This window comes from Neltuma alba, unplaced genomic scaffold, assembly GCF_004799145.2.
Source record: "Neltuma alba isolate B1F8T4 unplaced genomic scaffold, ASM479914v2 tig00010801_pilon, whole genome shotgun sequence".
Taxonomy (NCBI): domain Eukaryota; kingdom Viridiplantae; phylum Streptophyta; class Magnoliopsida; order Fabales; family Fabaceae; genus Neltuma; species Neltuma alba.
In genome coordinates, this window is record NW_021635615.1 from 312,437 (window position 1) to 384,525 (window position 72,089).

Genomic DNA, 72,089 nt, shown 5'->3' on the forward strand with positions numbered 1-72,089 from the left:
ATCAAACAAAGAGACAATGATTTTAGAATTACAAGAAGCAAAACAAATTTCAAAATAACTCAATTATCCTTTCATTGGCTATCGAAGTCATGCTCAAAATAAACGATATATAATTGCTTATCTACCAATATACAAGTTTCTAATGGTCATAATGTTTGCATTAAAAAAGAGAATGGCCATACAGATCATAATAAATGATAAGACGTCTAACTCTTAAAATTATTCGAAAATAAATAAGTATAATGAACACTAAATATTGATGCAATAATATATTTGATTCAAAAGAAAAATATGAAGCAAATAAAATATATATACTTTTGCAGGCAGGACCAAATGGGCAAGGCAACATACTGTGCCCGATGCCCAGCCCTGCCCAACAATTTACCCAGCCCGAACATGCCCAATATTTCTTTTAGGCCATCTTTTTTAGGGCGGGCTGAGCATTTTTTTGCTGGTTTGGGCAGGCAACCAGGCTTTATATACACTCCTAATTCATTTAACCTAGCTATCATGAATGACCCAAAATCCAAAGCAAAATAATTAATTTTGACATTACTATGCAAGAGCATGAATTGTTGTGCTTTCAACATTCACTGCTTGTTTGGAAGGTGGGAGAAATTTATTTTTCAATTTATTTTAACATATTTTAGAGAAAACTAGAATAATGTCATTGGGTGATTATCCTGGGATATCGATTTTCAAATTCAAAGATGTACGCAAACAAAGGAATATTGCAATATTTGTGGTAGGTGATCTTATTTTGAAAATACATATAAATTACAATTTATTTTCATAGCAAAATAGTTTTTTCATTAAAAAAATAGTTTTTTTTTTAATTTACAATCACTTGTAAATCTTATCGCTTCAACAAGCTTTGTATATATTATAAAAGGATTAATATAATTTTTTGTCCTTGAAATTTGAACCCTTCTATGTTTTGATCCCTCAAATTTTAAACCCATGATTTTAATTCTTAAAATTTAATCTATCTTAAAACGTTAATCCCTCAAGGTGTAACAGTGTTAAAATCTGTTGAGAGTTGTAAATGACATTAAAGTGATGATGTTAATCCCTACATGGCACCTATCTAGATCTTACATGGATAACGGTAAAAAATGAACAAGTTCTCAAAATGCTTACAAATAGTAATTATACAGAGAGAGATGAGTTCTCAAAACTAAACGTAATGAACAACTCCTCAAAAAAACAATGAGGAAAAAAAGGGCCTCAATAGTTTTGTTTTGAGGGCCTATTCTCTTTTTTTTTTTTTAATCCTCGGTTACCCATACAAGATTCAAAGAGGTGCCATTTAGTGAGCTCACGTGATCACTTTAACTTCGTTTATGATATTTCGACATATTTTAATACCGTTACAACTTAAAGGACTAATGTTTTAACATAAATTAAATTCCAAGGACTAAAAGCATGAGTTTGAAATTTTAGAGATGAAAACCAAAATATGCTCAAATATCATAAACCAAAAATTATATTAACCCATTATAAAATAAATTATTTATCTTATTGAAGCAGTAGTTTAGAAGTAATTTATAATTTATAGGTCGAATGATAATCAGGGGAAAAAAACAAATTGAACCAGCTAGTAGTCTAGTTTCGTTTAGACATTAAACTAGTCAGGAGTTGAACCGATCAAACCAGCATGAACCAATAAAAACTTATATAAATTGGTAATGAACTGGTTTGAATGATTATATTGCTATTAGTCCTATTTTTTCTCATTCAGCTCCTAAGATCTCAGTCATCATAGATTTGAATGAATTTTAATGATGATTTTGGTATCAATAATTATTAATTTTAGCTATTTATGAATTGTAATGATCAAAATTCTCAATGTTCAATGTTGTACTTTGTTATTGTTACAATCAATCAAACTATTGTTATATTTTCCTGTATTTGGTTATTAGTGATTATTAATATTGTATTTTGTTACTTTCAATTAAATTATGTTATTTTAATATGATCAGTTTGATTCTGATGAATTAACCCTGGTTCGCCCAACTAACCCTTAAACCGGAACCGGCTTAATATCTGGTTTGGTTTTTTGTTTCTTGATCATAATTGAATTATGATCAAATACACTATAATTAAATTAATAAAAATACAATTATAATAATAAATAAGATCTACGAGAGAAAATTAAGAAATTACGCAAAATGCAATATAATATTTAACATGAAAAATACATTGGATAGTTTTGAATAACATTTTAAGAAAATTCAATGTTATAAAAGTAGACATATCAATTTAATCATATTAAATAGTAGGAAATAATAAAGCCCAATCAACATTAGGTTTGCATGCAATAATCTGGTTGAATAATAAACAAAACAAATCCATTTATGATATATAAATACATATTGTACGTTGCGTCCACGTTCAAAATGTACAAGTTTATTATAGATTCATGTTTTTAACATTTGTTCTTTATTTCTACTTTTCAAACAATAATCTTCATTTTAAATATATTGAAAGATTTGTAACCTCTAAAAGAGAATGATCTTAAATAGTTAAATGATAAGAAATATGAAGAATCAATAGGTATGCAATTTATATCTCATAGAATCACATTATGAGTTTAAATTAAATAATCATGTATCAATATAAAAATGTCATTAGCCGATTTGTAAGAATTATTATAAGCACTATTTAAATTGTGTGACTTGTTCTAATCCTAATAAATCATGATACCTAATCAACTTAAAAAACTTTTGGGTACAAAAGAAAACGGTAGAGTTAAAAAGAATAGAAGAAAACTATAGTTGGAGTAGTTGAGAATAACCCAATAATTTCGATTACCTTATTGAAGTGAAAAAAAATTTATCTATTTAATTTACTTTTTATTCTATGCACAAATATCCTCCAATGCAATCCTATTCGAGATGCTATCGCCTATCAGACACTAAATATGAGTATTTCTTATGACTGAAATTTGTATTCATTTTATTTTGTATATTTATGAAAAATAAAGAACATTGCAGAGTCAACAATCGTGTTATTGACTCATCCAAGAAGCCCAACTTGTGCAGCACTCCTCCAGTCTTTTAATATGAGAATTAATTAAGGAATTGATATTGATCCTATATATAAGACCTATTTTACATGTTTATCAATTTTTTTCTAAATTAACCTTATTAATATTTTCTTGACAATAATCAAATAGGAGAAAGGAAGGAGGAAATTAAGGAAGATGATTAGGTGTTTTAGGGGGAAAAAACATATTATATCAAATAATTTAACTAAAATTTTTAATCTACTTAAATTAGTTAATTGGGTCTTACATTAAAAATTAGAGGAGTATCATTTAATACCCTTCTATATTTTAGCGGTTTGATTAATTGATTTTTTAAAAATCGACGCTTCTAGTTTTTATTTGTTTTTATAAGATTTGAGTACACATTTTTATGAAATATGACTTGTATTTTTGTTAACTAAACCAACATTCACCAATTTGTGACCGTGAGAAATCTTCATCAATTACATACTTGCAAGGAGCTCCCAGTAGTATGTTTATGTGAGAATTTCTCACGGATCATGTATCCTAAGAAATTCTAATGAAGTAAATCATTAAAAATAATTTTTTTCACAAACTATTCTTACTATTTGCTTAAAAAAGGTTCTGAGAGAAAATCTATGCTTTTGGTGCAGTGAAATAATCAATACTTTAAAAACCGAAATGATTATTAAACAAATCAAGACACTGATTCGTAGTTCAATAGTGAAATTGGCATCGAATTGTTTACTTACACCAGACATGAAAGTTGCGCTTGATGATAAATAATTTAGACATGGGCTTGTAATTTACTACCTCTGATCGTTAATATAAAACTATTTAAGAATTGTATTTGATCATGATATAAGATATCAATCTACTTTTTTTTTTTCTAAATTTATAATTCATTCTCCAAAGTATCTCTATTGATTAAGCATATTAAAGGAGTTTCTATCAAAAGGTGGTTATTATTAAAATGATACTTTGGGGAATTCAAGTCATATTTGTTACAAATAACTAATTTAATAAACTTTATTTATTAATTAGTTAAGTAATTCTTATATTAAGGATTGGAGGTAGTATAAAAGAGTCATGGGATTGCGTGAACTTCTTGTCCAACTTTGTTTATTTTGATACAATCTTGTCCAACTATATAAAGACGTAATACACAACCTCTTCTCCGAAGTGTTGCTTCAAAAGCCCTTCCCACACAGGTCAAAAAAAAAGTTTTTTAAAAAAAAAAGTCCCTTCCCACACATCGTGTAGTCGCGTGCTGCTAATTATACCAGCTCATGATGCTGATTCTAACGTCTCCTCATAATCTTCAATTTCATAATTCTCATTCTTCTCAATCACTTCTTTTACCTCTTCTGTTGTTAGCATGTAAAGGGAAGTTGGGTAAGAAGCATTTGCCTATTGGCGTGCACAACACGAAGGCCATGTTTCTCTCCTCTAGTTGTGCACGGTCATCACATTCATCAATAATGTGGGAGGACCTTGTGCTTTTGTTAAACAATTTTTTCGAAGTAGACTTTTTAGGTTTTTTCCACTCTTTTTTCACTTCTCTTTTTTATTGTCATCTTTGTCCGCATGTAACTGCTATCATGTAAACTACTTTTAATTGTCTTTTAACTAACACATTATCTTTTTATAAAGAAAAAATGTAAATAGGCAAGTTGAAGGAAAATAATCTACCGCTCCATCGCTTATTCAAGATACTTAGATCCGGTTTGCGTTTTGTCCATAATTCATAAGGTGTGGAAGCGAATGATTTTGAGGGCACACGGTTAAGTATGAAGGTTGCCGTTAATAAAGCATCACCCCAATATGAAATTGGTAGGTTTGCTTGAGTCATCATAGAACTAACCATGTCTAGAAGAGTTCTATTCCTCCTCTCAGCCACTCCATTCTGTTGTGGAGTGCCAGGGATAGTCAGTTGTCTAATTATCCCTTTTTCCTCACAGAGCTGTTTGAATTGATCAGATAAATATTCACGACCTCGATCAGTACGTAATGCTTTAATTTTACTGTCTATTTGATTCTCTACCTCATTTATGTATCGTCTAAAGCACTCAAGAGCTTCAGACTTATGTGAGATCAAATAGACATGACCATATCATGAAAAATCGTCAATGAAGGTAATAAAATACCAAGCTCCATGTCTCACCCTCACACTCATTGGACCACAGATATCAGAATGGATTAATTGTAATGGATTTTCAGCTCTTGTTCCCTTACCGAAAGGTTTTCTAGTTGCCTTACCAGCTAGACAATTTTCACATAAGGACATTTCCATGTTAGGGATTGCGCCCAACATTCCTTCTTTTGCCAGTTTAATCATTCTATTCTGATTAATATGTCCTAGTCTAGCATGTCAGATATTTATATCAGGATTGCTTGAAGAAATAGCAAAACAATCATGAGCGTTAAAACCAAAAGCAAGATCCATAACAAAAAATTTCTGGAATCTGAATGCTGAACCATGAAGTTCTGAGTTGAAGAAAATGTCTGCAACTTTGCCATGAAAATTAACATTAAACCCAAAGTCTACTAAGCAAATAACAGAAATTAAATTCCGTCGGATGTCGGGAGCATGAAGCACATCATGGAGTATTAAGTTCTTTCCACCACGCAAAGCAAGTTTGCAGGTGCCAATGCCTTGAACCTCGATTCTGGCATTGTTCCCAATGTAAAGCCACTTGCTTTGATACGGCAACCGATGGAATTCCACGAAGGATCCTCGATCCCTATTTACGTGGTCTGTGGAGCCTGAGTCTATAATCCAAGATGAAAAAACAGGTTCTGTTAGAAAAACAATACTTGAAACATATGAAACATGTGAATTCACATAATTCACTAATACCTTTTCGCTTTCAACCTGTTTGGAACAGTCACGTGTGAAATGGCCCATTTGTTGGCAGGCGAAGCATTTGACCTTCTTCAGGTCTAGCTTCTTCTTCCCGCCTTTCTTTCCCTTCTTCTTGAATTGTTTCTTGCCCTTTTTAAATTGAGGACCGCCCTTCTTCCCTTTCTTTTGGGGCTTCTTGCCCTTTTTGAAATTGGGCTTAGATTGGGAAGTACCAGCATCCTCAGTCAAATAGGTCTGTCCAGAGCTCTTGTAAGCCTCTAGATGTTCATCTTCCAGCTCCAGATGCTTAGCTACATCATTAAAAGTGATGATGTTTTCATTGTGGGTTAGGTTGACTTTCATGTGCTCCCAACTTGCAGGGAGTGACCTGATGACAGCCTGCACTTGCTACTCATCAGACAGGTTATGTCCAACTTCCTTCAGTTCCCAGATCATATTGGTCATCTCTCTTAGATGTTGCTTCATAGGATTGTTTGGCTTAAGCTTATAGGTATCGAACTTAATCGTCAACCTTCTAAGCTTGGTCGTAGAGACTCCACCAAACTTGTCCTTCAATGCTATCCACATGGCTTGTGCAGTTTTGTGCGACTCAAACTCGCACATCAGGTCATCAGCCATGGAGCTCAAAAGCGTGATTCTTGCTATGCTATTCTTCTTTTTCCAGGTTAGATATGCCTCTTGGTCTCTCCTGTGCTGGACCGTGTTGCCAGCTTCAGGTTCAACCATAGCAGTAGTGAGAGGCTCTATCGCATCCTGTTCTTCTAGGATATACTGGACCTTTCGGTGCCAGATGTCCCAGTTGTCCCCGTTAAGCTTTTCCCCTTTGTTCAATTCAGCAATTATGTTCTTGGTTGCCATTCTTAGTTCTATGACAAATCTATCCCACATTAATCTATGTTCTCTTTAAAGAGAACTGAACCAAAGAACATTTCAGTTATATAGCATAATGAAGTATACAATGTAATGTGCCTATATCAGTAAATAATGAAATTACAAGATCTATGATCAGGAGAATACGTTTGTACCTCCCATCACACAGATACTAGTAATTATCATTATATTCTATCAAGAATACTATATCAGCACTTCAAAAATGTAACCTTTAGAAGTCTTATTTTCTAAAAGCTCCCACTTATAAAAGACATACACATGATATTCACAAATAATCATACAACAATAATTCAAGTAATTTCATTAAATGAAATAACATACTTAGTCTGTTTACAATGCATGAAACCACAAACTTAAGGCGAATACAAATATTACATCATTTGATATGAACATAAAGGTAATCAAGCATTGCTTTTCTTAGACTTCTAAGTTTGCGCGTTTTGTTCATAAAGGAGGACACTAGCTCTATGGCCCAAATCCAGTAAGACTTTCTTATGGGTTTGCCTTTAGGTCCGCCTCTAACCCTTATTGCTCTTATATACTCCATTATGACTCTAAGGTAGAATTCGGTATGCTTCTTATCGGTCATGTAATGGACGTAGCTAGCGAGCACGCCATTGATGCCTTTTATGTTTGTTAATTTAGCTGCATCTCTTTCAGCTATTCTCATAGCTAAACCAAGGGTACATGGTTGATCCACCTCTTCGCCTTCCTCTACTTCGGTTTTATTGGAAAGATCTAGTGAATCATTACAGACCAAATGAGGTTCGGTACGGAGGGGTTCAGTGGGGAATAAAGATTCTGCTGACTCAGGTCCAGAATCCATTAACTCCTCTGGGTCTTTTTGAGGAACCTCTTCAGGGTCCTCCTCAGGATCCTCATCCTCAGGTTCATATTCTGGAATTCCATCACCTAGGAATGAATATTCCAATGAACCATGATCGGTATTTTCAGTGCTACTAGAAGCCTCTTGCTCCATTTTTACCTAGAACAAAATAATATAAATTATTTTGAATATTCTGGAATTTTTATCCACATAAAAACACCAGAAAACGCACTAAAATACACATAAATAGATCCTAAATTGCCTCTAAAATTATCAAATTATATATTTCCTAGGTGGATCAAATGGACAATAAAATTAAAGCATTACGTACTGATCGAGGTCGTGAATATTTATCTGATCAATTCAAACAGCTCTGTGAGGAAAAAGGGATAATTAGACAACTGACTATCCCTAGCACTCCACAATAGAATGGAGTGGCTGAGAGGAGGAATATAACTCTTCTAGACATGGTTAGGTCTATGATGGCTCAAGCAAACCTACCAATTTCATATTGGGGTGATGCTTTATTAACGGCAACTTTCATACTTAACCGTGTGCCCTCAAAATCAGTCGCTTCCACACCCTATGAATTATGGACAAAACGCAAACCGGATCTAAGTATCTTGAGCCCCTGGGGTCCTCGGTGTAACATCTTGAGTTTTATCGGGTTTTAATAGCCTCTTTTGGGTTGATTTTGAGGATAGATTAGTGATTTAATCTTGATCTTGGTGTTTGGGTTGGATTTGAGGTTTGTTGGAGGAACAGGTAAACGTACCCCTCTCAGGGTATATTCGCCGCGGCGAAGTTTACTTCACCGCGGCACACCGGGAGTTTTAGAGGGGAGTGTCTTCTCGGGAAGGTTTGGCCGCGGCGAAGTCTAGGGGACGCCGCGGCGAAGTTGTTCGGGTGAGCGAGGCTTCCCTTTCGGGAAGGTTTCGCCGCGGCGAAGGTAGGGGTATGCCGCGGCGAATGTTTTCTGGGCGAGCGAGAGTTTCCTCTCGGGAAGCTTTCGCCGCGGTGAAGATTGGGGTTCGCCGCGGCGAAGTCAGGTTTTCAGGCGAGTAATCCCTCTCGGGATTAGTTCGCCGCGGCGAAGATGGAGTTCGCCGCGGCGAAAGGTCACGAATCTATATATTCACGGGAGCAGTTCAGCATGCGAAAAATAGAAAATCTGAAGGAGGAGAGAGGAGCTCTGCTAGGGTTTCGGTTTTGAGGCTTGGGAAAGACATTTCTAAGGATCCATTACCTCAAGTAAGTGATTTTAACCTCTAATCTTCTTTCTTTCTTGGAATTTCTTGGAATTTCTGAGGATTTATGGTGAAACCTTAGGCTTTTCTAGGTTGTGATGAAACTGAGGTTTTTGACCGATTGTTTTGAGTTTAATTGATTGCATTGGGTTAGTTTAAGTATCGGTTAATCGGTGTAGTTTCCTTGGATTTAAAGAATCTTGAATTTTTGGAGCTAGGGTTTATGGAATTGGATGATTTGGGATTGAGGATGATAATGTAGAGATTGATTTTGAGTTTTGTGAATTGGGTTATGTTAAGGAGGGTTAAATTGGATGTTTAATCGGTTTAGAATTGTTGTTGGAACCTTAATTGCTCAAATGGGATGTTTGGGTGTAGAATTCCATAGTGGGTCCTTGAGGTTGTGAATCTTAATTGATGTTTGGAAAGGAATTAAGGTGTTAATGGATTGGTATAACCTTGGAGTGTTGCCTTGATAGTTATACCCTTTGAGTTGGGTAGAGTTTTGATGGGAGATAGGAATTTTGTGTCCCCAAGTGTTGTTTTAGCCACATTATTAGTTTGAAAGCTAATATATGATGGTTGTGTGTTTGTGTGCTTGTGTAGACCGGTTGTGAGTCTTGGTGGTGCACGGGGCCACATCGTTGGTTTGTTATTCCTTGCTCAGGCGAGAGGTAACCACTTTCCAATCCTTAGTACTTGCTTCTATGGTATTGTGAGTAGATTTATGTTTTGTGCTCTAAGTAGTAATTATGTTCAAACTATATGTTGTATATAAAAAGGGAAAACCGTCTTGTGGGGTTTTTGTTTGATGATGAATGAAATCTTGAAATTGAGAAAGATATGCCACTGGATGAGGTTAATTGTGAAATGATTATTACTCTTTGATTATGATTTGAGCATGATGCATTGATTGGGAATTGGTGAGAGATTTGTCTGTTACTACCACATGGTAAGGCCTCCATTAATACATGATAGTTGGTTTAGTACGTCCCCCATAATGAGGGATAGGCCTTTTGGCTCCCTACGTCCCCCAGAGTGAGGGATAGGCCTTTTATGGCTCCTTACGTCCCCCATAGTGAGGGATAGGCCGGCTCCGGCTCCTGAAAATCCCCCAAAGTGAGGGATTTGGTTGATGGGATTGCATCATTGCACTTGCATGAATTGTTGTGGCTATCGTTTTATATTATTTGTGAACTACCCCACTTGACACCTCACGAGCACCTATTTAGTAGTACCTAGTATTGGAAAGGTTGGTTACTGGGACTTTGTCTCACCCCGTGGTTTACAATGTTTCCAGGTGAAGGTTCCGGGCGTGGGCCATCGGGAAGAGACGCAGAGGCTTGAGCTTGGTTAGCTTTAGGCCTCTAGCATTTGTATATGTATGACTAGTATATATTGCCACATTTAGGACTGCTTTTTGATATATTTGATTACCCGGCCTTGTTGTAAACTGGAGAGAATGTATCTCCTTATTTTGGTTGGCCGGAGGCCATTGCTAGTGTTTGATGAACTCTGGATTATATAGTTGAAAACTTTTTAGATGGGCTAACTTTGATGTATGTGTTACCCGGGCCGGAGGCTCGGAGGCCCAGTAGATATGAATGGATTATTTTAGTTGCATGCAACGTCTATCGGGTTGACCCGAGTTTGAAAGTCAATTTCTAAAAATATGAAATTTTCCTTCTACTATGGTAGCTCGTTTTAACAGCTTTCCTTTTCTACCATAGTAGTAGACTTTATGATGATTTATGATGTTTTTAAGGTTAAGGGTCTTACACTCGGCGTATATCCATGACACTTCTCATAAGCATGGGAAGTTGGGTCCCCGAGGAAAGAAGTGTATCTTTATAAGGTACTCTGAACAATCTAAAGGATACGTTTTCATAGGTGAAAATGAAGATGGAATAGTGACTGAAATGGAATCAAGAGATGCCACATTCATTGAGACTGAATTTCCTAATAGAAGAGATGTTGACCGCACTGTATCTCTTTATGAGACACAGGAACAAGTCAGTGCAGAACAAATTGACAGACCAGAATCGTCTAGGTGTGTCAATCTGAGTGGGAGCCAAGAAAGGTCAACACTAAGACCTGAACAAAGAAAGAAAGATAAGCAAATAGCTCCCGTCAGAAGGAGTAATAGGGAAAGTGTTCCCAAAAGACGTTTTCAAATAGAAGGCGAATCTCTCTTAGTTACTCCAGAAGGGGATTATGAGCCCCGTTCTGTACGAGAGGCCTTGTTAGGTCCTGCAAAAGATGAATGGATGAACGCTATGGAAGAAGAAATGGACTCAATGAAAAAGAACCAAGTTTGGGTGTTAGTTGATCTTCCAAAAGGGCGTAAAGCCATTGGGAACAAGTGGGTTCTCAAAATTAAAAGAAAAGTGGATGGATCAATTGACAAATACAAGGCTTGATTAGTGGCAAAGGGGTACACACAACAGGAAGGAATAGATTATGAAGATACATTCTCACCTGTTGTGCGTTTCAATTCTATTAGACTTATTATGGCAATAGTAAATAGTTTAGATCTAGAATTACATCAGATGGATGTAAAAACCACATTTCTGAATGGTGATCTGGATGAAGAAATCTATATGAAACAACCATTAGGTTTCATTGAAAATGGAAAAGAAAATAAAGTTTGTAAACTCAAAAGGTCCATTTATGGATTGAAACAACCATCCAGACAGTGGTATTTGAGGTTTCACAAAGCAATAACCTCATATGACTTCCAAATGATAGAGGAAGACCACTGCGTCTACATTAAGCGGTTTGAGGGTAATTTTGTCATATTATCCTTATATGTAGACGATATACTATTAGCCGGAAATAGTCTAGATTCGGTGGTGGCTATTAAAGAATGGCTTTCGTCGAATTTTGAGATGAAAGATTTGGGTGAAGCAGAGTATATACTTGGAGTTAAGATCCAAAGAAATCGCTCAAAACAACTACTCTCTCTTTCACAAGAGAATTATATCAACAAGATTCTTGAGCAATTTAACATGAAAGACTGCAATCCCATGAGTACCCCTGTTGCTACTGGAGTGGCTTTGAGTTCTGACATGTGTCCCAAAACCGAGTCTGACAAAAAGAAGATGGAAAGAGTTCCATATGCCAGTGCTGTTGGTAGTCTAATGTACGCAATGATGTGTACAAGACCAGACATCTATTATGCAGTGGGACTGGTGAGCAGATTCCAGTCTAACCCCGGTGAAAAGCATTAGAAAGCAGTGAAGAGGATCTTGAGATACTTAAAGGGCACTTCTAATTATGCACTGTGCTACGAAGGAAGTGACCTGCGTCTTGTTGGGTACTCCGATGCTGATGTAGGTGGAGATGAAGAAGAACGAAGGTCAACTTCAGGTTATACCTTCTTGCTCAACAATGGCGCCATATGTTGGAGTAGCAAGAAACAAACATGCATTGCCTTACATTCAATGGAAGCTGAGTTTGTGGCATGCACTGCAGCAGTGCAAGAGGCTTTATGGCTGAAGAGATTTATAGAACACCTTGGATTTGGAAACGAGAATACCAATCCGGTGATGGTATACTGTGACAATACTGCAGCCATAGCCTATACTAAAGATCCTAAGTATCACAGCAAAACCAAGCACATTGACATCAAGTATAATTTTGTTAGAGATTACATAGCACAAAAGATTGTTACTGTACAATACATTTCAACCAAATGTATGGTAACAGATCCTCTAACAAAGCCAATAGGCAAAAGAGTTTTTAAAGAACATGTACAAGCTCTTGGCGTACATAAAGTGTAATATGAATGCTTCATTAATGAAATTATATTTCGTTATCACTTTATGTGTCTGTCCGAAAGTATACAATGTCTAGTATGTCGTATAGGTTAAAAAGGTTGGCTCTCTCACACGGGCAACCGCCTTTGACACTCAAGTGGAGTGAACAAAGATGAGACATTTGTGTTCACCAGTAAAGCAGCAATGAATGCTGATATGGTAGAGAAGAAACACAAACTTTATGTCGCCTTGACTAAAGTGTAGCAAGTCAAGATGAGATCCACGTTGATAAAGCTGGATCGAAGTTTGGAATCCCACTTCCATAATACCTGTAGCCAGACAACAAACTCTTCAACATCGACGTCATAACAATGAGCAGAGTTGAAGAATTTGGGTTTAGATACTGAGTGTGTCTGGACCTAAGTCTGTACGTTGTTAATAATAAATCCAAATCGACATACACTCTTATAGTAAAAGAGTAACACCGTAGCATGTGTTTCATACCACATGTGCTGGGAGAACCGCAAAAGGGAAGCAAGTGAAAGATCCTTGCTTCATTGTTTTGTGAGTCCCAGGGAGGAATTATTCTCCCGTCAGTGTCCTTTGACTCTGACAATATCATGAAGATATGTTTCAGTGATTGCTACTTTGGCATATGTCCTATGGTCATGATTGATGCGATCTAAGGTAGTATGCTAAGAAAGTGACTGATTCATTTCAAAGTGACAGATGGGCGAAAGGAAGATTGACTGTGATATACACATTTATGCTAGTGTTTATGACATGTCCCTTATGACATTTTGTGGTCGTAAGTGTGGATACTAGACATAAGAGAAAGGTAATCTGAGTCAACCATTGACTCGAGAGGGATTAGATTTACCATGAAAAAGTGTATATGAGTAAATCTAAGACATCTGAGGCATAATTTTAAAATTCAAGCTACACAAAGGAGAGGGTGACCTGTGCTGATCCTATAAAAGGGATTTCTAGTACAGGGATCCAAGCGAAGACATCATGCCCACGCGGTCACGGCAAAGCACTAAGTATAAAATTGAGGGAAGGTGAAGAGACTAGACCCGTGACATCTAATCCACCAAGTATGAGTGGGAGATGTAGGAAAATGGGCTAGTCCACCCTTGGTGGATTGGACCCGAGCCCAATGTCATTTGGGATTCTAGTGTAAATAGCAAAACTCATGGGTCTTTAACTGTAATTTTTGCCCTTTCATATATTTTGCCAAAAGCGGGAACAGTTAAGACGAAGGAGACGGTTTTTATTTGAAAAAACAAGGAGTTACATAACTGATCAAAAAAGGGATCAGTTTGTGGGGTTGTGCATTGCGTTTTTTCCTCCTCCATCAAACTCTCCTCTCCGTCTCTCCAAACTCTCCCTTTGGTGCATTTGCTGTGTCTCCCAGATCCGACTCCGTCACCGTGATCGGACCTCCGCGTGGCAACCTGACTTCATTGCAAACTCCAGGTATGCCCGAAATCCTTCACTTATTATGCCCTTCATTTCAAACTTAACTTAGTAACTTGAATTCTGAAAATAATTGGACATCATATTCAAATAATTATTCCCTAATTTCGTTTTTATAAAAAACACTTAACCAAATTATGTTGTTTGAAATATTGGTTAAATTAGTTCGAGATAATAAATATGTAAAAAAATCTAACTTTTTTTTTTGGCCAAAATATCCTCATTCATGTCAAAGAGAGAGAATGTGTGGTGGAAGGATAATAATGTGTGAAAATTAAGTACAATGATATGAATAATATATATGAGTAATTAAATACAGGTAAAATGAAAATTTATCAAACAAAATTTAAACAACTTCTAAATATCTCGTATAAAAAAACATGTCATATTTTCACAATTGTCTCTTACAAAAAGAAATAGAGTAATTAAGTAGATTTGTTTTTGTTTGAGCCTTTTTCATGAATAAAAATTACATTTTTAAGAAAAAAAGAATTTTGAGAAATTTTATGATATCGTTTAAACTTTTAAGAATATAAGAATTTGAAAAATAAGATAAAGGCATATTTCTGATTATTTTGATAAGTTATTTCGAGTGGTTTTTTAAAATAATTAGATGTGTTAGGCGAGAAAGAATGTTCAAAAAAATATAAAAGTCCGTGAAAATATTATAAAATTTGAAAATATACAAATAAAAAAATCAGTTTTCATAAACGGTGAATTGGTAATAGAGGAGATATTATAGAATAGGATAAATTAACAATTTTTGTCTCCATAGTTTATTTGACTTAACTAAAAAAATTCAATCCCTAAATTTTAACTTAAAGTAACTTAATCCCTGTGGTTTTTATTTGAAAACTCGTTAACTTAGTGCAACACAACCTTCATGGTTTTAACTTTTAAAATGTCGATCTTTATATTTTCAAAAATAAAACTATAAAAACTAGAGTTTTTTTATTGCTCAATAGGGGACTAATGTTTTACATACGTAAAACTATAGAAACTCAGTGACATTGAGTTAAAATTCAAAGATTGAGTTTGAACTAAGTTAAAATTATAAAGATTGTGTTGCATCAAGTTAATGTTTAAGGACAAGATTAGAACCAAATCAAAATTATAGAGATCAAATGGTTAATTTTTCCTATAAAATTTGAAAATCGCTCATGTTTTAAACTTAAATAAACAACACCCAATATTTCAGTCCAAAAAAAACAAACACCCAATATTGTCCAAAGTGAGAGGCTAATTATATACTCATTACTTGCCTTACTCACCATCTCTAAGACTCTGTTTGGTATGAGGGATTTGAAGGGGAAGAGAGGGAAGATGAAGGATTTTAATCATTTTTTCTTGTTTGACAACACATAAATTTTAGGAGGGCCTCCCCTCCTCAACCTCCTCTCTAAAATTAGGAGGATTTGGAGGAAAAGGGTAATATTTTGCCATGTTGTGACCATTATGCCCATATTTTGTCATGTGATGACTATTATGCCCATATCTTAAATAAAATAAGGGCAAAATTATCCATATTAAAATATTTTTCCCTCCCCTCTCCTCATGAATTAAGCTAGGTAATATTAAAACTCCTAGCCTCCCCTCTCTTTTTATAAATCCAAATAAGGTAATATTAAAATCCTTTCACTCTTCTCCTCTCCCCTTCCCTCCATTAAAATCCCTTCCTTCCCTTTCCCTTCTCTTTCCATGAGATTTGCAATAACTTTCAAATCTGTTAACAGAATTTAGCGGAACAAATTGATTTCAGGAACAAGCTCTAAGGCTCTGCAATTCAAGAAATTTCCCATGTCTCTTTCAAATTATGCAGAATATGCCTCTGCAACTTCCTCATCTTCACATGTAAAGTAAATTCTGCCTTTAATATAAGCACCAAAGTTCTTGTCAATTATGTCTTTAAGTACCCTTGAGAGCCAATAATGAAGATCAAAAGATGAGTTGAAGAAATGAATGATTGATTTGAGAAACAATCTGCCATGAAATGAACCACCTGATGTTACAGTTGCGCGGTATTACTTGTCCTCATCTGTAAGAGACTTGAAAAGTGTGTTGCAATAACTATTACCAATATGATCATTGAAGAACACTTGAAATTCACGGGGCTTTGAGCTATGTCTTAATTTGAACTTTTTTAGTCGTCTTAAGTTAAATAAAAAATAAGACCAAATTATATAATAAAACACAATTTGAGTCGTATCTCTTGAAGAGTCATTTATTAATTTTGAAGTTAACCAAGTGACAAAATCATTAAAAAAAAAAAAAAGGTTTGAGAATAGATTTTTCTTTTATAAAACTGATTAAGAAAATAAAGAAATAAATCTAAAGTATTTTTTGTGGTATTTTTAATAAAAAGAGATAATAAAGAATGCAAATTTGGATTTTAGAGAATCAATTATGAGACTGCTTCTTGAAAACGGAATATAGCTATCATTACTTTATAAAAACACAAGAGTAAAAAAATGCATCAAGTTAAAAAGCAATTCCAAACACGATTTAGGTCAAATAAACTTAACACTCGAATATTCCAAACGTAAGATAATAATCAAATTATTAAGACACCTTTAAAAATTACTTGATGTGCATGAGTTAATAAAACATGTTTTCCTCTCAAAGAATGCTTATAGAGACACTCAATTGCAATACATCTTAATCATAAAATCTAACAACACCCTAGATAAAACAATCTTAATGAATGCAAAGGAATTATAAATAAATTTAAATCCCAAATAATACAACTCAAATTAAATTACAAAAATCTAGTTAACAGAAATTATAATACATAATCTTAGTCTCTAAATCATAAAAAAAAATTCCTAACATATAAAAAATCCAATGAAGTCTAAGAGAAAATTAATTGGAAAACCAAATTCTCTCCTAGTTAAAACTCTAAACTCAAGCTACTCCTCCAACTCCAAGACACACGGTGGGACTAGCCTCTCATGACTCTAGCAACATCTACAACACGTCTGAAGTAGCGAGAATCCATGGAGGCCGTGAAGGAAAGATGGACGTGGAAAGTTGTTGCTCATCGCTGGATAAGTATGAAAATTGAATGAATAGTGGCGGCGAGTGTGTAGCGTGTAGTCATGAGATGAATATGCGAGGTTCTGCGAATTAAATAGCGATTTATCAGTCCTCGAGACTCTAGTTCAAGTTTCACAACGTCCAGGATGTTATGAACAGTGAAAAATGTGTTACTAGGTCCAACTGAACAACCCAAATCTGCTATGCTAAAAACATTGGAGGAATGCCGCAGAAGTATTCGTAGATCAAGCTCCTCGAAAATGGCTTTGACAGTACTTTTTATTATATCTGCTTTCTTACGCTGCCCAACAAGGTTTGAACGTGATTCACCTCAAACTTTAATGAACTAATTAAAGAGTTGGATTAAGAATGAGGAACCTGAATGGAGGAATTTTGAGCATACCACTCTATTTCTTATTATAAGTCACTTGTACTCTAAAAGTTTGTTTCAAAATATAAGTCACTTGTAATATAATTAATGATCCTTTTCCAATTTTACCCCTGTTAATTTAATAAAAAATTAATTAATTTAAGTTTGAAATAATAGCTTCTCGAAATATCTCCCTTTCCCTCTCAATCTCTTTTTCTCTCAACTTTTCATTTTCTATGCAATCTATCTCTTCCCTCTCTCTCCCCCTCAACTTTTGATAAAAGTAAATATAAAAAAAAATTAGTTAATATATTTCTTGATTTGTGAGTTTAGAATACAAGTGACTTATAATAAGAAACAGAATGGTATTCATATTCCTCCTCACCAACAGTGATTTACTCAGCTTTATAGGATTTGGTGCAACTTTTGCTCTCCGTCTTTGTGCTCTGTGTTTCTGTAAGCGTTTGTAATAAAGACGCACATGTGCGCACCATGTTTAAATAGTATTCCAAACAATTGAGGAGTTTTCTTTGTACGTCCAAATATAAAATCTTAAAATAGTCCCTGAAATTTATAATTTTTTCTTAAACTATTCTTTTGATAGTGCATATACAGAAGGGTTTTCATCCATGAGAGTTGTTTTCAATATAAATGATAAAAGGGATATCTTGGAAAAACTAATACATTTTTTAATAGTCTTTCAGTCTTTAATATAAGACATAATTAACTAATTTAAGTAGATTAACGATGTTAGTTATATTAGTTAATATCATATGTTTTTTTTTTAAATATCCTAACTATTTTTCTTAATTCCCTCCCTCCCTTCCCTGCTTAATTATTATTAAGGGAATATCAATAGAGTTAATTTAAAAAAAAATTGATAACCATGTGAAATAAATCTTAAATATAAGATTAACATCAACTCTCTAATTAGCTCCTATATTAAGAACCGGATAAGTAAATAACTATCTTGACTTATTCTCTTAATCTTTGTAAATTACTGATTTAACTCCCCTGTTTAGGACAGGAGAGGGCATAACCCAAGGAATTGGAACATCACTTTTCACCAATTCCATACATATATGAACAAACTAATGCTGTAAGAAAATTAATATATTAATAGTATAGACTCTACCTTAACATTACATGCTTCTTTCTTGTCCTGTCTTCATCTCCAAGCAAATATTTCATAAGCCGGGATAAATTTATCAGTTCATGAAGAATTCATGTCATTGTAACTTCAAGCAGACTTTGAATTTTATTGTCTCCATTTTCACGGAAGAAAAAAAGTTAGCCGGAGAAGGCATAAAACAGATCATAAATTCAGACACATATAACCAAGTTAAATCTGATGCACACATCATCAAACGATAGATAGATACAAGCACAAACTACATCAGCCAGCGTGAACAAAAAAAATACTAAAGAAAATTCCATTGTTTGGTACTAAAAAGAGTATCACAGAAAGTGATCTTATGCAATGTTTAACCAAATGAAATGGCTTTATCTCATTTAGCAGAATGATTAATCATCGTTGTTGAGCAAGAATCACTTTGCACACAATGCCATAGCTGAGGCCTCTCCAATAATCAAAATTCTCTGCAAGACCCCAAAAGGTATTTTGAAGATTTCATCAAAACTCATTGTATCAGTCATCATAAGAGGAGTGTGGAGCGGCTGTGCAACCAGGGTCAAATGGATCTTCAGAGCCACAGCAGTGCCAGTACTGAAAAACCTTACCAGAATCAGGAGTATCCATGGTGCCACCTTTATACACACTCTCAAACTTCCTCTTAGTTTCTCCTGAGGGAAAGAGGGGACCAGAAGATAAGTAAATCAAAGACAACTTACACCAGGACCAGGAAGTAATTTAAAAGAACAATAAATTAAGCGCACAGATTTTCATCAGTAAGAATCGGAAGAGACTCGCCAGAAGGCACATATTTTGTCAAGGAAAGGACTAAAAAAGATCTGCTTGTTTCAGTTTCAGAGTCACTGGCCAAACCCTTCACCACAATGGTAATATGGCTAGTGTTCCATCTAAAATCCCAACTATCTAAAATATCGTTTTTCAAATCCATTTTATGAGTTGCATTTACTGATGCATGAGTCTGATAAATGAACCTTCAAGCTTTGTTAGCAGACATAGATGTATGTTGTTGACCTACAGCATGTTCTTTGTATATCCTAGTTCTTCATTCTCCCATCCTATAGCATCAAGTTTAAATTAGTTCTATATCAAATGTATACAACCACATAGATGTCCTTGACAACACGATAGCAACTATAAGATAATCATATTCACAAGTTGCCTCGTGATTTTACCCAATATGAACACTTCTAGCTGTGATCAGGTATCAGTATCATTTACCTGAAGTCATGTGAGGAAGTTATTTTTAGCTTATCGAGGTCAATTATTCTTTGGCATTATCGGCCATTTCATGCCTGCATTTATTGAACATATCTGAAGTTGTTGGGACGAGAAGGACCCCACTTCTATACCCTATGAAGCATAGACAGTTACACAGACTTGACACAGCATGGAGATCACCATGATGTCAAACTTTAAAAATATATATATATAGAACATGACACAACAAGCATGTGTGTGTGTGTGTGTGAACTCTGTTGGTAATACACTTCTAGAGAAAAACAAAACGGGCTTATACTATATTCTAGCTATCTTGCACTATTCTTTTCTATAAAAAGAAAAAAAAAACTACCAAATCAAAATCAGAAATATACGTTGTTGAATTTATTCATGCACAGCATCAGGAAAGAATTTATTCTTGGGCTCGACTACGTCTGACTCAAGACTTAGCCATATTGGCATGTATCCAGGCCTGTTCAGCAGGTTGAAGCCGAAATAATTTTTTTCACTTAGGCACACACCACATCTGAAAATAGGTGTGTCTGAGATTAACGATTCATATCAAATGTGAGCTTCTGAATTCATGGCCAGATTAAACCTTACAAGGAGAAATAGAAACAGTGCACACAACAGCCTAAAAATATTATTTCACGATTGAAATGGTCGGTTTGGTGGTAAATTACTACTGTACTCTTTTCGTTTTAACTACGAAAGACTGCAGTTCATTACATTGAAATGTTTGAAGTATCCCGTTATTATCTGAAATGAGTACCAATCACACATTGGAAAGATGAGATCTTTTTTTTTTTTTTCCAAGTATCATGACTACAAAGGAAATTTTCGAAATATGGGTTAAGGTGTAAATCTGTTTCGGAAGTTTTTACTCAGGAGTGCTGGACATGCAGAAGTTTAAATTCGTAGCAATATTACCTCTTAACATTAAAAATAATAATAATAATAATATTGATCATTAAAATAGTTACATTGACTATTCACATTTTTAACAGTAGGAACGAAATTACTGGTTGTTAAACTTCCATGACAAGTTTATTCCAAAAAAAACCTAATTTCCGAAGTAAATTTTCACCTTGACCCTTGAAATATTGGTACAAGTAATAGAAGCCCTGACCGCATTCAAGGAAACTTTTGAATATAGTTTCTTACGGATAAGAAATGAGTAAAATTAAAAGGGCAACAAATCATCCAATTATTCCAATGGCATATAAATCCCTCAGAACGCAAACCAATTTTTATAGTGTACTGCCAATGTTGTCCATAATAGTCATAATAGGAGGAAGAAGAAAAACAAAAACTGAAGCGAATTCAGATTACCTCCGAAATGGGCAGTGTGAAACCGACAAGCACGAGGGTGATTGAGTGCAGGGTCGTATTGACTTTTGCAATTCTTGCAAGTTCTGAGAGAACTGCTGGACTTTTTGTCGAAGCTTGAAGAGCATCGAATGTAAGGGAATTTCAGCAAGTCAATGTTGGCCTTCGATAAAGATGTGTTTTTGAACAATTGCGGAGCAAGAGGTTGTTTCAGATGATGCAGAGAAGGGTGAGAGATCGATTGGGAGAAAGAAAGAGCCATCGGCTTGAAAATTTTGTTCAACGAATCCAAAGTGGAATAACGAGTCGCGCGAGCTGCTTCTATATTTTGCATCTTGCTTCATGTTTACCTGACTCGTCAAGTTCAGCTGTGGATAGAGGGAAAAGGGAAATTGCATTTACCCTGATGAAAACACACATTTGTCTGGTTTCAAAAATAGAATAAATCATGAAATATCGGCACTTTGGGCAGCGTTGGATCAGGATTTGGCTGAGGCTTCGTCCCGAATCATGATTAAAGAAAATTTATCTCACATATTTCGTAATAAATCATTATGCAAAAAAAAATTACTACCTCTTATACTTAATCTAAAAACTAGTTGATTTATTTGAGTATATTAAATAAAATAGTTCAATTAATTATTTGTAATAAATAAGTATAAATACCCTTGCTAATCATGTTCTCTTCTGGTCTTATTTACATGGTAGAAAGAAAAAACATTTTTTAGTCCTATTTATAGGGCATTGAGAGAAATTTTTTTATGGATGTACAATTTTACCCTTTGATTATTATTGTGTTAACTTTGTTTACATGAAGTATAATATATATTAAATAGGAATAAAGTTGAAAAGTTGTTAAATTTTAAATGAGAGTTAATGAAGTTTAAGATTTTTCTGTCTATGTGAAACACGTTGAAAGTGAATTATAAATAAGACGAAAAGAGTATATTAGAAAAAACTATCATTTGTTGAAAAACTTAATATATACAACTATTACAAGACTATCTTAAAAAAAAAATGAATAAATATGATAGACAAAGTGAATTGGGATATTATATTTAAGATTAAATTAAATGATTAGTTCTTATATGAGGTACTATTAAAGCAAATATGAAAAATTATACTACCTTCAGTTCTTAATATAAGACCTTGTTTGAGTTTTATTTTGATCCTAAATATAAAACCCCAATCCATTTTGTTTTTCATATTTATATATTCCTTTTTAAGATAGTCCTTTTAATAATGGTAGTTCTAACCAATACAACTAGTAAGGATACTTTAGGAATGACAACGCCTATTTATGATAAATAACCAACTTAACTTATTTTTTTAATATACTCAAATTAGTCAACTAACTCTTATATTTAAGACCAGAGCCCAGAGGTAGTATAAGCTAGTTGGGAAGTTATTTTGCTGTTAACTTCTAACTTTGTGGGCTTTAATATCATTTTGTTTTATCTAACAAAAAGTAATTTTCATATTAATAATCAGAAGAATATATTACTGTAGTGTGCAAAAAATATACTACCACTATTTACAAGAAACAAATGAGAAAATTTTTTGTCACGCCTACATTCAATTTTTATCCTTTTTGAATCTTTCTATATTTTTTTATTTTTTTTGGTACTAAGGAGGGCTAAGGCCCGAAATGGAAAACTAGACTAGAGAGTGAGATTAAATCCCATACAATCATTAAGAAGCATAGCCCTTAAATTGACTGGGCATGAATTTAAGTAGGTGGATCTTGAAATTCCTTGCTTAGCTAATGTATCAACTAGCATATTCTGTTGTCTATCAATGTAGAGACCTTAAACCTCCCAATCGTACGCAAGGAGGGTTTGGATACAAAAGTAGGTAAGGCTGCTGGTACTCGTAAGTTGCTTGCTGTGAATCATTTGTATTAGGACAATGAGTCTGATTCTAAAATGACTTTCTTGAAGCCAAAATCCCATGATGACTGAAGACCTTTCAACATTGTTGATTCCTCTGCTTTAAAGACACTGCAACTCCCAAGAGTTCTAGTGAATCCCACAATCTATTGACCATTGTGGTCTCTAATGACTCCACCACATCCTGCCTTGTTTCTGCTTTGAGAGACAGCTCCATCAACATTCAATTTAACCCATCCAAGTGGAGGTGAATTCCACATTAAGGGAGCACATGGCGCAAGAGAAAATTGAAGGTCCTCTACATTATTATGTTGAACTAAATTCTTCCAATTTCTTAGAACAACAACAGCAGGGTAAATTGGCTTTTGGAAGTTAGCATCATGAAGAAAACAGTTTCTCCAAATAGATACCGAACAGACACACCCCATATAAGATTCTAGCTAGGACACTCATGATTGCCTAGCTCTTTTTTGAGGTTCAATGTAATCAAGTCTCATTGGAAGGCAGCATAAAATTTAGAATAATGAATCGGAGATAAAATACACATCCATAATTTTTTAGCATATGAGCAATCCCTAATAATACGCATAGTAGTTCCAACACCATCATCACGATAGGGGCAGGTGGATGGAGCTTGGGACCACTTACTTCTCCACTCATTAGTAGGTAATTGATGGGCCCAATAGGTATTGGGACAGGAAATACAAGCGAAGGACTCAGGGCCTCAAGCCCAACATTATTCAGGGTGAGCTATGTAAGGAGGGCAAAACTGGGAATGCAAACGGTAAATAGGGGGTAACGAACTTTTGACAGTGTCAGGTAGTGGGAGGCGTTTAGAGGGGGGAGGGAGTGAGTGGCGAGGTAGACAATTTTGAGCGTTAGACAGGAGAGGGGATCTGTTCTCTCGAACAACAAACCATGGAGAGTGTTCTTCTTCATTAATAGTTATTTCCAGTAATAGTCCTAGTATCTAACCCGTTTCATCATCTATTGGTGAGTGTATTCTCTCATTTTCAATCAGTAAAGAGGATACTAAGCATTGTTTATCAGTTCATTTAGTTTTGGTTTACTGGCTCTATCATCTTGGTATCAGAGCGAGCATGGCAGGGACCAGAATGGAGAGTAGGGTGGAGCAGTTGGAAAAAGTAGTCGAAGAAATGCAGCGAAAACAAGCAGAGACGACAAAGCAACTTACCGGGGTTAGCACAATGGTGAACCTTATCCATCAGCAGTTGAATGAGTTCCGTGCTGCGTTCAATGCGGCCAGCCCATTGAATAATCCAGAGAGCCCACCGAGTCAGGCATGCAATGAGGTAAGGGGAGACAGGGACGCAGGACAGGAGGGTCAGGAGAGAGCCACACGAGAGGAGATGGGACAGAGTGACATGAACAAGCACCGGAAACTCGAGTTGCCCATTTTCTCAGGGGAGGACCCGCTCGGTTGGATTTTTAGAGTGGAAAGATATTTCGTAGTGAACGGTCTAAGTGAGGCAGTAAAGCTCGATGCTGCGGTGGTAAGTTTGGAAGGCAAAGTAATTACATGGTACCAATGGCTCAAGTCATGATGTGCAATCAAGTCGTGGAAGGAATTTAAGAAGGAAGTGACAGACTGATTCCATTGTAAACAAACTAGGGACGAGTACAAGCAGCTGTTTGCCCTCAGACAAGAAGGTTCCGTAGCAGACTACTGAGAGCAATTCGAGCTGCTATCGGCACCATTAGAAGATGTACATGATGAGATTTTGATGGGCGCATTTATGAACGGATTGAAGGAAGAAATTTGCTACGATGTCAAGCTGATGCACTCGCAAACCTTAAAACAAGCTATGGACTATGCAACGCAAGTTGAAGGGAGAAACCGTGTGAGGGAGAAATTGGAAGAGAAGAAGGGCAGGACAACAAGGCTAGCAACAGGAAGCAGATGGAGTGACTTCAAACCAAACTTTCTGAAACTCACCAGTTTGGATTCATTCAAGAACATCAATTTGCCAACCCCAACCAGGGAGTCAGGAGGGAAGAAGGAAGAAGAACGAAGGCAATGACCCCTCGAGCTCCGTCGTCGGTGTCGTTGTCTGCGAGTAACAAGGGAAATGGAGCAAGCCGCAAGAGGCTATCAAAGGCCGAAATCAACAGGAGGAGGGAGTTGGGCCTATGTTTCAAATGTGAGGAAAAATATAGGGCCAACCACAAGTGTAAAAACAAAACCCTCTAACTGATAGTTCTGGATGAGGAGGAGGACAGGCTTAGAGAAGATGAGTTGGGGGCCCAGAATACCGAAAGGGGTCCAAAGGAGCGAGACTTAGTGTCCCTGGAGTTGTCGATGGCCATAGCAGTGGGGGTAACCGGGAAGCGAACATTGAAGATGAAAGGGAAGATGATGGGTAGGGAAGTGCTGGTGCTCATTGATTGCGGTACCACGCATAACTTCATCTCCCATTCCTTGGTGGCAGCGCTGGGTATCACAATAGAGAGGGTGAAGGAGTACATAGTAACAGTAGGGGACGGACGGCGAATGATATCTGACTTGAAGTGCCCAGAAGTGACCTTGGAGATACAAGGCCTGAAGATCAAACAGCCTTTCTACCCATTCAATATGAGCAATGTGGACCTCGTTTTGGGGGTTGAATGGCTGGAGTCATTGGGCGAAACGAGGATGAATTGGAAGCAACTGTACATGAAGGTCAAAATTGACCGGTGTTGGGTGTGTTTGAGGGGAGATCCGACCTGTACGCAATCCCAAGGAAGCCTCAAGTCACTTAAGCGAGACATTCTGAGGGAAGGAGTGGGATACCTTGTGGAGCTAAGGGCAGTCGCCGTAAAGGAGGATATCGAACTACCAGGAAATGACCCGGAAGTGGCCGAAATTCTCTCTAAATTTCCAGAGGTGTGTTCGCCAATTAAAGAGTTGCCCCCAAGGAGAACCTAGGACCATGCAATAGTGGTGAAAGAGGGAGCCTAGCCTACCAATACCTGACCGTACCGCTACGGACATGCCCAAAAGACGGAAATAGAGAAACTAGTCAAGGAAATGCTTTTGGCAGGAATAATTCAACCAAGCACTAGCCCTTACTCGAGCCTAGTCCTGTTAGTAAAAAACAAGGATGGGAGCTGGCGATTCTGTGTAGACTACAGGGCCCTCAACCGTATCACGGTACCCGACAAGCACCCCATACCGGCTATCGATGAGCTGTTGGATAAATTGGAGGGAGCAACGATATTCTCCAAGTTGGATTTGAAGTCCGGATACCACCAAATCCGAATCAAGGAGGGAGACGAGCCCAAGAATGCCTTCAGGACACACGATAGACACTTTGAGTTTAAGGTGATGCCTTTCAGTTTGTCAAACGCCCCCTCTACTTTTCAATCTCTCATGAATGATATCTTTAGAGAACATTTGAGAAAATTTATCCTTATATTTTTTGACAATATATTGGTGTATAGCAAGGACAAGGTAACACACTGTGATCATTTAAGGGAAGCCCTGAGGCTTTTACAGCAACACAAGTTGGTGATAAATCCCAAGAAGTGTGTCCTGGGGCAGCGACAAATAGAGTACTTGGGACACCTGATCTCGGCTGAAGGAGTGAAGGCTGACCCTGTAAAAAATTTTACTATGATTAAGTGGCTGAAACCTACCAACTTGAAAGCCTTGAGGGGGTTTCTTAGGCTGACCGGATATTACCAGAAGTTTGTGAAAGGGTACAGGAAAATAGCAGCACCTTTGACACAGCTACTCAAAAAAGATTCCTTTAAATGGGATGAATCAGCACAAAGGGCATTCGAGGAACTAAAGGTTGCCATGACCACCATACTGGTCTTAGCCATTCTAGACTTTAGCTTGCCATTTGAAGTAGAAGCATATGCCTCCGGCAAGGGGGTAGGGGCTGTGCTCATGCAAAATGGGTGACCCATTGCATATTTCAGTCAAAAGTTATCTGAGAGACACCAGCTCTGTTCTGTCTATGAGCGTGAACTGATAGCAATTGTATTAGCAATCAAAAAGTGGCAGCACTACCTGTCTAGCCAACCGTTTGTCATCAAAACAGATCAGAAGGCACTCAAATATCTCCTTGAACAACGAATAATAGCCCCTGACCAGAAGAAGTGGGTCTCGAAATTAATGGGCTAAAAATTTGAGATCCAATATAAACCTGGGAAAGAGAACCGTGCTGCTGATGCCCTCTCGAGGCAAGAAGAGGCTGTAGAGTTACGGGCTGTATCCATGTGGCAGTATGAAGGGATGGAGGATCTGGAAGATGAGGTAGCAAAGGATGAATTCTTGAAGGGAGTGATGCAGCAACTGATACAGTGGAAGGAAGGGCCGAAGGGGTACTCTATGAAGAAGGGGATGCTATTCTTTGAAGGGAGACTAGTTTTACCCAAGAATTCTCTCAAAACCAAAGAACTCTTGAGAGAATTCCATGACACATTAATAGGAGGACACTTCGGTTACCTACAGACTTATAAAAGACTATTAGCGATGGTCCATTAGAAGGGGATGAAAAAAGACGTATCGGACTATGTGGCTCAGTGTGATGTTTGCCAAAGGAACAAGTATGCAGCCTTGAGCCCAGCGAGACTGCTTCAGCCACTACCCATACCAAAGGCATCATGGGAGGACATTAGCATGGATTTCATAAGGGGCCTACCAAAGAGCAACCGATTTGATACTATACTGGTAGTGGTCGACAGAATCACCAAGTTTGTTCACTTTATTCCACTGTCACACCCATATGATGCTAAGGAGGTGGCGGAGGTCTTCTCTAAAGAAGTAATCAAACTTCATGGATTTTCGAGTTCTATAGTATCAAACCGAGACCGTGTATTCACAAGTCAATTCTGGAAGGAGCTCTTTGCCATGGCTAGGATCACTCTTAAATTCAGCTCTTCTTATCATCCGAAGACCGATGGACAAACGAAAGTGGTCAACAAGAGTTTAGAGACTTATCTACGATGCTTTGCTGGAAGCACTCCAAAGAAGGGGCCAAGATGTTGCGTGGGCTAAATATTGGTTCAATACCACCTATCACAGTGCGACTGAAATGACCCCTTTTAAAGCCCTCTATGGATGTGACCCCCCCACCTTACTCAAGTGGGCAGAGCAACCATCACGGGTTCAAGAAGTTAAGCAGCAGCTGCAAGAAAGGAATCAGGTGTTAGTTGAGCTCAAGAGCCAGCTAGAATGGGCACAGTCTCGAATGAAAAGCCAGGTTGATAAACATAGAAGGGAAGTGGAGTACCAAGTCGGTGAGTCCGTCTACTTGAAGCTCTTATAAATTCAGATCTCTAGCCAGAAAGATTAACGAGAAGCTGTCTCCAAGGTTCTATGGGCCCTATGTGATTGCTGAAAAAATTGGTAAGGTAGCATACAGGCTGGATCTACCCCCTACAGCTAGAATCCACAATGTGCTTTACGTCTCACAGCTCAAGAGAGCTCTGAAGGATTCGGTGACTCCCCAACCGTTGCCAAAAAAGGCCTTACGGAGGACATGGAGCTCAAAGTGGAACCTGAAATTGTCAAGGAAACACGCAAGAGCAGAGAAGGGAAACTACAGCTGCTCATTAAATGGAAAGATCTCCCCGAACACGAGAATACATGGGAAGACATTGATGACATTCGAACACAGTTCCCTAAATTCTACCTTGGGGACAAGGTGACTCTTGCAGAAGAGGGAAATGATGGGCCCAATAGGTATTGGGATAGGAAATACAAGTGAAGGACTCAGGGCCTCAAGCCCAACATTATTCAGGGTGAGCTGGGTGAGGAGGGCAAAACTGGGAATGCAAACGGTAAACAGGGGGTAACGAACTTCTGACAGTGTCAGGTAGTAGGAGGCGTTTAGAGGGGGAAGGGAGTGAGTGGCGAGGTAGACAATTTTGAGCGTTAGACAGGAGAGGGGGTCTGTTCTCTCGAACAACAAACCATAGAGAGTGTTCTTCTTCATTGATAGTTATTTCCAGTAATAGTTCCTAGTATCTAACCTATTTCATCATCTATTAGTGAGTGTATTCTCTCATTTTCAATCAGTAAAGAGGATACTCAGCATTGTTTATTAGTTCATTTAGTTTTGGTTTACTGGCTCTATCAGTAATCAATTATTAAAAGCAATCCAGAGGAAAACTCTAATTCTCTCTGCTCCTCTCCATTTCCAAATAGCCTAGTAGGTTGAGCTATAAAGGTTAGGAGGTGGTTTTTCAATCATATAATAAGTGCTTTTAGTAGTAAAGTTACCATGAGAATGAGCACACCAAGTCATCACGTCATGTCCAGCTTTAGGAATAGGAGGAAGAGTTGAGATGAGCTGTTGTATTACTTCTTTATTCACAATTTGAGCAAGACGTGTGTAACCCTAGCCACTGTACTTGAGAGCTCTTGCGGAGTTAGCTCTATGATGTATAAATCTTTAATTTTTTCTTTTTCATGGAAGAGTCAACAGTGGTTGAAAAAATTAGCAGATTGCCCATTACGTAATTGCCATCTTGTACCCTACTCAACAATCTCTTTTTGTTGACATCAATTTTCATAACTTAAAATCACCTTGCATCACATTCAATAGATTTTCATCACTTCTCATCACATATTTATGCTACAAAACTTGAGCCCACAAGCTATTAGAACCAACAACTAAATTCCACGCAAGCTTCACACCAAAAGCTTGATTCATTGAAGTTAGCTTTTTGAAACCAAGCCCTCTATAATTCTTTGGCTAGATCATTCTTTCCCAGCTCATAGGATGAAAACTGCAGTTGTTCTATATTGTTCCCCAAATAAAATTTCGTTGCAACCTCTCAACTTCATCACACACACTCACAGGTAGCTTGGCCACTTGTATAGGATACAAAGGAAGAGCGTATAAGACTGTTTTTGCTAGAGTAATTCTTCCAGCAGTAGATAAACAATCAGATTTCCAAGCTATTAATTTATTCTTGACTCTATTCACAATATATTGAAAGGTTTCTTTATTCCTTCTATTATCAGTAAGGGGAAAACTGAGGTACATTCCAATTTTAGAGGAGATCTTTATTCTTGTTATGTCCTTCAACTTCCTTTTCAAACTAGCAAGAACTTTTCAAGAAAAGAAAATAGTAGACTTAGCCTTGCTAACTTTTTCCCCAGAGGCAAAGCAAAAAATATCAAGGCACTTCATCATGCATTGAGCTTGAGTTTTAGTTACCTCTCCAAAGAGAAGCAAGTCATTGGCAAACATCAAGTGTGAAATGGTTGGGCCACCTCTAGAAACCCGAATTGGTCTCCATTTACCATTATTGACTACACCATTAATAATGTGGGATAGCCTATCCATACATAACACAAAAAGAAAAGGTGAGATAGGATCACCTTGTCAGAGACCCTTCTTTGGTACAAAGTACTCAGTATTAGAGCCAGTCCACAAAACATTATTAGTGGTAGAGACACAAAGCATAATAAGATTAATAAACTTATCATCTATTCCAACATCTACAAGCACTCGGTGCAAGAAACTCCAACTTATTCAATCATAAGCCTTTTCAAGATCTATTTTCAAAGCCATAAAACCTTTCTTGCCTTTAGCTTTGCGAATAGAGTGAAGAATTTCTTGTCCCACTAGAATATTATCCTATATGTGACATCCAAGAATGAAGCCAACTTGATAAGGGGAGATAATCTCATTCATGAGACTCTTCAATCTATGAGTGATGATCTAAGATATGCACTTATAATGGACTGAGCATAGAGAGATTGGCCTGAAATGCTCAATCAGCTGTGGGTTCTTTTAGGAATAAGAGAGATAAGAGTCTTGTTGGCATCTCACCGAAATCCCTCCTTTAAAGACTTGTTTAACAAACTTGCAAAGAGAAGGCCCGACCACTTTCCGGTTAGCTTGGAAAAAAATAGGTGAGAACCCATCAAATCCTGGTGCTTTATAAGGGGCCATTGAGAATTAAGCATCACGGATTTCATTTTCACAAGGAACAGCTCCCAACAACTTTGCACGATTAGCATCAATAGGAGAAAAATCGGATTCCGTCTGCAGCTTAGTAAGTTAACTTCCTCTAATTGAAAGAGCTTTTTGAAGAAATTAACTACCATTGTCTTTAAGCAATTCTCATCATTAACCCAATTTCCAAAATCATCTTGCAAAGATAAAACTCTATTTTTTCTTCTTCTAACTGGTGTTTTGATGTGATAATACCGACTATTCCTATCATCTCTATTACCCACTCAGTACGCGATTTTTGGAACCATTTTATCTCTTGAATTTAAGCACTTCATCAAGTTCATCTTGAAGATCAGATTCCAATCAGCAAAGAAAGCTAGAATGAGGATAAGCATTTGATTTCTGAATTCCATTTAATCTAGCTAGAAGCATTCTTTTCCTTTTTTCAACCATCTCAAAAACTTCTTTATTCCACACAATGGTGGCTTCACGGAAGCTATTCATATTGCAACTAAAATCTTTATTATCAGACCAACTTGTATTCAACAAATCAAAGAAAGTATCATGAGATAACCCCATAGATTCAAATCTGAATGGTTTGCTAACATTAGAAGCATTAATAAAACAATTCAAAATGAGCAGCACGGGGTTATGATCAGAGAAGCGAGATCTAGAGAGTACCTTGACGTGACAAATCAGTAAAGAGGTCAAGAACATTGAATTCACTAGAGCTCTATCTAATAGTTCATAAAGTCTCGAGCAACCCACCATTTGAGGTCCTTTCCAAGTATATTTAGGACCAATAGATCCCAAATCTGAAAGTCCGCAGTCATGAACTTGATCTCGGAACCATCTACTTCGCGCCATATTAGCACCTGTTCTACTAATTCATTCAGACATTCATAAAATATCATTGAAATCACCATAAACAGCCCAAGGCATAGAAATTTGAGAAGACATGGATATTAATTTATTCCTAAGAATTTGAGCAGAGCATAAATTGCAGTAAGCAAGAAAGGGGAAGCACCGGCTAAAGAACATTCTAGATGAAGCAATTGTCTATCTTCGTCTAAGATAGAGACTCTAACAGCATCTCCCATGCAGGCAGCAATGACACCACCTGATCTACCAATGCTGGGAATTACTTCTAGATTATCATGGCCAAGCAAACAAAGACAGTGAAAGCGAGGCCCCTCTGCACAATGTGTTTCAGTTAAGATAATTAACATGGGCTTGGGCCCTTGAAACATACTTTTATGATTTTCTGAAGAGGCCCTATCCCCAGGACCTCTTGTGTTCCAATCGAAAAAATTTTGTCCACAAAAAAATGGATTTAAAAAGATGGATACCCAATTATAACTCAGAGCCCATTTGGGTCTTAGGAACAACTGTGTCTTCACTTTGAGCACTTGATTTTATACCTTCTATAGATGGGCTTTAATCCCACGGCCCAAATCTGCAATCACATGCTAGTAACTTTTCTTTTTCCTTGTCTCCTGGGTCAATAGGTAAGGAGAGCAGTTTTGTGTTGGAGTTACCCCCATCCTGTGCCGCCATTTGAGCAGCCAAAATATTCTCTTCCCTATGTTTGAAAACCTCATGTTGTTGACAATCCTCACCTTCCCCCATTGTAATCATCAAAATATCATTGTTATTCCCCACGTCTATACCCGAATCATCTCGTGTCCTTTTCTCTACTCTTTTTGTACCAGGACGCTGTTGTACCTTCACTTGTAGTGCTCTATTTGCAACCTCGTTCTCCATTTTTTTTTTTTTTTTTGTCATTCTTAGCAGCAATGGTGCCTTTCTTCCCTTTTTCTGTATGAGACTTCATGGGGCGTGAGTTCTCAGTGTGTGCTGGTCGCATCACAACATCTCTGTCCTCCTCTGTAATCTCTTTTTCATTTTCTCTAGCCCCATTATTATCATCGTGATTATCCTCCTCATTATTCACAGTGTTAGAATTCCCCACCTGTTTCTCCTTCGTCTTCCTCTGTCTGTGAACTTTTTGCACTACGTTCCATTGGTCTTGAGCATTGATTACTTCCTTTATTCCCTGTTCAGTCTCCACTGGATTAGTAACATTAGCATTAGAAGCAGCTTTCTTCAATGGACAGGTTTCATTTCGATGACCATAAATGCCACAATTGGTACATAATAAATGCAAGCCTTCATATTCCAGATAATGTTCTTCACCATCAAGGTTAAAACCCTGCATAAATTGCTTTCCTAATTCAACCAAAACACAAATTCTAGCAAAATGACCTCTAAGCTGACATGAAGTATTCATATCCACTTTGAATGTTTTCCCAATTCGGTTACCAATAACAATCAGTGCTTCCTCATCATAATACTCAAGAGAAACTTTAGATAATCTAACGCAGACTGCAACTTTATCTATAGTGGCTGTCTCAGGTCTGAATTTTGGTTGCCAAGGTTGCACAGTCAAATAGTGATCATATATCATCCATAGTCCCCCTATTAATGCATTGGAATAATCCTCTGTTTGAGAGCTTGACCACAAAGAAGCCATGGCCAATGTTAATCAGATTGATGATTCCCCTCTTTGCCCACATGCTCTATAATCTTGATTCCAGAGCCTTCTAGCCGATGCTTCTCCCTAACAGCTTCACTATCACCACCTTACTCCATGCCCTGTAAAGGCGTTTTTTCATTTTGTTAGAAAACGTGAAGGTTGGGAAGTTTCTTTTTGGATCCTCTGTTGTCTTATACAGAGGTTCATCATTTTCTTGGTCTGTTCCCTGTGATTTCGATGACAAGGTGTCTTCTGAAATCGCATCTTCATTTTCTATTTCATCATCAGATTGTGTCTGGGCTCTGTTAATGCCTTTCAGTTTTGTCTGCAAATGAAGACCCCCCCCCCCCCGGTTTCTAAATCTTTGAATCCTAGCTTCTGCCAATGCCCATGAGAAAGTAGGTCATTGTCAATGGGTCCATTCGTGATCTTCTTCGAACTTCTAGCCAGCAGGTCTTCTTCCTCAATGGACGGAGGAGCTTAAGCGTTTTTTCCAGTGAGAGCGAGCGCCATTTAGATCTTTCTATATTTCTTTCTTCATCACCAACACGATAGTACATCTGAACAATGTATATAATGATCCAACTATTTAATGTCTTGGTTCCACAAAACTAATACCCACCACATTATATTTATATTTCTCCTCACTTCCCCATAAATTTACTGTAGGACGTCTAAATCATACTGGACACACAATCACAAGATTCATTTTTCACTAATGTCTACTTATTAGCATGGCCAAGCCAACCAATGCTAGTGCTTGTTTCGCAAACTCTCATGATCACTTCAAAAAAATATATATATTATATTTTAGAAGATAAATTTTTTCTCACATGCTTTTTTTTTTTTGTACAGCACAAAAAATCATCTAAAATAAGTATTTTCTTGTTACACTCAAGTATCCTCCTGTCAAAGATAATCTTATTTAAAGCATTATTAAACACTAAATGTGTGCATTACAAGCTAGGGCCTTAAGACATATCAGACTGATGCAAGTCAATACAATCCCCCGGGGGGGGGGGGCTCTGAAAAAAACGTGTCATCTATTTGAAAGTATGCACCATGTGCAGCTGCCATGTGTCGCGCCCCACTATTTGCAAGACTTTACATCGGGGAGTAGATGATGTGGACGTCCGGGTTGGCCGCTGGGAGCTTTTTTCTAACTGCCATTATCAAATCCACATAAGGATGGTCAGCACCTACAGGTTCCAGAAGCAAACTCAGCTTCAACGGAATCGCTGTAAATTTTTGCCTTGTTCTGCTTAGCAGGAGACCCATTTTTTCCACCTACTGCATAAAATGTTGCTCCTTGGATCGTCATTGTTTCTGGAAGCACGATGGGATCAATTCAAATATCTAACTTGGCAATTCAAAAGTTCTGAAGGTAAAGTCAAAAGCACAAAATATTCCTAACCCTAATGCCACATGCATCATACATATACACATATATCATCAACTAATATTCTTTTTCTGCGATTTTATGATTGTCGTTAGCTTCTGACAAAATAACATATTGAATTATATTGAGGAAAAAATAAACAAGTGATTGATTGTTTGAATTCCAACAAATTAAGAAGTAAAGGTTTGAACGCAACTAGTAGTATTCTGCATAATGTCCAGGCAGTGGAAGAGAAATTGTTTATGTTCATAATTTCCTCCCCGTTAAAGCTACCTGTACATGAAAAGCTTTAGGAATGGGTCATTTCTAATGCAGCAAAATACACAAAGTGGGCCCTAAATTATCTAACCCGGATATAGGAATAGATGTTTGAACCTCTATCTGACTATACACTCAGCACTACTATGCTACGTGTGTGTGTGTGTACACATACATATATTAAAACTTCCATGACAACCACACTTATCATGATTCCCATTCTAGCGAGATAGGTCTCAATGAGAATTTTGGCCCTTCTATAGCAATTTGTGAGCTTAATCAAATCAAGAGTGCTCTCTTTAAGCTTCTTCAACATCAAATTTCAAACAAACTAATGAAATTAAATAATCAGACTCTACAAAGAGAGGAGGACGAGCCAACTAACCTCATGCATAGAATTCTCCCAACTGAATAGCGATCAAATATAACCAACCAAGAGCATTTTTTATTAACCTTAACAAAATAATAATAGTTTCCAACTGGATTACAACAAAAGTGAATGATGATATCTTAGAAATTGAAAATTCTAGAGTTTAAATCTTCTTCAACTATGCTTACCTTGCTCTTGCCACTCTATTCATGGCAAAACGTAACAGAAAATTGCTGCAGAATGGACAGACATACCAAAAGGGATTAGATGTGAGGATTTCAAATGTTTCTCTTGCTCTCACTTATTGGTATTAGATGTTCAATATATGGAAATTCATTGATCTGCACAAATACGCATATATAATACATGCCAACTAATCTTACATGCTTGATATTCATTATTAAAAACCAAAAAAAAAAAAAAAAACATGTTAAGGAACTTGTGTTGCAGATTAGTTTTCCATGATTTTTCCAATACAAATTGTCTCTAAAAGCAAGAACAGTAGCCATAACAACAACAAATCCTATCTCATTAGGTCAAACACCATTTTGTTCTATCAACAAATGACAATATAGTTTATAGTTGAACTCTAGTCTTCCTTCAACTTCGTTCAGATTTCATAGAACATCAGTATGAATTGGTACTCAGCAACAACTGTCAATATGAGATGCATGACTCATTTTGTCCTTCCAACCTATAGGACAGTATCCTCTTGGATTAAACACATCAACGGGTCAGCAAAAGTAGGAGTTAACTTTATGTCCTCAAATGTTTCCTTATGAGATGTCTTCTATTCAATGCACGCACATCTCCTGGTACATTCCAAAACCTCAAAATAAAGGAGCAAAATAAGCATAGCCCTAATCATGAATCTAACAGCATAAAAGGAGCATGCAAATATGGCGACAAAGTTACCAAATTTCTGAATTTTAAACCAAACAAGGCAGCATTGTGAACAAGTTATTGGAACAAGAGAGGGAAGGAAGCATAATGAAAAAACTTTCGGCATATACCTAATATAAGCATCAGTCATCACATTCCTTGAACCAGCATCAGAGGTGAAATTGACTATGATTTCTAGACTTCTCATAAGCAGCTAACAAATTTTATAAAGCTACCAACCTTTTGTCAAGACGTCAAGCACTTGCAAAAAATTCAAGACATACTGTTCACAACTTACGAATAGTGACAACTCTTACAGATATATTGATTGACTATATATAAAATCATATATTTCTTTGGGTTTCTACTTGCACATCATCTTTCTCAAGTCGAAGAAGTATCATAATGCCCTCTCTCTGAGTGGGTAACAAAAATGGATCATTCTCTGCCATAATCCACAGGAAAAAGAAATGCATCAATAGCCTTGATCTTATCATGATATCCTAAGGATCTCATTTCTTATCGTCTTTGCATTGAGGTTCCCATAAGAATTCTGCAGTCTGAAGAGGTTTTACATGTCCTTTGAGAAACAAAGATCTTTTCCTTAAAAGATCTTCAAAACATAAACATTACCAATAGTCTCCACATGAACATGAACCACCTTTGAAGTGGTGAAACCGGTTTGAATCCCTAACAACAATGTATCTTTGTTCAACGAGTGATATTAACTTAATAAAATTATGACAATCTCCACAGACTCTCAGATTTTTCACAATTTGAATGGGAACTTCTGGAACCGTAGCTATTAACCCAAAAGCAATGGCCAACCTTTCACTATGTTGAGAAAGAATGGCTTCTTTGTGTTCATCCTCAACATCATGAAACACATAATTTGTATCAGGTTGATAACCTGCATCCTTCAATCGGACATTTAAATCAGCAAGCTTTGAGTAAATTTGATCTGACATAGGATGTGATGAATCACCAGCCAAGAATGAGTATGTCTTATTTTTTACCTCAATCCAGCTATACCCAGCTTCCTTTTTCACTCTTCTCTTGTCCATTAGCTTTCTCACATTGGATCTCTCCTGCCACTTTCCTGCTGCAGCATACATATTAGATAGCAGCACATATGCAGCTGAGTGTTGTGGTTGAAGTAACATGAGCTTTTCGGCTGCAAGTTTTCCAAGCTCCATGTTTCGATGTACTCGGCAAGCTGCTAAGAGAGTGCGCCACACAGTTGTGCAAGGGGAAAATGGCATTCCGTTTATAATATCCATGGCTTTACCCAACAATCCTGCCCGGCTGTATAGATCAATCATGCAAGAATAGTGCTCCATTGTGGGGTTAATGTGATGATCCTTGACCATCATATTAAAATAACGTTGACCTTCATCCACCAAGCCAGCATGGGTACAGGCAGAAATGACACCAATGAATGTTATAGCATCCACTTCCATGTTTTGATTTTGTAATTTCTCAAATACCTCTAAAGCTTTGTTTGCATGACCATGTTGTGCATATCCAGAGATCATTGAGTTCCATGAAACTAGGTCCCTCTCCCCCTGCCTCCTGAAAACTTCATGTGCGCTTTCAATATTGCCTCTCTTTGAATACATAGTAACAAGGGCACTACTTACACACAAAGCATTATTCAGCCTCATTTTAATGGCACAAGCATGGAATTGCTTCCCCTGTTCAACTGATGCCATTGAAGAAGCACAAGCATTGATGATGCTAGAAAAAGTAAACTCATTTGGTTTAATCCCCTCCCTTGACAGCTGGAGGAAGATTTTAGCAGCTTCTTCAGTTTCACCTGTTTGTGCATATCCCGCTATCATTGCTGACCAGGCTATTATGTCCTTTGCTTCAATAACCTCAAAAACTTTAAGAGCATCGTAAATATTTCCTCTCTTAACATAAGCATCTAAAAGTGCAGTTCCGACTGAAGATGATTTCTCATAGTTAGCTTTGATAACCTCTGCATGTATTTGGAAAATGGAAACAGCATTTTGTACTTTAAGGATGGTAGAGTATGTGAAATGATTTGGTTTGACACCCTCCCGCCTCATTTGGGAAAACAAATTCACAGCATTCTTAGTGTTACCATTCTGCAAGTACCCATTGATCATAGCAGTCCACAACACCACATTCTGACCCCCACTCATCAGGGACAAAAGATCATGAGCATAATCCATTTCCCTGCATTTGAAGTATGCATTCATCAGTGCAGTTAGGATACCTTGGTCATTTGAATACCCACTCTTCAAAGTCCTACAATGTAGTAGTCTTATGAAATCCAAATCTTTAAGATTGGTACATGACTTAATAATGCTAACAAATGTCATTTGCGTAGGCACAACCCCTGCAAATTGCATGTGATAGAAAATTTCCAAAGCTTGCAAATCATGTCCATTTGCCACTTGTCCTGAAATCATACTATTCCAAGAAACAGAATCCTTGCTCTCCATACTATTAAAAATAGCTCCAGCATCTCTTAACATGCCTGACTTTGAATACAAATTGACTAGAGAATTGCATACAGGTGTTATAGTCTCAAAACCATGCTTTACAACCATGGCATGGACTTGAATTCCAGCATCCACTGCCTTGTGGTTAGCCAAAGCTCCAATAATGGTAGAAATAGTATAATGGTTAGGCATATATCCCTCAACTCTCATCATACAGAATAGTTCCAATGCATCATCATTATATCCATTCCATGAATAACCTGAAAGCAATGAAGTCCATGATACCACATTTCTCTCCTCCATCTCGTCAAACACCCTCCTCCCATCTCTTACACATGCATTTTTCATATACATATCAACAAGAGCAGTTCCTACACTAACATCCTGCAAAAATCCAGACTTTATACATTGACAATGCACTTGCCTGCCCACTAGGCCATCAAAAGAACATGCACAAACTTTCAAAACATTAGACAAGATGGGCCCTTCAATGGGTAAACCAGAACGACAAAGACATACAAACAAATGGAGAGTTTCCCTGGCCTGCTCATTGCGAGAGTAATAGAAGAGCAATTGGTTATATTCTTTAAGGCCTCTAAGAGGTATTTGATCGAACAGTTGTTGTACATTCTGCGAAGAATCGTGCTCCACACTCCACGAGAACTGGGGATTGACAGTAGTCGCATACGATTGAAATAAAAGCCTAGTATGGTATTGAATATGGTTTCTTCCAGTTCTAAGTGTTGGGTTTATCAAAGTGTTTGTGAGTAGCCTCAGAGAGGGATACACTGTCATGTTACTGATTTTGAAGCCTTTGATTGAGTTTGGCCAAAAATAAAAAGCTTCTGAAGGAGCCTGTTCCATTACAAGAAACAACGTCATCATCCATTAAATAGTGGAAGGCAATTTGTAAAATTTCTTGTAAATCACGATTTTAAAAAAAAAAAAAAGTCTAAAAATTGCAGTTGCAGACAAAATCCAAAGAATTTCTATGAACATTGCTTGATGTTAATTTTTTATGACATAAAGTCTTATGATACATTTTTTTAAAATTTTAGAGAGAAGGCATAAATGGTCTGAAATAATATTGACCCAGGACCTCTCATTTGCCCCCCCCCCAAAAAAAAAAAAAGAAAAAGAAAAACTCTTACATCAGTAGATTGCAAAATCTACTCGCCCCATTGACTAAAGCTACCAGCACCAAATCTAAGATTCAATGGGTGAGAACCCCATTAAAGTCATTTTATGTTAGGGGCAAGAATTGTCACACCATCTACACTAATGCATGACCGGCACGAAGCATAAGGTGACCTCCCCTTGTAAGCCCTTTTAATTTGCTGTTTTCTATTTATAATGGACAAAATCTACTTCACTAATATAATATCAATTGATATTATAAATTCATCCATGAACTTTTGTATAAATATTCAGCATAGATCTCTTTACACAGTGAACTTCCCAAACATATTTGTAACCACCAACCATTTATTCTTTCATAATACGAGACACTTTTCTCTTAATATAATAAGGAAGCGAACATTATGTCTTAAACTTTAGTAGAGCAACTTTTATTTACAACTAAATAACAAGTCATCATAAAATCAACTTGACCATAGCAATTATTCTGATTATCCAGTAGGTACGTTGATTTTTGCCATCCGAAATACAAGTAACTTGGTAAGTAAATGAAGTTTCGTCACACAGCTTATTATTAAAATAATTTAAGAGCAATTAAATAAATATTGATCATAATTGGTTATCTCAAGATGAGAGTCATACCTCAACAATTCAAATCTATAAAATACTTGAGGTAAATATGAGTGAATGCATTTTTGTTGACAAAGATTTTAAAATATAAAAGAGATAAATGTTATCATTAATATATGCATAAAAATCCAAACTTGATATAATCATGCTTGAATTTAACAAAAACTAAAACTAAAAAAAAAATCATCAGTTCGACTTAAATAAAAATTCAATCAAAAACTTTTCAGTGATAAGAATATCAAGCGCAGCACAGAGGCTATGAATATCAAGTGTGGATGCACAATCCACAAGGGTAAGTAACCAATCAAATGTTCTGTGTCTAGTTGCCCTGATTAAAAAAATAAGTTCATAATCTTATCAGAAATCTTTTCTTTTTTTTTATGTTAATTGATGAAAATTTGTCTCCTATATAATACTCCTCCGATCCTAAATATAAGAAGCATTTTGTAATGTAATTTACAGTACAAAAAGGGTCTTATATTTAAAACTAGAGAAGTATATAAATAAATTTTATAAAACGTTCCAAAATCAAATTTCCAACTTCCTCACAAATGCATTAAATGTATCATATATTAATGAAAGAAATCAAATTTGGAATTCAATTGAAATGATCAGTTATTAACTGTACCGTAGCTCTATTTGTCCTTCAGGAACTTCAATCGACACAATAGGAACTCATTAACATTGCATATCACCTATACGAATACTTATGAAAATCAAGACTGTATGGTACCCAAACATTTATCAGCTTAAATCAACCTTTTGCTCTCATAAACAGCTCACAGGTATTAAAAAGTAATACATAGAACAACACACTACATAAATTATTTAAACAAATCCAACTTCTATAAATAACCATAGCACACACTTAATAAGAATAAATGTTTAAGTAATGTACTGGCGTGGTGTATTCTTTATTCACCCTTGCTGCCGAATTCTTTCATTATCAATGCCTAAAAGAAAAGATACCATCCCCTCTCTTTATACATGCTTCACAATTCCACTTAAGTTTCAACATAGCATTGAACAATCTTAACCGAACTAGTTTCCTCTTCTACACATTTTCCCAAACACCTTGTGTGTGCATTTGCATTTTTAAGGCATAAAGCGGCACCATAATTCATCAACTACCAACCATAAAAATTCAAGTATCCAAATGATTTCACAATGTTTCCTAATTTCAATTTCTTCACAAAATCTATTTCAGAATCCAAATAATTCAGAACCCAAAATCCAATTCATTCCTCTAACAACATTAACGCTATGTTTGGTACGGAATTTTTGGAGGGGAGGGAAGGAGAGTTGCTCTCCTCCCCTTGTTTGGTTGGTGTAATTTTTTAGGAAGGGAGGGGAGTCCCTCCCCTTCCCTCGTTTGGTTAAGATGTTTTTTAAAGAGGGGAGGGATTCTTCTCCCCTCCCCTTCCCTTCTAGCCTCCCCTCCAAAAGTGGGGTTTTTTGGAGGGGAGATGAGAGATAATATTTCAATTCCTTATATACCCTTTTGATTTGTTAACCTCTAATCAGTCGTAAACATTTCTACATAAGAGAGTTTTTTTGAGCATCTAACAAGAGGTTATTAAGATAATTGTCTCCAAAATTAGTGAGCATTTGTAAATTTTTTTTTCTCTTCTTCTAATTCCAAGAGGTTATTGGTATTTTCTTTCACCTTCAAGGTCTTTTCTCTGATTGAAATCTATCACTCGTGACTTTTTATCTTGATATTCTAAAAGTGTGTGACTATATCTTATAAATCAAAATTGGTGAATTGTATTATATATATAGTTATATCTTAACAAAATAAAAAAAGTGAGAAAATTCATTTAAATTTTATGAGGCTAAAATAGTCAATTTTTTATTAGAACAAAATAAGGTATTATTAAAATTACTCCCTCCCCTCCCCTCCAATCAATCCAAACCCCTCCAATCAATCCAAAACATCAAAAATCCCTCCTCTCCCTCCCCCTTCCCTTTCCTCCCCTCCCCTTTTCCTCCATCGAGCCAAACACAGCGTAAGCGAATAAGAAAGATTATGAAAATACCTATTCGAGTGTATCTTCTCCTTCCATGCGTCAACTAAATAAAACCCCAAATTCATCTCCTCTTTGAACGATCAGCCGCAGCCAAGAAAAGGAATTCAAGCCTCACCCAGGCCTCTCACGGTCATAGGGTAGAGAAAAGAGACCCAATCTGCTTCCATACTCACAGCACAATGGGAAACGCATAGACGCGGCAAAAGGAAAGAAAGAAGCTTTTTGAGTTCGCGCCTTCAACACAACCCACAGCCACTAGATTCTTAACCCCTCACGGTCACAGGAGAACAAAGGAAAACAGAAGATTGGGTGAGTAGAACAAAGTCTGGCCCTCCCCATTGGAGTTCGCGCGTGCCCGCGCGCCCACTGACGAAGAAAGAAGAAGCAAGACGAAGGAGGAGGATCGAACAAGCCTCCCAGAAAAAAAAAATCCCTCCCGCTCCTCTGCTCACGGATGGAAAGGAGGAAAAATTTAGAAGTCCCCGGTTCTAATTCCAGGGTCATTACAAGAATATATTTGAATATTGGGAAAATCACAATAAAAAAATTACAAATTAAGACCCATAACAATATTAGTATGGGTTTTAACAAAAAAATTTATGCAATTTTTCTAATTTCACAATCTTTTTTTTGTGATTTTTCCTTAAACATTTTTTCCGACAAGTAAAATTATTAATCTCTTTACATTAGTCAAATATAAGAAATTTCACAACTTTTTAAAAATTATTTAGATTTAGATTTAATTAAATTCACTATTTAAAGTAAGATAAAAAAGACAAGAACAATAAGCGATAAATAGGTTATTGAATTTTGTAGGAATCACTATGTAAATTCTTAAGAATAGCATCTGAAAGAAAAGAATTAAATCATATTTTTAGTCTTTTAATTTTAAATGAGGTTTTAATTTAATTCTTTAACTTTAAAAAATACATTTTTAACCTTTTAACCCTAAAATTATGAATAAAGATGATGATATTAAAATTTTGAATGTGATAAAATACTTTCAAATCTTAAAATATTAATTTAATTTTCAAAACAACCATCATTATTACAAAAAAATTATCATTTAATATTATTAGTTTTATGGTTAAAATACTTTTTAAAATTAAGGACGAAACTGAAACTACGTATAAAGTTAAAGAAATCAAATATATGCTAAAAAAATTGTTAGGCAAAATTATAGAAAACATTTAACACATTTTTTTGTCATTTTCCCAATTTGTTATGCCATGAGTAAACATTTTCCTTTTGATTGAACTTCAAAAAGAAAAAAAAAAAAAAGAACAAATGCGTTTGTTTATCACAATGTTGTATTTTTAGTTATATCGTAGCTCATTCAATGTTTCAGCGTTTAATGACTTAACATATTCATTTGTTTAGTTAAATATTGGTAGCTAATTCATGGTTCAATGTTTAACAACTCTTTAATAATTACGGCAAAAAAATAGTTCTCTTAATATTTTTTTTATAAATTAACTTTGAATACAAATGTAAAAATACTCATAAACTTATACCAACAGTAAAATATGCACCGACCGTTGTAATCTTTTTGGAATTGCAAAAGTAACCATAAACTTTCAAAATAAAAAGTATCATCACAATTAATCGCTACCACATTGGCCATTAGTTTGACTAAAACGCTGACATGGAAAAAATAACAATAAAAGAAAAAGAAATTGCACTAAGGTCTCATGAAAAGAAAAATACTGCAAAAAGGTTTCTAAAAATCTTGTATTTGCTGAGGAGTCCCAAAGAGATTTGATAGCAATTTAGTGAAACCTGAAAGAGCTTTTTTGCCCCTAGTAATATAGACAGAAAAGGCACTAAAAAGATAGAGGGAGAAGCGATTTTCGACACGTTTTGAAGCTCTCGCATGAGAAAGAAGAGAAAAAAGCTAAGAGCATCTACCATTAGTGAAGTCCAAAGACCTCTCATCTGAATTATCTCTAGCAATTTCAAGGTTTAAATCTTTGTTTCCTCTCCATACCTCTCCTGCAAAATTTTTAGTTGATAGATTGTGTTTGGGTATGAGCATATAAAAATCATTCTTACCTTCAACTTTAAAGCTTTTATTTTTGGTCTAACGTGAACAAGTTAAGCAATGGAAAGCTTCAGTTTTTAGTTTAGTGCATGTTGGTGATTTAAGTGGGGGTTTCATTATAGGGGGTAGGATGATGACGAGTAATCTGTTTTTAGGTATATTATAAGTGGTTTTGCTCCTTTTCATCATGGTTTAGTGGAAAAGGATAAAAAAGATGAAAGTTGGTGTAAGTAAAAACTCTTACTATAAAATGAGATATTGTGTTGTCAATATAAGCCATGATAGTTGTCAATATAGGCAAGTTATGATAGTTGTTAATACAGGTTGTGATAGTTGTCAATATTGTTGTTTCACTTTTTAAAGAGAATTGTATAATGCAAGTTTATATTAAAGATGAGAAGCATGTTTGGGAAGCATTTATTTTGTTATTTTCGTTTAGGAAAAAATTTATAAATAATGGAGAAGATGATATGCGATATTTTGGGGTAGTATAAGAACAAGAAACATAAAGGAGGCACAAATTATGAAGAATTGACGAAAATTATATCATCAATTTTTGGAGAAAAAACATAACTCCTTTGTTTTGAAATTCTCAATTGTGTTTGATAAAAATACATTTGTGGAGTTGGTACATGATAATGGGGTAGAGTATTTAATAAAGTTCAATAAAAAAAGTCATCATGTGTATGTAGAAAAGAATAAAAATAATGGCCATATGGAAGCAACAAGGAATAATGCAATAGAGGAGTAAGATGTGTAAGTTTAGTTTGAACTAATTTTTAGTATTGTCATCTATTGGTATGTAAATTTTTATTGAAGTCCTACTCAATTGTCAATTTAGGCACCTTAACTTGTCATTTACTACAAGATTGATCAATATTTTGAGGATGTAGATAGATTGTGTTTGTCTCCACTAACCCTGTTTAACAAGACTAGCGAGCCACCATCAATTCCATATGTTGTTGTTGAAATTATTATGACACAGATATCAAATGAATGCTTCCAAATGGAAGGATTTGGTGTTATTAGAGAAGAACAAATATTTTTAAATGCCACCACCCTCCTAGAAATATTATACAAATACTATATATCGCAAAAGTTTTAACACAAATTTGTGAAGAACAATCAACAAAAGATAATTGTAAAGGGAATGTTTAGTAAATGGGTGTAAAAAGAATTTTTTGGTAAATGGATACACACCAACAGTTAGTTTAGTAATTATATGTACCTATATATTGTGAAATTAGTGTAATTACATGTATATAAGGTTATGAATAAAAGTTAGCTATAAAGTGATATGCTAGATTCTGTTGTTATTTTAGTTGTAATTGTTTGTACCTTTGTTGTCAATACACCTTTCATCACTTGTCACTCGTTGTACTATGACTTGTCAATTTATCTGTTGATAAAATTTTTTGAAAAATGTTATTTCAAGTTACGTAGTAGATTACAACATGATATAAATTATTATTAAAAGTTAATTATTATTTATATCAAGTTATTAAATCACTTGTCATTAAATAAACTATAACTTGTGAATGGTGCTAGTGTCACTTGTCAACGGTTTCACTGTCACTTGTCAATATATTTGTTCATATAAGTTTAAAAAAAGTGATTTTAAGTTATATAATGTCATATAATATTGATATATCCTCTAGAATATTACTTTTTGTTTGTTAGTTTAAAAGTTTAATTAAGAGTTACATATTTTATTACAGTAATTGAATATTTCATTTAATTACAATTTCATTATGATGATATCATATAACATTCTAAATATAAATATAGATATAACATAATAAAAATAAAAATATAACAAAACCTAAATAATATTAAACATGTAACATGTGTAACAATATTATAAATATGATTAGATTAGTTTGTTATAAAATGAGTTGTCAACTATTAACCTATAACTAGTCACTTCTAACATCCTCAATTGTCAATCATCTAAGTGCAAATATTAGGCCTAATTGAACAAAAAATTAAATGAGTTGTCAATCTCCTCTTCTTTTCTTGTGAAAGTTTGATAGCATTGACATCATTTTGAGCTTATATTCATTATTTCGATGTGTAGCCAGCTACCATAAGCAGCCAACTTTCAACCTTGTAGTTCATTGTCAGAATATCATGGTATTGTATATCCTGCACCATCACAAACAGTGCGATCCCACTCTCGTAGCTAAGAGAGGACATGAACTCCACAAGAATCACTGAAAAAAAAATTAATGGGTAAGGACCATGCAATTCTTACAGTAAACCACAATAAACAACATAACCCAATCTAGCAACTAAACTCACGTATTATTCTGCATTTTCTCATTCAATTGACTTGTGTTTCTCTAAGTTCTTCTTGTAAATTACCTCAGTGAACAATGCAAAACCAAAAAAAAAAAAAAAAAACTTCTCTGTCCACTTTTATTGTTACCATTATTTCCCATCTTCTTGATGTGACAAAACATCCAATATCATCAAATTATCAAAGTGATACCAATGAATCATATATTAGTTCGACATAAAATCACACATAGAGAAAAAATTTCCATTTTTTAAAGTCACACCAAGAAAAATGAATTACCAACTAAACATTAATAGAACTTTAACATATAATTATCTTGTTGTGATATAATTATATGATAGTAAAAAGCTTAAGACATTGTCTTGAACAATAAAAAATTAATAGTGAAAAAGATTCTGCATGATGATAAAATTGAAGATGCTGTTAAATGTCACATGCAATTTCAGACCAGCATTTTCCAACAATTATGAAAATGATATTATCTATTTTTTCTCAATAAAATAAAAATTGCACATTAGAAAATAAAATTATAGGTAACAAACCTAGATAACATGACTCAGACATATGATTCAAGTATATAGATTAATGCAACCTATATAGATGCAAACAAGGAAGGCAATGAGAATTAAATCTTTGCTGGGAGGAGGAAATAAAAACAATATAACGTACAAAGTTTTATAATAATTGATGAATTACTAACTCATTATTTATGTTCATTATTTGTATGGCAATTGGAGCAAGTACTTGGGCATATGTCAATAAAAAAATCCCAAATGAAAATACAAAATCACCTGAAACAAAGCTATGCTATAGTAATCGACAAGAAGAAAAGGTAAAATCATGCCAGAAATTAGACAACGACTAGCACCTTCAATGATGGTGAAACTTGGGACTAAGTTCAATTGATGCAAGTGAGTGCAAAGAAACAAGTTGAAACTTTTGTTTCATGAGTGGTTAGGAACACAACGATTGATGCAAGAAGAAGATTAAGACGTGTATTTTACTTGTGAGTGGCCAAGATTTTAGGTCAGGGAAGGAGAAGAACAAGGCGTATATTTCCCTTATAGAATAGTGGTCAAAAAATTCAAATGAAGGTTAGAGCTTTTAGTGGCTTTAAGTGAATCTCATAAAGGATAAATGTAATAACCCCCGTAATTCATGGTAAATAAACATTTTCAAAAGGATAATTACTTTAAAAGGCTAACCATGGTAGGAAGGACAAACCTAATCAAATAGATATCTACCATAGTTAATAACAAACCAAATCTTTAACAGAGTAGTAGCTACTGTTCTAGTATAGTAAAGATAGTTAATCAAATAAGAAAGGATCAACATTTGATTTTTCATGTATATATTAAATCGATCAGCAATACTCTAGAATCTCAAATACAATTAAGACCAATTGTAAATGGGCTAGGGCATTTGAAGTCCACCAAGATAACTACTACTACTGCCCATCAACAATTGCAATCAAAATAGCGATCACCTATATCCAAAAAGGGCTCCGCCCGCTAACTCAAGTCTAAAATGCAGCGGAAAATCAAACGCATGCTAAGTATAACAAAAAGGCCCTAAAGTTTGGCAATATACATCAGTCAAATCATGTATATCAAAATAGAGGCTATACAGAGTTGAAAGGAAAACTCAAGCCTCGGACACCTTCTCCTTGGGACCAACACCTGAACCCTCGCCTGAAAAATGTTAAATAACCACGGGGTGAGTCAAATTGACCCAGTAACCATAATTCCAATTCAACAAGTATCCAGGGAGTGATTACAAGATAGCTAAGCGGGCAAAGTACAACTTCAAATAATATATAAGTTAAACATCTTTACAGAAAACAATATATAATAATTCACAAAGTAACTTGCATGCATAGAACTTCATCAACCATCCTTATAACCTCCTTGTAACCTCTGACAGAACCCATGGGCTATTCACACATAACACGATTCATCTCTTTTACAAGACTGCACCAAGCTCTCCAATAATGAGGTGTAACTCGGCCAAAAGTTACAGAGCTCATATCGGACCATGGGTTCCCTTTCCTTGGAATATGGAAAGGTGTCATGTCCTTTGGGCTGACCCTTGACCCGGCCAAAGAAAGGGTGATACCGAGAGCCCTAAGAATGTTAATGCCAACCACTGGGCGCCAAGTGGCGGCTATACCACGTGGTATAATTAATCAGACCTCCCACAACTACATTTCAGCACAACCAACACAGCCCAATCCAACCATCCAATTCCACACAATTTCATATCCATAAAGTATTCTCAGATTCAATCATCAAATTTGTTCAACATCAACAAGATATTCATAAGATGAAATAATTCATGTCCACTTAACTAATAAATTTATCAAAACATAAATCTTGATTTAGATATATAAATTACTTTTCATACAAAAACCACCATAACACATCTTGATAACATTTATAATATCAACACATGCTTATAATCACATCAACAAGCATACAAGGTAAATTAGAAAGTGGTTACCTCAAGTTCTTGACACAAGAACTAAAAGTAGGAGGATTCAAGACCCAAGAGCCCAAACCAAGCTCACTCTACAATAATAAATTGATAAACATATATTAATATAAAAAGACTAATTAATATAGCATTAAAATAATTTATTAACTAAATCCCCATAATTGACTTGCTTAAAAAAAATATCTTTAGAAAAATAATAATTCATCTATTCCTCCATGTGACAATTCTTAATACTTCCCAACTCTATTTCTCTCATTCACATCATTAATAAGAATATTTCCTTCAAATCATCCAAAAATCTCCAAAAAGTGTTTACTTTAACTCTTAGAGAAATAATCATGTACCATCTATGCCTCTAATTATTATTAAAATCCTATTCCCTTCTTCCATTAATCATTTCCCATTCATTAGAATCAATAACTTATAATATTTTCCTCAATTTACTCCAAACACCCAACTTCCACTACTTAAAGTCTCTCCAAGAATCATCAACATTACTATCTCAACAACAACCCTCAAAGTTTAAGCATTGGATCCTCAATATAACCTCAAATGAACTCAACTAAGAGATAAATTTCGAAATTAATATCATCATTAACACAAATCACCATTTCCCAACCAAACACTAACTTATATTGTCTCAAATCAACCATCCAACTAAAATCTAATCATAAGACTCTTATTCTAACCACATAAGCTCTATTAATATCCTAATACTAAATTAGAAGCCTTAAAAATTAAAAATCTAACAAGCCCTAAAAATATTCATTCTGCCATAACTTAGAAAATAAAAGAATAAGCTAAATAATAAAAAAATTTAGGATGAAGATGACTTACATAGATATCTTATATGTACCCAAGTACAGCCCTTCCTTTCTCACACACTCAAACCACCTCTCACACCCACTCACTGTCGCGGCACGGCGAGGACGCGGACCAGAGGAAAACAAACGAAGCGGAAAGGGGAGGGGGAGAAGCATCTGAAAGTGGGGGTACGTGTACCCCCCACTTGAAATGAAATTTTTTTTTTTTAATTAAAGAGGGCCACGGCCCAACGGGGGCTTACACCCCCCCTCCGGCAGTGGGTGGCCCACGTGCCACCCACTTGCCTTTTTATTTTATATATATATTTTTAATTTTTTTAAATATTTATTTATTTTTTTTTTATATAATTTATATGTATATCACAGAAATTATGATTTACAATTTATTCAATAGGCTTTAATATTAAATATTATGAATTAATCTCACCCATATAACCTAAATCCTATAATAAGAAAAAAATGGAATGTTACAATAAATATGTCTATTCACATTTCACTAAACTACACTGAGGTCTCTTGGGATTCCAAGGCAATTATTAGATTTCCAAGGATATTTTGTAATATTTTTCCTTCTGTGGAACCTCATTGTCATTTTCCCTAAAAAAAATCCACATCTACATTAACCTCATCTCCTTTTCACTTCACCCAAAAAAAATAAACCAGAAGGAAAATATCATGCATAACAATCACCCAAAAGACTAGATCCCATTAAAACAAAAATCAAACACTTAAAAGAAGAAATTAAAACCCCCAGTGAAACCAAAAGTCAAGCTCCTACTTGTCTCCAGAATTGGAGTGGTAAGGTGATTGTGAAATCAAAAGCCGCCCAATGAAATCAAAATCATCATAGATTAAAATAAGATGACTCTCTATCAAGATTATTTCAATGGCATTTTTTTTTTACTTTTAAAGAATATCTCATCCATAACACTAAAAAAAACAACAAATTAGCAACGGAATTTAGTAATGAAATTTTCATTGCTAATCAAAATTAGTGACGAAATTCAGTTAGCGAACAAATTTTTCCATCACTAATTCCCCATTACTAATTATAATTAGCAAGGGATTAGTGATAGAAATTAGTGACAGAAAATCCATCACTAATAAGAGATGGATATCTCACGAAAATTTTGTCACAAAATAGTGATAGATTTATAATAGAAATTCTGTTATAAATTAGTGACCAAACCACATGACAACTACCACATATCATCACCACCCTCCACCTCGCCACCCATTCTCCCTCCCCCATGTTGCCACATCATCCTCTCGTCCACGTCATCATCTCGTTGCCACATTGTTGTCTTTTCTCTCTCATGATGCCACGTCATCCCCTCGTTCATGGTATTGCCACATGTCCATCGTTTTGAGTTGCCAAGTCATCGCCTTGTCCATGTCATCGCCCACATCACAAATTCTTGTGCGAAATTTTTATGCAAAATAAATATATATAATATTTCTAATTAAAATACAAATATATATGTAATAAATATTATATATAATTTAATATATTATTATATATTTCAATTTATTTTTTATTTTATAAAATAATTAATGATTAATATTCTTTAGTGAAATATTAAATAAAATAATAATTATATTATATTTATTATTTTATATTTATTTATAATATTTGGATTTTTATCTATTAATATATTATTAAAAATTATCATATATTATATTTTTATTTTAATAATAAATATTAAAAATAATTGTTATATATATTTATATTGTCGTTTTTGTATTCAAATATTAAATCAAATAATATTATATTATATTTTTTATTTTTTATTTTTATTTATAATATTTCTATTTTTATCTATTAATATGTTATTGAAAGGTTATCATATTTCTATTTCTATCTACTAATATATCCATTGCTAACAAGTGCATATAGCTAGGTTAGCTTCTATATTAGCGTTTTAGTCAAACCAACGGTCAACGTGATAGGGATTAACGATGATGGTATTTTTCTCTCATTTTGAAAGTTTATGGTTATTGTTACACTTCCAAAAAGATTATGATAGTGAGTACACTTTTAGTATAAGTTTATAGTTATTTTTGTATCTTTACCCATTAACTTTTTATTCTTCTTAGAAAAAGTTGTCATTTTACCTTTTTCTCCCATTCAAAGTTAAAATAAAAGGATAAAGTGTATCTAACATCCTGATCGTGTTTTTTAGATGCACCTAATATGCTAAACCTTTTTAGTGGTACATTTTGTTTATGATCTATCAAATTTTGTGCAATTTCACCTATTTTACAGTTTTCTGAAATTATTGTAATTTGGTTATTTTCTATAAAAGTTGTTAATAATTTAATAAAAGGAATCAAAATTGTTAATTTGAACTATTCGGATGAATAAAAGGAAAAAGGTCATTTTAAATAAAGGGTTTGAGATGCATTTAGTAGCCTAAAATATGTTTTTAGATACATTCAGTATCCTAAAGATTTGTGATATATTCAGCACTCTGAAAGTCTGAAGTATTTTTTTTATGTGCGTCTAACACTCTAAATTATATTTTAGTGTGTATAACACTCTAAATTGATAAGTGTAAAATTGCATTAAAAATAACTGAAAAAATATTCCAAAGTATTAGATGCATTACAAAATACTTTAAAATATTAGATGCATCTAGAAAAATACTTCAACATGTTGGATGCACTTTAATCCTTAAATATTAAGGGTGAGATTTCACCAAATTTAAATTATTATGAGTAAAATTGCATTACTATAAAAGATTATGATGCCAAGTTAAGAAATAAAATGACTTGCCCGCTGCTATTTTACCCAAAATGAAAATACAATAAATAGCTAAAAAATTTTGACATTGAATCGACGTCGTTCCCTCTAGTCAAATTTACGACCACACCAGGCCGAGCCGAGCTGAGCCTATCGACGTCGTCGTCTCGATGCAACCTAAAAAGATCAGGGAAAGGGCGAGAGAATTGTCGAACAGCCACACTGAGCCCGAGACCTTCGAGCCAACGGCACACAGAAGATGGAAGTATCTGTAACGTATGCGGCCTCGACGTCAAGGCCTGTGTGCTTCAACAATGGTCTATTACACTCACAAATTCGTTCATTTACTCCCATTAAGACCACTGATTCCATCGCTATCGGTCGCAATAGCAAGGGAAGAAGAAAATCCATTCCTGTAGCTAACGCCTTTAATGGATCCACTATCCCCAGACACACCTTGTCGAGCAATTGGGATGTTGACCTTTGCCAAAATTACTCTGTACCTGCAGCTCCATGGCTTCCCAGATTCGAAGAGCTCGACACTACTAACATGCTTCTCCGTCAGCGAATCATCTTTTTGGGTTCTCAGGTTGCGTTTTAAACATTCTGCTATTCCTTTCTTTATGTATATGTTTACCAGCAAGCATTGACACGTCATGATGCTGATATTGGAACAGGACAAGATTTTTTTTTTTTTTAAGTTTTGGTGCTTCACGGTCTGTTGATTGATGATTTATTTCCTTATAGGGGAGAATTTGTGTTATCCAAACTCTATGCTGCTTTCATTATGCTGACACTTGTATGCGTGTTTTGATATATTTTTATTATATTTAGAGAGTTCCACTGGCCAAGCCCCTTCTTCCCTTTACCTGTGACTAAAAGAAGGTAGAATAAGAAGAAGCAAATATTAGATACCAAGCATATAAAAGGAACTATCATATAGTGTTTGATTTTTTACTTGAGCAGGTGGATGACATGACGGCAGATTTTGTAATTAGTCAGCTGCTGTTTCTGGATGCTGAAGATCCCAAGAAAGACATTAAGTTATTTATAAATTCACCCGGTGGCTCTGTTACTGCTGGTATGTCAATTAAGTTTTATACTCTTGTTCAGCTCTCTTGGACCTTAGCTTCTGTTTATAATCTTATCCCTGAATATCTCCAATTTAGAGTCAAAATCAACATTTTCATATGATAGGTTTTGAACGGTAGAGCCACAATTTGTTAAAATAAGAGGCTTATTCATGAACCGAATATGCATTTGACCTGAAGTCATGTTTGTATTTGGCAGCTCACAAATTCTAGATTTGTTTGTACCCGACTTGAGTCTTCAGGCTCAAATGTTGGTGGTTTGTTGCTTATGAAAGTTGCGTGCAAAGACACTTCATCAGTAGCCTACTGAAAGAAATTTACATGAATCAAGCTTGTTTTAAAATCAACCAAGTTTGGGTGAATCTTATGGCTAACTGTATTTATTTATTTATTTTTGGTTTGGCAAGCTATTGCTTGCAGACACGGATTTGAACCCCCTAAGAAGTGCCACTCACCACAAAGGTGCTGGCAACTGTATTTAAGCCCAACATTTTGTTGACTAATCTGTCAGAGATGCTAAATCATATTCGGGGAAATGTGTAGCTCATTATATCATATGGTAAGTTCTTTTGACAAAGAAGGAATGTATGAAAAAAAGATAGGAACTAAGTTTTTACTGAGACGATGACCTTAAAATTTGTTCTCTTTTTTATATTTACTAGAGCTAGGTAGATATTGCCAACAAATTTTCAGTAACCTATGAACGGCATTTTAAGAGTTTGATGAGAGGACAAGGTTGGTCTCTTAATGAATGACATGCCCAAAATGTAACCGTAGATTAAGTCTGACACTACTGACTGCTCCTTTTTGTGAAGGAATTTCATTTAAGATTTAGATGAGTGCAATGTCTTGAAGAATTTAACAATTATGTAGTTCAGATTGAGGACATGATCACCAAGCATTAGCTGAGAGGGGAATGAACCTAGCATGACTCTCAAGCTTACGGTATCTTCAAAAACATAAGCAAAGCCTGATCACAGTGATTTGCGATTCATTTTCTCAATTCTTCTAGAAAGGAGACACTCGTCATGTTTTAAAGGAAAACCATATTATTTCAATCACTCTGTAATTAAAAAGCATATCTTACCCTTTCAAATTCTGGGTAGTACTGTGGAATTGTAGCCGATAACCTTTATGATGTCCTCCTGTAAATGAACGTAAAATCTGCTATATCCAAATGCAGTGTATGCTTACAGTGTGAACATGAGTCATGATGAGGTTGGTCAACAAATCATGGTCAACTGAAACAAACTCTATGGTGGAGAGTAAGGTAGTATGTGATGCCTAATATCCTTATGGAGTAATATGGGATGCACTATGGGATATTTAAGTAGGTTGGTTCTCTCACATCAATAGCTAGCATTTAGGGAGGGTTCTTTATCCAACTCAAGTCCCCATCAATTGGCATGAGAGTTGGTGGTCAAATTGTTCTAGAAATGGCTACTTACGAGAGTTTTGAGTAAAGTGTTGTAGAGTGTAGCTGCTAGGATGCTAACTCTCCAAGGGGGGCCAATTGGTGGGGACGAAAATAGTATGGGATGTTCAAATCCCACAGAGTAATATGTCACACACTATAGGATTCTTAAGGGGTTTGTTTCTCCTAGAGCTAGCTTTTCGTGGAGTGTTTCCCATCCCTCTTGAGTGCCCATCACTTTCTTGAAAAGAACCATGCGGTCATTTCAACTAAATAAAGTATGTAGGTTTATTCCATCCAATGATTCTGAAATAATGTAGATCTTCTGCTGGCAAGATTCCTCTGACCTCATTTATCACTACATACAGGAATGGGAATTTATGATGCCATGAAGTTATGTAAGGCAGATGTTTCAACCATTTGCCTCGGGCTTGCTGCATCCATGGGTGCATTTATCCTTGCTTCTGGTACTAAAGGGAAGAGGTTTTGCATGCCAAATGCAAGAGTAATGATCCATCAACCACTTGGAACCGCTGGTGGAAAAGTAAGATCACTTTTGCTGGAGTTGTTTTCCATTCATTTTCACTGAAAACAGAAAAACATGGCTGAAAAAGAATTTGTTCAGATTTAACGTCAAAATCACATGAAAATAGGAAATCAAATGCCAGAAAAACACTTGTACCACTTCCAGACCATTGATAATAGAAACATTGGATTTTATACAGATTCAAATGTTTACTCCCAAAAATAATATATACGTACACAAATATCGAAGAAGTAAAAACCCATTCAACCTGTAATATATATATATATATATATATATATATATATAACAAAAAAAAGTTATTTTGAACATGAAACTCAGAAGATTTGTTGGGAGAAGATATTCAGCTTTAGGAACAAAAAGTATTTCTTGGAGAAGCTTCCAAGAGAGCTTGGTTATTAGTTTTGCCAGCCAACATTTAAAATTCATAATTATAATTTGAAAGAGCAGTATGCAAAAATTTTAGAAAATAAATAAATTGTCTAATATAAACAATGTGTGTGATTACATTTTACCCATTAGCTTCCAAAGATAAAATTAGGAAAAGAAAAGAATTGAAATGGCAACTTTTTTTGCTTAGAGTCTCAGATCTCCTGTGAGAATCATTTACTTACTGTGAAATTTGTACTTTTTCATTGGATTATGGGCAGAAAAGTTATATGTTAAGTAACCATCTATGCAAATTTAAAAAATGGCTAACCAAAAAAAAAAAAAAAATAGAAAGAAAAAAAGAGAAAGAAATCTTACTTGCATTGTTTTGGCAAGTTATTGGAGGAACCGAATTCTGTCAATATGAAAATGTTATGCAATAATGAATGTTGTTGCTGCAAATGACTATGAAGGCTTAATGATGTTGGTGATTTAACGTAGACAAATGTCCTTGGCTAATTACTAAATAATCATCAAATAAATTAAAATCATCAAGTTTTTAGGGCTTAAAATGTATATTTAGACTTTCTTGGTGGTATTTGTCTGTAAAGGATTTGCAACTTCTCTGGCCTAGCGCAGCTACAACATGTCATTTAAAAACAAAATACATAGAATTATTTTGAGCCTATAATGATAGCTGCAAGAGCTTATTATGCTTCAGATTAAGCCTCTTGCTTTATTTTGCACATGTCGTGACCTTCTCTGCCTGGCTTAGATTTACTTAATGAACTGTTAAGGGTGACATCTGTCTCGATCTTGACCAATGAAATCCTAGATTCGCATGCCTTTCTTCTTGGTATATATGGCAGTGGGTGTGGCATAAATTTGATCGATTGGACTAATAAAACCTTCAGCTAATGATGATATTCTGGTATAGTGATATTACAAACCGGGCCTGCATAGATACTTGCTTCCTTAATAGAAGCATTTTACCTTGAATTCTTTTGTTAAACTTTCCCTTGCATCCACTAAATGGTAAATGCAATTACAGGCTACAGAAATGAGTATTCGTATAAGAGAAATGTCATACCACAAGATTAAGATCAACAAAATACTATCAAGAGTGACTGGGAAGTCTCTGGAGCAGGTTAGTTATCAACCTCCTCATCTTATCAGTAATTCTGTTCAATATCACATATTTTTCACCAATTCATTCTTTTAATCTACAGGTTGAAGTGGACACTGACCGTGATAACTTTATGAATGCTTGGGAAGCCAAGGAATATGGATTAATTGACGGGGTTATTGATGATGGCAAGCCAGGATTAATTGCACCAATTGCTGATGCATTGCCGCCACCAAAAACCCGTGTATGGGAACAGTGGAAGGTTGAAGGAGGCCGAAAAGCGAGAAAAAATTTGCCCTCAGAGCATAAGTTTTTGCAGAATGGATATAAAGGAGGCCAGGGAAGTGATGGTGATAAAGGCCCTGAACAGGCAAAGGAAGCACCTACAGCAGTATGAGTTGATAAAGATTTTATCTTGTTTCTGTACCCTGTAGCTCTCCTTAAAGTTAATTCATATTTGTTATCTACGTCAGAATATAAATGGGATTTCACTTGCCCTGGCAGTCACAAGCCATGCAAGATCTACATTGTACAATAGTTAAGGGGAACCTTTCTGGGTGCCTAGGCTGATTCTCTAGTTGTTTTCTTAATCTTTTTGCTGAATGGTGAGTCCAGTTGGTTTTCCTGTTCTCCTGAATTTTGTTGCTCAGCAATCCTTTGGTAGGTAGGGAACCTCTGAAGAAACTTCATAATAAACCCCCCACACCCAAAAAAAAAACACAGAAAAAAAAAATCCCCCCTTTAAATTATTTTCTTCTTTTGTCATTGGAAGGTAAGCTCTCAAGTACGTCGGGTAATGTTTACTCTCGAGGTGACTACTTTTTTTTGGCCCGTATTAAACCCAGTATTCTAAGGATATGTTTAAATTAGCAATGACAAAATTGATTTTTATTTCACTTGACTTTTTATACGTGAGTTAGAATAGAAGCTAATGTAATGTGATTTATATTTGGATAATCAGTTTGATAGATTGAAATTTGTTTAGATAAGTAATAAAAAAGTAATTTCAGATATAAAATGACTAAAGGATATTGTTTTTTTTTCAAACTAATTTACCTAATTTATAAATTGATTTATAATCTAGTATATATATAAATATTTCAGAAAGGTCATGTAGCAAAAGATATAATTAAGTAATTTATTTGGTTTCCATAATCTCTTCAAATTAGTCCATCGAGTCTTATATTAGTATCTCATATGTATATAATTTGATAAATTTAAGAAAAATAATAAATAAAAATAATTACATTATTACTAAAAAAAATTAAATTATTGAATTAAGACATAACGCACTTAAATATCTTTATCTTTCTTTTCATTTTCATTTGCTTTCTCTCTTCATGTTTGGTAACTGTAAAAGCTCAAAATTTGAGCGTTCCACCGCAGCCAACTTTTAAAGCAAAAGTTGGTTAGACAAAAAGCTCACCTAAACAATCCAAAAGCTCCAACCCGCTCACAAACTTCTGTTTCATCAATTCCAATACATGTTTTCTCCCTCAGAGGGCAATCCAAACAGGTGCTAAGTGTGCCTCACTTAAACTGGAAAATCTAACCAGGTCCAGGCTAATTCCATTGAAGTGGGTAAAATCAGAGTGGCAAAGATCTCTTGTCAAGCATCTAACGTGGTTGCATTTTTAAGACTGAAATTTTTAGTTAAGTTGGTACGGCCAGTTAAGTTGATCCAAGTGTCTGCTGGTTAAGGTTACTATGTCATTGGCATCCGTCTAATTGAACAACGTTTTAACCATAAAATTACAAAACTGGACCCGGAATTTCCCACCGTTTGATGCGTTCATGTGCTGAATGGGTTGCAAATTCAAGCCTTTTAAGCAGGGAATGTACTGTTGCTCATAGGAGTTTAAAGCCCAAGAAACCTGTCATGATATATGTCTTTTCTCCGGTAAGTAAATTAGGTCTAATAGAAAGAAATACTCTCTTACAATAGCTAATTGCTTATATTTAATACCTAACAATATCTCAAATATAATTGTCACTAATTGAAGGATATCTGTACTTCGGGGGAAAAAGTGGATTTTCATCATATTTGGTTGCATTAACATTACTTTTCTTTGTCCGCAAAAATATACTCGTATGCTGTATTGCAGAAAGTATTGAATAATAAACTACATTGTTGGCCCCAAAAGAAAACAAGGAACTGCATTATTCCCATATTCTAAGTAGCATAATTTATTAGAGTTTTTACATTTTATAGTACTGTCCGTGCTATGATAATGATTATTCATGTTTTGTTGCCTTTATATATGCACATATTTCTCCATGTATTGCACTGGCTACGACGAATGAAATGTACTCCTCTAATCTGAAATGTAAGAATTAGTTAGGGAGTTAGTTTTGATCCTAAATATAAAATTTTAATCTATTTTATCTTTTATGTATCAATTTTTTTAAAACTAATTTGTCTAACTTATAAATTAAACAAATGATGTTTTAGAAAAATTATATCAATTTTGTTAAATTAAATTATTTATTTAATTTTTTTAATCTACCTAAATTAGTTAAATGCTTTTTTATATCAAAGATCAGATGAGGAATATTCATGATTTAAAAAATAAATCTTGTCATTAAATTTGATTGTTAATGTTGAATGATTCATTTATAAGAAACACATGAATGCCTTTCACTTGTCTAAAATTTGTATCAAGATTCGAGCCATATTTCATAAGTATAGCGCATGCTGTATGAAACGTCCTGCCCCTCAAAGTACGTATTTAAAAGAGTTACAATTCAAACGCATAACAAAACAAGCCTGTGGATTAAAAATTTAACATTTGTTTCTCATGTTATTATTTACTAGTTAACTTCCAGATTTTCAGTCTAATTTTGAAAAATCATAAATAATTAAAAAAATTGTATTGAGGTGATTCAAAATTCTATATGAATCTCTTTAAGTTCTCTACAAGGAAAAAATATAAAATTGAACTTAACCCTTATTAATTCGTACTGTTTATTCATTGAAGTTTACTGTTCATTTGATGAAAACTATACTTTCTAGTTTCTTTACCCTAACTTTGATCAAGCATCACTTTTAGCACACACATCTATTTTAAGTAATCCACCACTTGTCTAAAGCTTAGGATGTGTAATTTAACCATTCCAAATTTCATTAGCAGAATTAATTATTTGCTACACTTCCACTCTGTCACTATTTCATGACTAATTTAAGGATAACTTATGCCCCTTACTTGCATTAACAATTTATGATTAATTCATTTCATATATAATATCATTCCATTCATGCATTAGCCATTTCCATGCAGCATTATAGCCAATTATACAAGCCATCTTCATCATTTATCATCACATACCATCAATGGCACATATATAACATACATTATTATATAAATTATACAGTGTAATACGATAAGCTTCTTCAATTCTTTTCCTCTTTCCTTGGTTCCATTTCATGTATCCTATGCTTGATCATTATCACCTATTATGGTTGGTTAAGGAAGAGTGAGATACGGGAGAATCTCAGTAGCAAACATTATCATTAGGCATGCAAGATGAATGCAAGTGCATGATACGCTTACTTGATCTAACTCATGCTTACTTATAACATATTTTCATGCTCAATGTTTCATATTAACATGCATGACTATGGAAAACATCAATGAAACAAAGAATCATACTAGCATTAACACTTCATAACATCATCAAATCACATAATGCACATCAACACACAAACATACACATCAAGTGTAATATCCTAAAGTTTATTTTAGGATTCAAAAAAAAAGATAATATAATATTTTATTATTATAATAATAATATTTTAAAAAAAAAGGGTCAAACTTTCTACTGAAATACAATGGAAAGTTGGGCTTGGGGTTGGGTTTGAAAACCCCCCCCCCCAAAAATAAATGGGGGTGTTAAAATAACCCCCCACACTTTTGTTTTGGTCGGGCACAGGAAAGGGGAAAAAAAAAGGAAAGAGAGATTAGAATGTGCGTGAGAGAGAAGAGCATACCGGTGAAAGAGAGGACAAGTTTTGAAGATAATTTAGATATCTGAAATTACTTCATTTCATCAAACTTTCTTTATAAATATTTCATATATATTCTATGATTCCTAATTGTAGTATTAGTATAGTGATTAAAGAAAATTTTGAGACTTATATGTGGGATAAGTTTTGAGTTTTGGTAATAGAGGATTATAGAAATTTAGAGGTAAATGAGTTGTTAATTTTAAGCAGTTTAGTTTTATCCATTTGTTGGTTTTTAGTACTTAAATTAATTTTTCTAGGTAAAAGATCTGTTATATATGATTTATATCATATTTTTACCGATTAAAATTTATTTAAATAATTTATTTGGGTATTTTTACATATTATTGAGATTTTAATTGGTTTATTTTTATTTATTAGGCAATTGGAGGTTTTAAAATAATTATTTTAGCTAAAAAGGTTTATTATTTATGGAAATATATATATTTATATCTTATAATTATGCCATTAAAGTTTTAATCAGATTATTTATTTATAAATATTTGAAGTATTACTAAATTTTTGATAGTTTGATTTTGAGATTTAAACTTAAAATGAGATTTGAGAATTTAGAACGTAATAATCTTATATTTGAAAATTCTGGAAAATTCCTTTTAGTAAGGTAAATAATTCGGAGGTTGTAAATAAATAATTTGGCTTTTAGAAAATTTTAAGTTATTTCTAAAATACTTAACTTTGGGTTATGAGAGTTGTGAAAATTTAGAATAAAGAATTATATAGCTTATATTAATTGTGTAGATTAATTATTGGTTAAGCAAAGGATAGACCTTGTGGTAATCCTTTGTCTTGCTTCGACGAGAGGTAACCACTTTCCACTTGTTATATGTGCTAATATGTTGTTTGTGAGTATTTTGCTATTTTGTAATAATATTTGTTATTTGAAACTCGAGTAGATATGTTATATTTTTTGAGCTATGAAAATTATCTTGTGGGATTTTTGAAATTGTGATCGAGAAGTTTGGAAAAGATATATGATTTATATCTTATGGATTATATAGGGAAGAGATTGAGACATTTTTGTTATATTGTGAATGGTTGGTTGTCGTTTGGATTTTGGATTGAGCTCTATCCTACCACGTGGTAAGGCCGTCATTGGTGCATATTGGATGGCTTCCTTCATCCCTAGAGTAAGGGATAAACCTTTGTGGCTTTTTATTCGTCCCCCTAAGTGTGGGATAGGCCTATAATAAGGGATGGGCTTTTGGGACTACTTATTCGTCCCCCAAAGTATGGGATAAGCCTATATGTCAAATTGATTCCCTATAGTGAGGGATAGATTTATGTGGCTTGTGTGTTAGCCCCCATAATGAGGGTTTGGATGATTGGGATAATTTGAATATACATATTTGTATTTTCATTGATATATATATTGAGATTTAATAATTGTCTCACTTGACACCTCACGAGCACATGTTAGTATGTATGATGAGTTGGAAAGTTGGTTATTGAGGCATTTGTCTCACCCTGTGATTTTTACTATCTTTAGGTGATAGTTCAGGTGGTGACCCATCAGGGAAGACTCTGGAGGCATAATGTGCTGTTATAGCTTGTTTAGCCTCCTTGTTTTTATTCTGTGTGTTGACTTGTTATATATTGCCACATAAGGCTCATCTACTTTATTGTTGTAAACTATTACTTTTAATTTCTACTTTCTGGTATGATAGAGCCGCTAAAAGGCCAGAGATATCTTAGACTCTGTACATGACAGTCTTTTGAAAGTGTTGACTTTTGGTTAATGAGCTCTATAGCTTATATTAAAATGATTTATCAGTTCGTATGTTTGAAAGTATAAGTTTGGTTTGGGCTAATGGTTAAATGATGTTTTTGGATTTTGGAAGTCCAAGGCCCAAATTAACGATTAATGTTGCTATTTTTTTAACCATGATAGTGATTTTAAAATTTTTAGGTTTCTTCTTTTTATCATGGTTAATCTTTCAAATAAATTGTTGGATTTAATCTAAAAGGGTTTTGAGAGAACAGTTGTCACAATTTGGTATCAGAGCCAAAGATTCTGCAAACTGGGTTGCATTGCATTGCATTTAGTGGCAATATATAATAATCTCACATAACCTTCCATGTTACTTTATGTTTGTGCTTGACTTTACTTCTTGTTTCTTTTTAGTGGGTTCTATCCTTAGGTGGGGAGAATGGTACCGATGTGATCTCGATAAACTAATCAGGATGGGGATGAATCCACAAACTTGCCTAATTAACCACTGAATCCTCTACAATTTAACCAAGAGATCTTACTGCAACAGCTAAAGGAAGTGATAATTATAGTGATAGATAAGATGGTAAGAAAATTAGAGGAAGACTTAAGAAGTAAGAAAGTTGTGGAAGAGTTCAAAGAGAGTTGGCTTCCTTAGCCGTTTGTGGGTAATTTTGGAACCCACAAGGTTTCTATTGTAGAAACCAGAGAAGAGAGTAGCTCACAAGGATAACAAGGGATAGAGGAGACTGTAAACCTTAAGAGTGTATGGAAGGACATAGAGCGTCATCACCCAAAGACTTTTTATAGGAGTATGGATCCTAACAAAATTAATGCATGAGTATAGACCTCTCAAAGCATGTTACCTACCTGTAGTAAAAAGATAACCCAGAGTGAATGGCCTGGCAATAGATGGAATGGGCAAGGTCAGACTTGAAGTAACAAATGGCTTTATATAAGTTTAAGAGTAGTAAGGATACCTGCATGAAACTTAGGATTGTAGCCCGCAAGGCTTGAAAGATAGAGCCAGCTCTGGATAGTCAGGGCAAGTTCTCTAGTTTTGTGAGGCTAATGGGAAGAATTAATAAGAAGAACCATACTGGGAGAAACTAGAACCCTTATTATTATTTTTCTATGTCACAATATAGTATTAATGAACCCTATCATAAATATGAAGATGTACATTTAGAATAATGCTGGGAGTGTTATCAGTGCCACAAGCTAGGGTATATCGTCCGTAATTGCCTAGAGGCTAGGCAGATTCCTCAGAGCAATCATTCCACTATTTCAAGACATATTCTTAGGATGACCTAAGAAGAGGTTGGGATATTTCCTGATCCGATTAGAGGTATAGTTCACTTTAAGGACATGATATCTTCATCTTGTTGAGTCGAGTGCTATGTATTCCTTTTTATTTGTTAAGGGTACTAAAAGTTTAATTCACATATGATTATTTTGTTCTATTTGCTGCTTAAGGACATTGATGTGATTATGGACATGGATTAGTTATTAGCTAGTGATGTCATTCTCGATTGTAAGAGACTTGTGACTTCTTCCCTTTAAACTATGTTTCTTGAGGTCATTATTGATTCCACACTATGGTTGCCTACTCAAATGAATAAGTGTAAGTGCATTTAAGGAAGTTGCCAATATGTGTGGCATTCTTCTCTGTCAGTAGGGACAAGGAGATCATTATTAAATAGATTGAGGTGAAAAGATTTATTTAATTGAGAGTTACATTACAGGATTCACTAGGACTGTTAGTAAGAAATGAGGACTGCAACATACGATTGTGTATTACCAGCCGCAATTTGAAAAGTGACCAAATGGATATTTTGAATGGATTTATGGATGTAATTTTAGATGAAATGCTAAGTGTACTTCTAAGACATGAGGTGGAGTTCTCTTTTGAGTTGGAATAAGGAATAGAGCATATCTCAAAGGTCCTCTATGTAAAATATTACCATCCAAGTTGGAAACATTAAAAGGGGAGAGTGAGAATCTACCAGTTTATCATGCCTAGTATTTTTCCTTCCGGTTCTTAGGTCTTGTTGTGAAGAAAAAAGATAATAGCTTGAGGTTGTGCATTGATTACTATAGTATCCTAATTTGTTTAATTATAAGGTATATAATGGTGTTTCAAATTTTAGATTCATGTGAAAATTAAGAGATATTACTCTTGATTAAGGTTAATTGAGGATTAGCGATATTACGAATGATGATTTGAAGTTATATCTTTCAACATTTAGAGTAGTCTTGGAGTATGAAAATTTTGATGGATTTAACTTAGTTACTTGGCTTATATAAAATGTTTAGTCAATTTAGTTTTGTTATGATTTAGGTTTTTGATGATTTGGAGTTATAGTTTGTTGTTAGAAGAAAAGCTTTATAGAAATTGGTAATATGATATTTTGAAATAAGGTTTAAGAATTGGTTTATATTTGTTTGACCGAATATTTTGGGATTTAGTATGCTCGAGGTTAATAATTCTAAATGTAAATTGGGGATTATCATGAATGATTATTATTAAGGTTGACTAATGGATTTAATGGGCTATTTAAGGAGAGGAAATAATTATTATATCTTTTGATTGAGGAATTAAAATTGGATTGACAGTTAAATATTTGGAGTTATCATGGATTGCGAGAAATGAGGGTTGATCTTGTATTAATAGTGTTTTTCTTAAAGATTTAGAGATGTTATCCTTCGGGTACTTAATTTCTGTTCTTTAGTGATAATGAAAGTCTAAAGTATCAAGTATACTAGAAAAGTTGGACAACGACAGTATAGATAGATGAAAATCCTTAAAGACTATGACTTTGAACTTAAAGTGTCACTCAAGTAAAGCTATTGTGGTTGCTGATGCATTAAATAGAAAGACAGTGTATGTGTTTCATATGAGGTTAGAGGTTAGAGGAGTTCTATTGTTTGGTGGGGTTTAGAGATCTATAGGTGGTGCCTGAGACATCAGATACTTTGCAGTCAAATATGAATTCTTTAAGGATTTGAAGGTAGTAGAAATGGAAAATGAATGATTATTGAGTATTTGAGACGTATCGAGAAATGGGGATGTGCTAGATAATGACATTGGAGAAAAAAGAATCTTAAAAAAAAGGGACTTATCAGAGTAACTATTCGATGAATCCAGGAATAACAAAGATGTATAATAATTTAAAAAGAAAATATTGGCGGCTGAAACTAAAAAGAAATGTGACAAAATTCGTGATATAATGTTTGACTTGTTAGAAAGTCAAGATAAAGTACCGAAAGTCTCCAGGACTACCCTAAAATTTAGATATTCCTCAAAAGAAGAGGGATAACATTTTTATAGATTTTATTACTAGTTTGTCACAGACACCAGCTGGATATAACGTAATGTGTGTGATTGTTGACAGATTGATTAAGTTGGCACGCTTCTTACCCTTAGAGCCAATTACTCTTTAGAGTGGTTAACATAATTGTATACTAATGAAATAGTTTAACTTCATGGAATACTGAAATCCATCATATCTGATCAAGGTCTAAGATTTACATCGAACTTTTAGAGATTTTTACATGGAGCCATGGCTACTAAGTTAAAGTACAAGTACTGTCTACCACCTAAGACAAATGGACAAAAAGAAAGGACAATTTAAACTCTTGAAGACATGTTAAAAGCTTGTGCTTTTGAGTTGAAGGGTAGTTGGGACAGTCACCTATTGTTAGCAGGATTTGCCTACAACAATAGCTATTATGCTAGCATTTAGATGGCATCATACAAGGCGTTATATGTGAGAAAGTATGGATTTCCACCTTGCTGGATTGAATTAAGTGAAAAAAAATAGTTATTGGCCCAGATTTAGTGGACATCACAACTAGAAAAATTAAGCTCATTAAGTAGAAGTTGTTGACAGCCTAAAGTCGATAGAAAAGTTATGCGAATTGTTAGACGAGACCTTTAGAAATTGAAATGGGATGGTCATTTATTTTTGAAAGTTTCACCTATTATAGGTGTTGGTAGAATCATTAAGACCAAAAAGCTTACACCTTAATTCATGGGCTCTTATGAGATTTTGGGATGGATTAGACATGTTGTGTGAAGTCCTACATCGACTGAAAAGGAGAACAAAACATGCCTTATAAGGGTACAGATACATCTCCCTTGTAGACCTTTTTTTTTGTGTGGCTATGGCTGCACTTAGGGAAACAAAACCGTGAGGTGGCTACGGCTGCACCAAAGCGGATAACATCTACAAGAGACATCTTGGGTCGCTATAGCTACACTCCAGGACCTGGGGACGTTACATGTTGTATATCGGATTATGCTGCCCCCATATCTTTTCAATTTACACAACGTGTTCCACGTGTCACAGTTGAAAAAGTATCATCTCGATCCGTCTCATGTTATCAAGCCTGAAGAAGTCGAGTTGCGAGATAATTTGACCTATCCAACAGAACCACATCGGATCTTGAAAGTTAAGGACAAACAATTGAGGAAAACAATTGAGGAACAAGACTATCTGTCTTGTGAAGGTCTTCTGGAAGGGCATGAGTCTCGATGATGCCACTTGGGAGACTGAGGAGCGGATGCGTCGTGAATACTCTTGTTTTTGTAGTGAGCACTTTGAGTTACTTTTGTTTTTATTTCTTGTGTGTGGTTGTTTGAATTTTGGGGACAAAATTCTAATTAGGCGGGGAGAGTTGTAATATCCTAAAGTTTATTTTAGGATCTAAAAAAAAAGATAATAATAATATTTTATTATTATTATAATAATATTTTAAAAAAAGGTCAAACTTTCCACCGAAATACGATGGAAAGTTGGTGGTTGGGGGTTGGGTTTGAAAACCCCCCCCCATAAATATGTGGGGGTGTTAAAATGACGCCCCACACTTTCGTTTTGGCCGGGCACAGAAGGGGGAAAAAAAAGGAAAGAGAGATTAGAATGTGCATGAGAGAGAAGAGCATACCAGTGAAGGAGAGGACAAGCTTTGAAGATAATTTAGGTACCTGAAATTACTTTTTTTCATCAAACTTTCTTTATAAATTTCATATATATTCTATGCTTCATAATAGTGTATTAGTATAGTGATTAAAGAAAATTTTGAGACTTATATGTGGGATAAGTTTTGAGTTTTGGTAATAGAGGATTATAGAAATTTAGAGGTAAATGAGTTGTTAATTTTAAGCAGTTTAGTTTTGTCCATTTGTTGGTTTTTAGTACTTAAATTAATTTTTCTAGGTAAAAGATCTGTTATATATGATTTATATCATAGTTTTACCGATTAAAATTTATTTAAATAATTTATTTGGGTACTTTTACATATTATTGAGATTTTAATCGGTTTAGTTTTATTTATTAGACAATTGGAGGTTTTAAAATAATTATTTTAGCTAAAAAGGTTTATTATTTATGGAAATATATATATTTATATCTTATAATTATGCCATTAAAGTTTTAATCAGATTATTTATTTATAAATATTTGAAGTATTACTAATTTTTGATAGTTTGATTTTGAGGTTTAAACTTAAAATGAGATTTGAGAATTTAGAACATAATAATCTTATATTTGAAATTTTTGAAAAATTCTTTTAGTAAGGTAAATAATTCGGAGGTTGTAAATAAATAATTTGGCTTTTAGAAAATTTTAAGTTATTTCTAAAATACTTAACTTTGGGTTATGAGAGTTGTGGGCATTTAGAATAAAAATTAAATTAAACTAGAAATTGAAATAATATATAGAAGCTTAATTAATTAATTATATAGCTTATATTAATATGTGGTTATATTAATTGTGTAGATTAATTATTGGTTGAGCAAATGATTGACCTTGTAGTAATCCTTTTTATTGCTTTGGTGAGAGATAGTCACTTTCCACTTTTTTTTTTTGAATTACAACTGGAACCAAACGAAGAAAACTAACAAAAAAACTAAGTAAAAGAAAGCAACAAAAGACTAAACTCCTTCATCACCGTCAGCCTCTTGATGAATAGGAGGAGGGTGATCAAGGATCCAAAAGGAGTTAACAAGGTTATGAGAGCACTTCGCAAAATAATCAGCCATCCAATTCTCATCCTGATGAGCATGCTGAAAGGTGATCTGCCAATTCCTATTTAAGATGAGTCTCGCATCCTCAATAACATCTTTAAAGGGATGATGACTGTCACAACCTCTCATGACAAGGTTGATAGCCTCTAAACTATCTGATATAAGAACAACTTGTCTAAGATTTTTGTTCTAGTAAAGGTTGAGCCCATGGATGATACCAAGAACTTCTGTGATCGTCGGTGGAACATTAATGAGTTTGCAACTGAAGCCGCACACCCAGTTATTCAGCGAATCCCTGAGGACTCCACCACATCCGCTGCTCCCATCATACAAGACCGACCCATCAACTTCAACTTTTCTACTTGTTATATGTGTTAATATGTTGTTTGTGAGTATTTTGCTATTTTGTAATAATATTTGTTATTTGAAACTCGAGTAGATATGTTATATTTTTTGAGCTATGAAAATTGTCTTGTGGGATTTTTGAAATTATGATTGAGAAGTTTGGAAAAGATATATGATTTATATCTTATGGATTATATAGGAAAAAGATTGAGACATTTTTGTTATATTGTGAATGGTTGGTTGTCGTTTGGATTTTGGATTGAGCTCTATCCTACCACGTGGTAAGGCCGTCATTGGTGCATATTGGATGGCTTCCTTCATCCCTAGAGTAAGGGATAGACCTTTGTGGCCTTTTATTCGTCCCCCAAAGTATGGGATAGGCCTATAATAAGGGATGGACTTTTGGGACTACTTATTCGTCCCCCAAAGTATGGGATAAGCCTATATGTCAAATTGATTCCCTATAGTGAGGGATAGATTTATGTGACTTGTGTGTTAGCCCCCATAATGAGGGTTTAGATGATTGAGATTATTTAAATATACATATTTGTAATTTCATTGATATATATATTGAGATTTAATAATTATCCCACTTGACACCTCACGAGCACATGTTAATATGTATGATAAGTTGGAAAGTTGGTTACTGAGGCGTTTGTCTCACCCCGTGATTTTTATTATCTTTAGGTGATAGTTCAGGTGGTGACCCATCAGGGAAGACTTCGGGGGCATAGTGTGCTGTTATAGTTTGTTTAGTGTCCCTGTTTTTATTCTGTGTGTTGACTTGTTATATATTGTCATATAGGGCTCATCTACTCTATTGTTGTAAACTAATACTTTTAATTACTACTATTTGGTATGATAGGGCCGCTAAAAGGCCAAAGACATCTCAGACTCTGCACATGACAGTCTTTTGAAAGTGTTGACTTTTAGCTAATGAGCTCTATAGCTTATATTAAAACGATTTATCAGTTCGTATGTTTGAAAGTATAAGTTTGGTTTGGGTTAATGGTTAAATGATGTTTCTGGACTTTGGAAGTCCAAAACCCAAATTAACGATTAATGTTGCTCGTAATATAAACTTATTTCTTTTAACCATGATAGCGATTTTAAAATTTTTAGATTTCTTCTTTTCTATCATAGTTAATCTTTCAAATAAATTGTTAGATTTAATCTAAAAGGGTTTTCAGAGAACGGTTGTCACATCAAGCACACAAAAAAAGTATGTTAACTACCTTGTAACCTTTAAGCTTTCTTCTTGCTCCCTTTACTTTCCAACCACCAAGATTAACAACCATGGCATTCCTCTTTCTTGGTGTCTGATGGCCCTAATTTTACAGTACACAATAATAGGCAATCTATTAGGACAATGAAAAACCATTAACCATCTTAATTCTTAAATTTGTTCCTCTTTTATCTTTATTTTTATTTTCTTTTTCATAGCCTTTAAAATCATTCTCTTGGTCATTTTCCACTCAATTTTTCATCAAGAATCTAAATACAAGCTTGGATTTAACAAAATCCAGCTCCTTCCCCTATGTCTTACCTTAGCTAAATAGTATGCCTTTAAAGTCTAAATTTTTTATTTTCAATTATAATGCTTCCAAATTTGTTGTCTCATCTTTACCCTACATAATTTTTCATTCTAAACTCATTGGAAGCATCAAGATCATCAAAATCCAATTCTAAGGCATAAAACTCAACCTGGCCGAAATGTTTCCTCAAGTTATACAATCATGAAATTCAACCAATTTCAACATAAAACCATTTAATTCATGTTTCTTTCAAGCCTTTAAATATTATTCTAATATCAATTTCATCTTCTCCTACACTTGACAATTTTGTGCAGCATCTCCCCCAAAAGGGTTTCAAGTTCTCAAAAACCATTAAAACCCATAACCAAGCTCAACAATAATAAGAGTAGTGAAAACTACATCAAAAACCATGAACATACCTTGTTTAGGAGTTCGATCTTGCTTAGAATCACTTGGTCTTTCTCTTCCTTTCTTCTTTCTCTCTCTAGAATTTATTCTACAAGAGTTTCTACATGGTTTTATGAGTCTTGGACGAAAATGAGGGGAGGGGGTATATATAGAAAACAAGATTGAATCTTGCCCCTTCATCTTGTAAATAGGTGGCTTAATATTAACCGTCCATTTTTTCTCTTTGTCTTGTGGTGACAAGCATCCTCATCACATCATGCTTACCTTATCTTGCTTATATCATGCTTACATCATCAAACCACATATCTTTAATCCAACCATATGTGTCTTGCATCTGACCATACGCATTGCATCCAAACGTACACTTGTCTCTTCTATGTCCCTTCATCATTTTGG

The 72,089-nt window shown here is 34.8% G+C and overlaps 4 protein-coding genes and 1 long non-coding RNA gene across 9 annotated transcripts; 2 read left to right on the top strand and 3 right to left on the bottom strand.

Annotated features, from left to right (window-relative positions):
* The first annotated feature begins 7,152 nt into the window (after positions 1-7,152).
* LOC114759145 (uncharacterized) lies at positions 7,153-24,000 on the top strand. The gene is made up of 3 exons (XR_003741884.1): positions 7,153-7,164; positions 22,959-22,969; positions 23,736-24,000. It is a non-coding gene; the product is annotated as an uncharacterized LOC114759145 (long non-coding RNA).
* Positions 18,794-32,147, bottom strand: LOC114759144 (uncharacterized). Of its 4 annotated transcripts, XM_028948239.1 has the most exons (5): positions 32,016-32,147; positions 31,757-31,863; positions 30,245-30,365; positions 19,221-19,283; positions 18,794-19,079 (listed from the first exon to the last, which is right to left on the bottom strand). In XM_028948239.1, exons 2-5 carry the CDS (start codon positions 31,819-31,821, stop codon positions 19,029-19,031), a joined length of 300 nt encoding a protein of 99 aa, XP_028804072.1. In that variant the 5' UTR covers positions 31,822-31,863; positions 32,016-32,147; the 3' UTR covers positions 18,794-19,028. The 4 variants fall into 4 exon arrangements, with proteins under 4 accessions (XP_028804072.1, XP_028804071.1, XP_028804070.1 ...); XM_028948238.1 differs by having other exon boundaries at positions 31,757-32,147; XM_028948237.1 differs by lacking the exons at positions 30,245-30,365; positions 31,757-31,863 and adding an exon at positions 21,184-21,548 and having other exon boundaries at positions 18,794-19,283.
* Positions 32,148-32,729: 582 nt separating this feature from the next.
* On the bottom strand, positions 32,730-33,521 carry LOC114759153 (uncharacterized). The gene has a single exon (XM_028948247.1). The coding sequence runs from the start codon at positions 33,519-33,521 to the stop codon at positions 32,730-32,732; it is 792 nt and encodes a 263-aa protein (XP_028804080.1).
* A 2,460-nt stretch (positions 33,522-35,981) lies between these two features.
* Positions 35,982-43,097, bottom strand: LOC114759143 (pentatricopeptide repeat-containing protein At2g27610). 2 transcript variants are annotated; one of them, XR_003741883.1, is made up of 3 exons: positions 42,711-43,097; positions 36,565-39,759; positions 35,982-36,360 (listed from the first exon to the last, which is right to left on the bottom strand). XR_003741883.1 is itself a non-coding variant. In XM_028948235.1 (2 exons), the coding sequence occupies exon 2, from the start codon at positions 39,697-39,699 to the stop codon at positions 37,063-37,065; it is 2,637 nt and encodes an 878-aa protein (XP_028804068.1). In that variant the 5' UTR covers positions 39,700-39,759; positions 42,711-43,097; the 3' UTR covers positions 35,982-37,062. The 2 variants fall into 2 exon arrangements, 1 of the variants encoding a protein (XP_028804068.1); XM_028948235.1 differs by having other exon boundaries at positions 35,982-39,759.
* A 10,170-nt stretch (positions 43,098-53,267) lies between these two features.
* Positions 53,268-58,340, top strand: LOC114759140 (ATP-dependent Clp protease proteolytic subunit 3, chloroplastic-like). The gene is made up of 5 exons (XM_028948231.1): positions 53,268-53,690; positions 54,068-54,182; positions 55,975-56,150; positions 57,571-57,666; positions 57,749-58,340. The coding sequence occupies exons 1-5, from the start codon at positions 53,361-53,363 to the stop codon at positions 58,040-58,042; spliced, it is 1,011 nt and encodes a 336-aa protein (XP_028804064.1). The 5' UTR covers positions 53,268-53,360; the 3' UTR covers positions 58,043-58,340.
* Positions 58,341-72,089: the final 13,749 nt, after the last annotated feature.

Bases quoted from the DNA above. Each gene is read 5' to 3' on its own strand.
- LOC114759144 (XM_028948237.1), bottom strand. From the start codon at position 21,514: ATGCAAAATATAGAAGCAGCTCGCGCGACTCGTTATTCCACTTTGGAT. The intron at 19,284-21,183 runs GTAATCTGAATT...TCTTTCCCTCAG, and splicing joins TCACACTGCCCATTTCGGAG to GAGAAACTAAGAGGAAGTTT.
- LOC114759153 (XM_028948247.1), bottom strand. From the start codon at position 33,521: ATGGCTTCTTTGTGGTCAAGCTCTCAAACAGAGGATTATTCCAATGCA.
- LOC114759143 (XM_028948235.1), bottom strand. From the start codon at position 39,699: ATGACAGTGTATCCCTCTCTGAGGCTACTCACAAACACTTTGATAAAC.
- LOC114759140 (XM_028948231.1), top strand. From the start codon at position 53,361: ATGGAAGTATCTGTAACGTATGCGGCCTCGACGTCAAGGCCTGTGTGC. The intron at 54,183-55,974 runs GTATGTCAATTA...CACTACATACAG, and splicing joins CGGTGGCTCTGTTACTGCTG to GAATGGGAATTTATGATGCC. The intron at 57,667-57,748 runs GTTAGTTATCAA...TTTAATCTACAG, and splicing joins CTGGGAAGTCTCTGGAGCAG to GTTGAAGTGGACACTGACCG.